Source organism: Primulina huaijiensis, chromosome 11, assembly GCF_012295235.1.
Source record: "Primulina huaijiensis isolate GDHJ02 chromosome 11, ASM1229523v2, whole genome shotgun sequence".
NCBI lineage: Eukaryota > Viridiplantae > Streptophyta > Magnoliopsida > Lamiales > Gesneriaceae > Primulina > Primulina huaijiensis.
Window position 1 is genome coordinate 25,173,569 of NC_133316.1, and position 69,928 is coordinate 25,243,496.

Consider the following 69,928-nt stretch of genomic DNA (forward strand, 5'->3'; position numbering starts at 1 on the left):
GCGCTTATATTTTCGTACTTACGTTTATGATTTATGTTAAAGATTTTTGCGGCTATTTATTTATGTTTTGAGAGGTTGATAGTATTGACTTTATTTTCAAATATTGCTTTTAGGTTTGGTAAAACGTTGGATGATTTTAAGATTCAAACTATGTTTCCTTTGGATTTTTAAATGTTAGTTTGATTGTAAGCATATTTTGACATTTACGAACACTGTTATAATTTAAAGTAGAAATGGTAAAAGAAAATTTTTATGAACATGATAAATTTTTAGTACTAATGTGGTGGGTAATAATAATCAATATATGACATCATTATTTATAATAATTACATACAGATGACAAATTCAGTAACACATTATGATTTATGAGATGAAGTTCAGTCCTATTACTTTGTTATATAAGAATATGTTCAAGTTCGTGTTATGATCAAGTCGCTTGTATATTTTGAAAGTATATACGTATATATTGTTCTGTATTCGATTGGCCCCCATTTACTAGGTATTTCACAAAATATTCACTCTTCACATTTTCGCCTCAGAAGAGAACGAAAAACAAATTAAAGAAGAGGAACAAAAATATTTTTGGAGGTGGCGAAGAAGCCAGTTCAATCAAGACCAGGTTTGTTATTCTTTTTCCTTTTTTTGTTTTCATGTTTTACGCTTCCGTATTTTGTTTAAGTTTTAATCGCATTGTAAATACATTTATATGATTTATGATACAGATTAGTTTTGACAAGATTTGTACTACGAAGTTTGTTGTTTTTGATTGCGTGACTGTTAAACAATACCAAGATCAATATACTTTGGTCTCGGACTTGCGTTTGTGAAATGGGTTAAAAGATATTACTAGTAGTGTTTTAAATTATATTATAGTACTAAAGAACAAAATTGATCTAGTGAAAAACACAAGAATTGAAAAAATTATAGTCTAGCTAGCTTGTTCGATTATTGAGAAAGAAAAGCAACACTGTTTTTTTTCCCTATGTGGAATCCAATGAGTTTAGCAAGTAGGGAATATAGCCCCATAAAACTCACATAATAGAACCTTACAGGTTCCAATTACCTTTTTGTTTTTAGTTAGTTCTGTTGGCTTAATTGTACGAATAATTGTTGCTAAGTTAGATGCTAAACATAGTACTTTAACTATAATGATTTTCCTTGCATAAGTGTTCATTGATTGAGGAGTGAAGAATGCAAAAGGATTCATAAAAAAAATTTTATACCACTTTAAAGAAGATTTAAGTCATTTTATGAATTTAAAACTGAAAATTTAAAATTTCCAACCTTAACTTTATATATTGTTGAGAATTCAAGCAAAGTCTTACATTGGAAATGTATAGAGAAGATCACGAACTTATTAGTTGGAAGGTATCTTCATCGGTATGAGGTATCTTGGGTAAATTCCAAAAACAAATTCATGAGGGTTTAGATCCAAACCAGACAATATCATATCATTTTGAAAATGTGTGACTTTTATTTTTCAATAAATGGTATTAGAGTCACGATCGAGATCGAGTCATGTGGGTGAATCCTAAGATACTTAAACGAAGGATATGAGGACTCCCAGTAAATCCGTGATGAGATAGAGACATGTGGTACTCCAAGTATTTCACATAAGGCATGTGCTCCCAATGCAGTGAAGAAGAGTAACCTCAATTTATGATCCTCCAAGTGGAGAGGATAGACGGGTTGACTTGAGGAGAAGCCTGAACCATGAGAACAATGGTGGTCTTTCGTTTGAGGGGAGAATTATTAAGAATTCAACCAAAGTCACACATTGAAAATACACGAGGAAAATGATATTTTAATAAGATAAAATGATATATTCATCAGTATGAGGCCTTTTAGATAAAGTCCAAAAACAAATCCATGAGAATTTATTTTCAAAGTGTACAATATCATATCATATTCATAATATATGTATGATATATTCTACAACATATATGTATATGAAACGGGAATGATAATGCGAACTTACAATGGATTCATTTAACTAATGAGACTGACGTGAATTATAGAAAATTATTCTGACTTTAAATTAACTCATATAGATATGAGAACTGCAACTTGAGACACAAAATTATTTTAGACTAATAGTAATATAATTTTAAATTACATATTTATACGAATTAGATCGACTTGGTTGTATGGATGACATTCTTTTGCTATAATTGGATTTCGTTGAAGCGGTCGAAGATATCAACTTTGGACGGTAAAAAATAAATTATGTCGTGATCGAGTTATATATAAATATATATATATATATATGACAAATATAAGTGCCATTTGATATAGTATTGATTAATTTGAGTGAAAACATATGTCTACGTGCCTTACTTGAGTTGACGTGACACACAAGACATTTATAATTTGTATATCGATATATAAAATAAATATTTTGTAACACATAATTTATACATGCATTGATGTATGATATACACTTTGAGTTATAATCCTTAGATACCTTGATGTGATTGGATTTTTATTGATTCTAGGGTTAGAACACGATAATGTCTGGTATTATGTGACCCATAAAGATATTATCATTTGCGGCCCTTATGATTGATGGGTTGATATTTGGGATTTAATGGCATTTTTCTAACACTATCATGCAATCTATGGTTTTATTCAAATCATGTGTTTATTTATTTTTATGCATTTAATGCATAATTATTGCTTGATTAGGATTTATTTCACGATATTTTTAAAAAGTTCACGCATTAGGGTTTCTAGATGCATTTCGCGCTCAAACGAGGAACGAAGATCAGGAAATTATCAGGAAAATTATTTTATGAAGTGATTAATTTTAATTAATTAATATGGAGTGCTTTTAATTGTATTTTTCGAAATTGGGCCTTAGTGGGTATTTTTACTCGCTTGGTCATATTTTTAATATGTGCGCAAATTTCAACGATTCAAAGGACCTTTTTTGGGCTCGGGCAATATTTTCAAAAATATGCCAAAACGAGTTATTTTTCAGGAGTGTTTTTGAGCGTGACGGGTTTGTTTTAATTGCATAATGGGCCTAAAACCCTTTTAAAATTTATTATTTTATTAGGGGCCTATTATACACATTTTTTATTTAAACCTACAACTAAAAACCCTAACCCTAAACCTACACATCTCGGCCGCCCCTCCCCTCAACAGCAGCAGCAGCACTCCTTCGAAAGTTTCAGCAGCCACCAACGGTTTTCCTCCCCTTTTCCTTCAAGAAAACTTCCTCCCCGCTTCTCCGGTGCTTCCCCAACGCGCATTCTTTCAAGTTTATGATCATATAATCACCAAGGCACACCATGTATCTTCTTTTGTTTTTTTGCATCATTCACGCCATTATATGCTGTTACGTGTGTGTTTGCATAAGAAATTCGTTTAAACCCATTGTTGCTTCGGTTATGCTTCGTTCATCATGAAATGAACTTGTTCTTGCTTGCAACTCACGAATTTTTCATGGCTTTTATGTAAGGGGCTGCCACGGCTGAATGTTTGAGGGCCGTATACCTTGGGATCCATGGTGTCAACGAGTAGGAGACGCTAAGTAGTCGAGTGTGAGTGAAGGCCGATCGCTAGTTCTCTTGTTGGCCCGTTTTGTTTTGGAATCAGGTAAGGGGTGGAGTCGACGGTGCAAGGGCTGAACCGAGCCATGGACCATACCCTGGTGGGTCTAATCCATAGCCCAGGGAGGCTCAACCACCACTGGAACCATATGTGGAGTCCGTCGATCGCTTGTAAGGAGAGGAGGTTCGGGTGTTGCAGTTTAGGGAAATAATGATCGTTCGCGTTGTGGGGCTAGCATGGGGCTGTCGCCGTGAGTGAGTAGATCCAGTAGGGTCCTATGGGCGGTTAAGAAGGCGGGTCCAAGGCTGGTCCTCGAGGGTTAGGTCTAGGATGGATAAAACTTGAGGTTGTGCGGCTAGGGTTTGAAGAAGGGATATGGCTGAAACATTCTAGCAGCAACTCAGGGGCTGTTCGAAGGTTTAGGGGGCTGGTCTTGAGGGTTTAAGGGCTGTTAAGGTGTGTATAAAGTGTGGTAAAAAGTTGGGATAAATTTGATTAAGTTTCGAGTCGATTCGAGTTAAAACCGATACCCCGATCCAAGTTTTAAAACAAATCGATTAAGTTTTGAAACGGGCTCGAGTTTACGTATAAGAAATGCTTATTATTATGTTTTGGGATGTTTTAAGGAGTTCGGTAAGCTTCGGGTCGAAATTTAGAGGTCCATGGGTAAAATAGTCATTTTGGGTTTCTAGAGGCAAAATGGTCATTTTGCACTCGGGGTGAGTTTTTAGTCCTGGCAACGTCCTGAGCACAAATTTATCATGCTTTTAAATGTTTATGCATCATGTATATGATTTTTACATAATTATGAAAAATACGGTGTATGCTTGGTTTTAAGGGAAATTTACGTATATGTATGTTTTTATTAAATGATTAATATGATGACACATTTTGAAGGATGAGAGTTGGTTGTGACTAACACGATTATATGAGATATTATGAGCTGGGGCCAAGGCTCAAAGGACGGGTAATGTTGTCGCTGATGTCCCCGCCGTCAGGTACTGTGGTTATATTATATGGATCCATCGAATAGAGCTGATACGAAAGTCATAACTAATGAACTGAATTAAATAAAAAAAATGTATATGTATATGATGATATGTTGAGACATGCATGTTTTGACATGTTATGATTTTATACGACACGTTTACGTTTATGCTTTTATGTTCGTGAAATGTATGTTGATTACAGTATTTTTCACTGTTGTATGCTATGTATATGTATTTGCTATTAACGATGTAGGTGTGTTGAGTCTTTAGACTCACTATGCGTGTTTGTTGTAGGTGAGCATTTAGATGAGGAGACTGGAGGTGCCGAACTCTGAGTAGACATGGCTGGATGTGCGCGTACGACCCGAAGACCACACTTTTCCGCGCACATCACGATCTTATGAGTTTCGAGTAGACACAATCAGTTTTATACGTTTTTATGATATGCTGTTGATTTTCAGGATTTTACTTGTTTTATTTTATTTATGCGTGATTGTGGGCCGAGTTGGCAATATTTTCAAACTGCAACATTTTACCCGTCGATTGTCTACAATTATTTTTAAATGACATATTTTTTAGTAGGGTTGCATGCATGCAAAATATTTAATTGTTTATTCTCGAAAAATGAGCTTGTCAAAAAAAAAATTAGCAGCATTTTAAATTAGTAGACATTACATGTTCGGTGAATGAGCAACTGGCCTGATACCTTCACGACATGAATGCATTGTATATTATATATCATATTACAAAAACATTTTGTATTTATTATGATTGTTTCATACGGGGAGTTTGCTCACTCCTAAGAGGGGCTACTATTCTCTTCGTGTGTGGACAATGACAAGTACCACAGATCATTAGCAGACTATAGATAATATTTATGGAATGAACCACACTTGAGATTATGTGATAGTGCCTATCCCAGTATATATTTATAAACATACATGGACATGTCCTTGAAATTATAAAATATTTGCATATATTTATTTTTCTTTAATTAATTTTGTGGACGTTTTTATTATTTGATGATTGTAAACAAGATATTTAATCAAACTATTTTAAGTATTGAAATTACAATCAATTAATGATTTTGGGGTCATGTGATGCGATTCTTCGACCACGAAAAGCAAACGCGCTCAAAAACGGAGTCATTCCCTCGATTCAATGAAACAAGAAACTGTTGTGTTGTCCCTATCTTTTTGAACAAGTAAGGTTTTAATATTCACCTCTAAATTAAGAAGAATTTAGCAACAAATATTAACGAATTTAACAATCGAACTTCAAGCGAACCTTCAAAGAACTAGTCTTTGACAATCCGAGTGAAGAACAATCGACAAACACTACAAAGTGTTAAACTTTGATAATTTTGATTTGAGAAACACACAAAGGTGTATACAAAGCCAAGCTTTGAATTTGAGAGAAAATCTCAAAAAAATGTATTAAAACTCAATAATTTTCTTCAAAAGTTCGTGTTTACAAAAGATTATATAATAAAATACAAAAAAATCGCAATCTAGGGTTTCCATATCTAAAATCTGCAAGGCGGCGCGATGGGCGCGAGATTCTACCGCTCGAGCGCCAGGTCTTCTGGACGGGGCGCGCTCGAGCGGTAAAATTTTACCGCTCGGGCGCGGAGTGCTCTAGAATTCTCGTCTTGGGCAGTAAATGTGAGCGTTTTGCCTTCCTCTTCATTTCACACTCGCACAATGATCCTATAGCCTCCAAGCTTATTTCCGTGCATCACAAACTCTTCGAGGCTTAAAATCTTGCTTGCAAGCTCTTCTCGATTGCTCATGAGTTGATGCGATGCTTTCTTGAATCTCCTTCCAAACATTTGCACGCTATGCCCAGTCCGATTCATATCATTATGTTAAATGAATATTTTAAAATGGTTTCCGTTCTAATTAACTAATCAAATCAAATTTCGTGGTAATAATTATTAAGAGTTTCCTCACACCCGATACGACGTAGTCTTTCTTTATATATATATATATATATATATATATATTCCGCCATAATCATGACTACAAACAATACTCAATCCCCAATTACCCTGCCATCACTTATATTTCACATTGCAAAGTTAATTTTTCTAAAAAATTAAATATAACACTTAGTTTTAATTATAAATTAAAAATAATATATAACTAAGTGTTCAAGATTAACAAAGTACATATATAATACATCCATCTGTTCATCTCTCTCGCCCCTGTAGGGTTCTTGTTAGATAAGTTTTCCCATCTTAATCTAGGGTCTTTCTCCCTGGCTCTCAACAATGGAATAGTTCTTAATTATGGACAAGGAGGAAACTCCAAGGCGAGTAAGTTCTCTGAAGATATCTTCTAGCAACACCGATGAACCACTCATTACTCCAGCAGATATGGCTTTTTTTGGGCAACAGAGGCTGGAATATTGCCTAATGGTGCCTTGATCCTGGGTACAAGAAGTGCTTGATCAGCAAAGATGTGGTGTTCAAAAAATATGAAATGGAGATGAGGAAGCAGGAGTGAAGGACCTGAAAGAAACTCCATCTAATTCAAAAAAAGAGGAGACTACTCAGTGGGAAATACCACAAGCCACTGAGAGGACTGAACAAAACTTGTCTCAAAGGACTGAGGAGCAAAGGGGATCCCCTTACCCTACTGAAAACTTGGAGGAGCCAAAACAATATAATCTGGCCCGAGATAAGACCATGAGACATTTTCTAACCCTTGAGAGGTATGGTTATGCTGACATAATTTCTTATGCTTTGGCTGTAGCGGATAACATAGAGGAACAAGGGGAACCAACAAATTATGTGTAGGTTGTACAAGGAAAGGATAACTTGAGATGGATACAAGAATTGGAGGAGGAGATGATGTCTTTAAAGGTCAATAAAACGTGGGAGTTGGTGGACTCAAGGGCAGAAACTGATATCTTGGAGATGGATTTATAGAAAGAAGTATAAATCCAGGTAACCTTCTCAGGTATAAAGCGAGGTTGGTCGCAAGAGGATACCTTCAACAAGAATGAGTGGTTTTCGATGAAGTTTCCTCACCAGTTGTAAAGAACGGATCAATTAGAATCCTCCTGGCATTTGTGGCATAACAAAACTTGGAATTGCATCAACTTCACTTTAAAACTGCATTCCTCTATGGAGATTTGGATAAAAAATCTTCATGGAGCAGCCTGAATGATTTGTCAGTAATGATCAGGAGAAAAATTATGTTTGCTGAATAAATTAGTGTACGGTTTAGGCAATCTCTCTTGCATTTGAAGGAATAAAACTTGTTTTGGAAATCTTCTTTGTTTCTGTTTTATAACATTTCACATATTCACAAATCACACACATATTTCTCCAACTTTATATAGCATTCTATTAACTGTTTCTGTTTTCAAAACTCAACATTTAGAGCTATGAGAATTTTATATCTTAATCATGAGAACGGCTAATGAAGCTGTACACCAATTGGCTCAAAAAGTTTTTTCGACATTGATTTTCTTCTTTGGTTTTCTGAAATTGTAACCGATGAGTTATTATCTTTGTTTTAATGCATTGATTTATCTTTTTAAAAAAGATTATTAAAGTATATACATAATCAATTAATGCATGCATGAATATTATACGCTTTTATAAGATTCGATCGATGGATCAATAGAGCTAGCTAGTGCAGTACCGTTTACCACAACATGAAATGAGGGCTGCATGCCTAGCTATCTACAAGCGCGATTCAACCAAAAGATATATTATATATGTAAAACACAACAACGAAGAGCTGATCGATCTGATGATGTATGTGTACAAATAAAATTAAATAAAAACAGAAAGCGGAGGAACCAAAGAGACATACATATGTATCTATATACACGCACTTGATCATGTCAATACTATATAGTTTTTTCGAATTAATGACAGCCACAAGCCCACAGAGGGGGACGTGTGCGTACGTGGGTGAATAATTGATCCCCACTTAATTCAAAAACTTGATCGATCGATCGATCTATCCTTCTGTCATGTCAGGTGTATGTACTTTATTCAACTGTTCTAACCTCTGTTCCTCAGCTTTCTGTCCCGTCCTCCATAACTTCATTCATGTTCCCAGTTTACCACCACCACCACCACCACCACCACTTTTCTTCTTTTTTTAAAAAAGGTTGATACATTTTTTTTTTATTTCTTAAAAAATTAAAAAAAGGATAGCAAACAATTATCAACGAAAAAAGGCTCTCCAAATAAAAATTCGCACTCACATTGAACGGTGGCATGTGGCTAAGCTTGAATATCAGTGAACTGTATACCACTTCAAGAATCCCTTTTGGTTTCTGCATAAGATGTGGTGCAGGTGGAAGTGGTAGTGGCGGCGGTGTTAATACTGCTATTTCCAGCCCAATCATAGAAGGCGAATGGATCCAACGATTTGTTTTCACGTCCCATGTATCCGGAAAATCCAGCTTGTGTGAACAAGAGATTCAAAGAGTCTGCCTCAATTTCTCCTACATCCACAAAGAAACTATCTTCGGATTTACTGGAGTCCGGCATGGTAGGCTTGTAGCTCTGTGGAAATCCTTCATCGAAATCTTCATGATCTTGTTTTTCTAAATTATTATCAAATTCTTCATCCATCGACTCCTCTTTTACCGATACAGGATTCTCTTCTACTGTGGACGAGCGCAGTTGCTTATTCTCTGTAGTTAATTTTTTCTTCTCTTCTTTAGGGTTTGCAGATTTTTGAGCTTGACAATTTGATGAATTCTTTGAAGTACAACTGGTCTTGGATGTCTGAGATCTTGTAGAGCCTGCAAGGGCATTTCTTTGGGTGGGCCATGGATGATTGTGCTCCGAAGTGTAGGTGATCAAAAGCATATTCGGGTCTGTTCGGCTCCGCTCCACTTGTTTCCTGGCCGAACAACCCTTTGAACTGCTGCATCTATAGTAACCCCTGGATTTATACATAACATCAATTAATAAATGATGAAACTTTGGGTCTATTTTGTTTTATATATTCCTAACACATTCTGAAGAGGTCTGCAGAAGAGTTGCGTTAGTCCGAGGACAAGAAAATGAATCCTTTTTAAGCTAATCCAATTCAAGAAGAGAGTTTACCTTGGATAAGGGGATCCTTTAATAGGCTTCTGACCGTACTTTCTCCATGCCCAAAGATCAGATGGAACAATTTCTCCAGTGGGTCTGCTGTTTGCAGGTGCTGGAGCCGGTATACAAACTACCTTCTTTGCCTGGCTTTTCCTGATAATTATTGACATTAATTATTTTCTTTTTTTTTTTTGGGGGGTCTGATCATAAAATAAAGCAAAGTACGAAAAGCGGAGATTGCCTAATTCTCTGGAAACACACAATCTGGGTTCGTTCGTACGTATATTTTATATGTGGAGGCTATGATTTCAAATAATTATCATTTTGTATTTTTTTCGGTGTTCAGAACTGCTTGGTTAGTTCTTCTGCACGCTAGCTACCTTTCTTCTTTTTCTATGAGAAACCGAAAGTGATGGAGGATGCCAAAGACAAAACAGACGAAAATAAACTATGTTGGTGGGTTTTAAAGGACAGTCGTTGACACAGATAAAATAGTAAACCTGAAAGCCAAGCCTGATCGATTATCATTGGTCACTTTGACCGAAATTTCATGGAGGTTTCGCAGGTTTTAAGAAGGCCATAAAATCAGAATTTTTTACCGACATTAATTTTTGCGCTGACATAAAATAGAAAGAATCTGATTAACCGGCAATTCACTCATTAATTACGGTTACATTTAATGAAAGATATGATTTTTTTTCACGCGGTACATAAAATGCAAGAATTATCATCGTCACGAGACTCAAAACTGTATAGAATGTTTAGATATGAGTCCAGAGAAAGAACCCACCTTCTCTTAATGCCCGTATTTCGCGGAGACGAGATCTGCAGAGCTGCAGGGCTCTCCAGCAAGCAACCTTTGGAGTTATTTGGAGAAACCAAACTTTGATCATTGGGAGCTTTCAAGATCCTGGGAGAAGAAGCAGCCGCCGGCAAAGAACCACATGGTAATACTGGCAACTTTGCATCAGGACAGATCTGCAGCATCCTTGAAAACATATTCGAAGGTCTTTTCATCTCATCGCCAAGAATCTTGTCACTTTCACCTCCGTTCATAGCGAACCCTTCATCATTACCAGTGTCCTGAATTTTCGAGTCATGAAAAAATCCCGACACTGGAGTATCCATAACCTGGAGGAATGGATCTCTTATGTCAGCAAACGGATCCCCAAAATCCTCAGACGGGTCGGAAGAGTAGTTCATCGGGTTGTTTGGAAACTGCCAATATTCTTGCAGGGCCGCCACTTCAGCTGATGCCGTGTTGCCACCGGCGATACCGCAGCCGTTTGTTCGGATTATATCAGTTAAGTCTCCTTGATAATTCTCCATTCTCTTCAAGAAGTAACTGCACATATTTTTTTTTTAAAAAAAAGCATGCAAGTGGTGTTGATTACGAAGAAGGATGAGTTTGGGTTATTTTGCTTTACTTGAAGAGAAGAAAATGAAACGGGCTTTTTCGGGCGGAGGGATGCGCTGACTTTTGGTAACAGCTCCTCCCTCCCTATACGCAACAAAGAAGAGAAGATAGGCAAGGAACTCAAGTTTTTTTAATAATGAGTCATTGTTGTGAATTATTAATATATCAGGAAGTGTCAAATCTGTGCAACAGTTTATGATAATTTATTCTTCCTTAGCTCGCAAACATAAATAAATAAATTTTATTTGGCTACTGATCTTTTTAGTATTCTTCTTTTAATTGCATATATAAAAATGATTAATTAGTTAATCATACGTACTTTTGAATCGATTACATTAATATTTAGAGTGGAAAGATTATATATAATGATGTTTAATTAGTTAATCGTATATACTTTTGAATCGATTACATTACTAATTAGAGTGGAAAGAATAATTTAGATGATTTTATTATATTTTATTTTTAAATAAGTGAATATATATGATTTTGATATATTGTACATATGTTATTAGCTATCTACTGCTGGGAGTGCAAGATGTTTACGAGAACGTCTGGTTGAATATTACATACATACTATTGCATTAATTTCTTCAATGATGTAGACATATTTTAGAATATAAATTAAAAAAGCGAGTGTTACAATATGTTCGCGAGAATATAGTCTAAGTATTTAATGCAACATGGTGTGAAATAATATCTTGTGGTGTTTGTGGAGTGCCGACGAACAAATGGGCAGTTTTATATAACTTTTGTTTCTTCAAAAAATATAACATTTTTTTAATTAGCATATGAAAATTTAGAAACAGGTAGCTACAATTTTGAATTAAAATTATGACTCATGAATATGAGAGTGTCTTTTGGCTCTCCGTATTCTTGAGTTAGTTGTGCCTCATGATTGTGGAAGTATTTTTTATTTTACACGTTCTTGAGTTAATTGGAGAATTTTGTTTATTCGTATTCTTGAGTTAATTGCAAGATTTTTTGAGTAAAGTAATCTTGCATGACTTTTGGAGCTTATAAATAATGTGTACATTTCCTCAATCCATATATAAAATATATTTTTTACAAGCACACTCAAGATCTCACTCAAGTATTCTTTTGCATTTCATATTGTTAGTTTTTTATTTGCCCTCCGTTAAGTTTTGGTGATAAAGTGAATGTACGTTTTCAGTTCGCCAATGTAATTACTACGTGATAAATTACTGCATGATTTTTTCGTTGTATCCTAGGAAAAAGTTATTCGTCCCGATTCTTGAAGCACCTTCGGAGGGGATTTACTTGTTTGGTGAAAATCTTCGGAGGGGAAAAAGTTTTGGAGAAAACGTTTCTACATGCTTTTTTCGTTTCCACGTACGCCTCAGTTCGATTTATTGGTTATCTATTATTTTACATACTCGATATTTATACTTTCAGTTGCACACTTTTTTTGTTTAGTGCTCTGTTTGTATCTATATGATATTACGTTCGTTTACTGCTTTATAGTTGTTTTTTACATACTTCCTATTTTAGCATTTTGGCTAATAATCTTAAAACAGACTTTGTTATACTTATTACGTGATTTGTTGAAGACATGGCTTCTGAAAAGAATGTGCAAAGGAAAACTGGTCATGTTGTCCTTCATGTCACTATTCTTTTATCCCATAAGTCATTCCACATGTTGTCACTCGTGCAACTGCAATTGCTGTGTCAGCAAGTCACGGAGAAAAACCAGAAGTTCAATGGTGTGGACTTCAAAAGATGGCAGCATAGAATGTTATTTTACTTGACGACACTGAACCTCGCCAGTTTCCCATATGAGGATTCTCCTAAAATCAAAGAGGGTGAGGGAGATGTTGAATCTATTAGTGCTCTTGAGGCATGAAATCATTCTGATTTTCTATGCCGAAATTATGTACTGAATGGATTGGCCGATTCGCTCTAAAATGTGTTTTGTGGAAAAAAAAACTGCCAAAGAGCTATGAGAATCTCTTGACAGAAAGTACAAAACCGTGGATAGTGGGACCAATAAATTTCTTGTAGGCCGCTTTCTAGATTTTAAAATGGTGCATTCTAAGACAATTATCAGCCAACTTCAAGAAAACCAAGTGGAATGTTTGTTGGCAAAGATTATGTAAGTAATGGTCTGTTCAAACTCAATGTAATGACTATTAAGTATGTGATTAATAAAGTTAATATTTTTGTTAATGGCTTAATTCTTCTTGTTTGTAGCATGGTAGACTTGGACACGTTAGTTATGATACAATTCGTCTAAAAGTGGAATATTTGTTGGAAAATGCTATTTAAGTAATGATATGTTCAAACTCAATGTAATGGTTATTAAGCTTGTGATTAATTAAGTTAATATTTTTACTTATTTGTTTGAGTTTTCTTGTTTGTAGTATGATAACCTTGGACACGTTAGTTATGATACAATTTGTAGACAAATTAACATGAAAAATATTCATGCATTCCAAATTGATAAACAACACAAATGTGAAACTTGTGTTGAGGCAAAACAAACAAGATCATGTTTTCGAACAATTGAGAGAAATAGTGAGCATCTTGATCAAATTCATAGTGATATATGTACTTTAAAAAGATTGCAAACACGTGATGGTAATAAATACTTCATTATTTTTGTTGACGATAGCCCAATTTTTTTTATGTGTGTCTTCTTAAAAGTAAAGTTGAAGCAATCAGAAAAATTTTTCATTACAAAAGTGAAGTTAAAAACCAACCTAGTAAAAAAATTAAAGTATTGAGAAGTGGTCGTGGAGGTGAATATGAATCACTATTTGCAAAGTTTTATGCTCAACATGGTATCAAACATGCAAGTATTGCACTCTATTCTCCTCAGCAAAATGGCATTGTAGAGATAAAGAATTGCACCTTGAAAGAAATGATGAATACATTGTTATTAAGTTTTGGTTTACCACAGAACATGTTTGGGGAAGCTGTTCTAATAGAAAATTACCTTTTAAATAAGGTACCCTGAAAGAAGCAAATTACTTGTGATTGTGGGGGTGTCTTGCCAATGTAACAATACTCATTCCGAAGAAAGTAAAGATAGGGCCAAAAATTGTAGATTTCATGTTCATTGGATATGCTCAAAACAGTAGCACTTATCGTTTTCTTGTATATGAATCTCAAATACTTTATATACAAGAATACGATAATGGAATCAAGAAATGCTTTGTTATTTGAACATGTGTTTCCATGCAAATCGAAGAACCAAATTCATCCAAAATATCATATGAGGCAATTGAAAAAAAAAAGCGGTTAATCATGAGTTGAAGCTAGACGGAGTAAAAGAGCTAGGACAAAGAAATCATTTGGTCTGAATTTTATCACCTTCATGATGGAGAGTGAATCTCAAAGCTTCAAAGAAGCAGTGAATTCATTTGAGAATACTCAATGGAAGATGCTATCAATTCCAAAATGGAATCTATTTTACAAAATCATGCATGAGCATTAATGGATCTTCTTTTGAGAAACAAACCACTATGTTGTAAATGGATTTTCAAATGAAAAATGAAATCAGATGAAACCATAGATAAGTATAAAATCAAATTTTTAATCAAAGGTTACCATCAACGTGAATGCTTTCTTACTTTGACACTTATTTTCCTATAATAAGAATAACCTTTACTCGTGTGATACTTGCAATTGTCGTCTTGCGGAATCTTGAAGTACACCAAATTGATGTAAAAATTTACATGGAACAACTTGAGGATTTTCTGTGACTGGGCAATAAAATAAGGTTTGTAAACGAGTGAAGTTTCTATTGGCTTAAAACAAGCACCAAAGCAATTACACAGAAAATTTGATAAAATCATGATAGAAAGTAGATTTAAATTAAGTGAATGAGACAAATGTGTATACATAAATAAAACTTAAAATATTTGTCATTTTATGTTTTTACATAGATGACATACTTATCATTGACAGCAATGATAAGATGATTAAATCTACCAAGAAGTTTTTAAACTCAAGATTCGACATGAAAATTTGGGCTTAGAGATGTAACTCTTGAAATTAAAATTCATATAATATCAGAAGGGTTATTTCTAATTCAGCCACATTATGTGGACATAATCCTTGAAAAATTCAATAAGGACCACTCTACATTGGCTAGAACCCCGATAGATACAAGTTAAAATCTATATAAAAAAAAATCAAAGTGAGACTGTCTCTCAATTAGAATACTCTTGAGTCATTGGAAGTCTGATGTACTTAATGAGTTGTACAATATTAGTTATAGATCATGCAGTAAGCAAATTGAGTAGATTCACGAGTAATCCAGGAGTTGAATACTAGAAAGCAATTATCAGATTGCTAAGGTACTTAAAGTACACTCGTGACCATGGAATGTACTACACAAGATATCCCGCTGTTATCAAAGGATACATTGATGCAAACTTGACATCTGATATGAAAGACTCAAAATCTACTAGTGCATTTGTATTCACTTTAGGCAGTGCAACAATTGCATTGAAATATTCTAAACAAACTGTAATAGTTAGATTCACAATGGAATATGAGTTTATAGCTCTTGATAAATGTGCTGAAGAGGTTGAATGACTGTGTCAATTCTTAGAAGATGTTCCAAGATGGGACAAACACGTGCTGACTATAAGTATACATTGTGATAGGCAATATGCAATTGGAAGGGCACAAAACAATATGTATAATGGAAAGTCATGGCATGTACGACGTAGACACAATACCATTAGACAACTACTCTCAACTGTAGTTATCTTCATTTACTATGTAAAGTCAAAAGATAATATTGTGGATCCACTAACCAAATGATTAAACATAGAGTTAGTTGTGAAATCGTCAAGGAGAATGAGGCTTAAACCTATAGAATAAGTTGATATGAAGAAAAACTCAACATATACTTATAGGAGATACCAAGAACTAGATTCAATGGGACAACCTAATCGCACTGATTTGGTGGATCACTATGGGAGTTGTCTCTAGTCTATTCCTATTATGAAACAGTGAATGTTGATGATAATCTTCTGACTTATAATGATTCTGATGAGAATTAATAAAGAATCATTTATGCAAGAGAGGATTGGAGCCGCTTTGGAAAAATTGTTAGGCTCAATTTTAGACCATCTCAAAGAACCAGACATGTGTTCATGCCAAAAAAACGAACATAATCTTGAGAACAAAATTGTATCAAGGAGATTTCTGTGTGAAATATATCTTAATTTACATAAACGACATAACAGTTCAAGGACATCATGTCTACTTGTCAGCTTCTAAAGTAAATATATTTCATAAAGAAGGTTCAAAAGGTAAGACTTATTTATTCTATGCAAGATTCAACTGTAGAATTTTATCGCACAATGATTTGGTGGATCACTGTAGAAGTTATCCTTGGCTTATTCCTATTATAAAACAATGAAAATCGAGGATAAGCATACGACTTTTAATGATTACGATGATAAGAAATAAATAATCACCTATGTGAGAGAGAAGTGAGGCAGCTTTGAATGATTTGTTAAGCTAAATTCTACACCCTAACGCAGAAACAGACGTGTATCAGGGAGATTTCTTTGTTAAGTATATCTTAATTTACATAAACGACATAACAGTTGAAGGACATTATGTCTACTAATCAGCTAGTAATATAAATATATTTCATAAGAGAAAGTTCAAAGGGTGACATCTACCTATTTTATGCAGGATTCAACCACTACAAAAAAAAAAGCCTACGACAACGATTTTTCCCCGTTGTTGTAGGCCTTTTAAAACTGTTGTTAAAGCCCCTGTGGTTAAAGAGTGCGCTCAAAGACAACGATTTTTATCTGTTGTTGAAGCTACAATTTGCGATGGTTTTTGACAAATCGTCGCAAAAAATTTCGCGACGGATATTTGTAAAACCGTCGCTAATTAGCGACGGTTTTTAATACCGTCGCTAATATTAGCAACAGTTAGTTAATGCATTTCGTCGCTAATTTTAGCGACGGTTAGTTCATGATTTCCATCGCTAATAGTTTCAGTAAAATAAAAAAAAATTACTTTTAACAATTTAATAATTCTAAAAAATTTTTTAATTTGAATAGACTAACAATATATGAGATCTTAACTAAAACTTAAAAATTTAACAAAAAATAAAACGAAAAAATTTACCGAATGAGCGGGGGTTTGAAAAACTTTGAACAATTTTTTAAAATTTACCGAAACTAAAATTATGTAAGAAAAATTTTAAGTGTTATGAAGTTGTGTGTTTTAAAATGGACCAAATGAGCTGGTGTTTATAGAAGATTTGCGACGGGTTTTGGTTAAACCGTCGCTAATAGCGACGGTTTAACGATGAACCGTCGGACATTTATAATTTGCGACAGTGTTTTCTAAACCGTCACTAATATTTTGCTAAAACTGTTGCTAAAATTAGTGACGGTTTAATAACAACCGTCGCTAATTAAAAACATGCTACGGATTTATTTAAAACTATCGCTAAATATAGCGACAGATATGATACCGTCACTATATATAGCGACGGGTTTAGGACAAACCGTCGCTATTTTAAAATTAGCGACGGTTTACATAAAACCGTCGCTAATTGTAGCAACAGTTTCAGCAAAATCGTCGTTAAATACGTTTTACATCACCCTTGTCAACAACAGTTTAAGAAAACCGTTGTCGATTGTCCAAAAAAACACGCTAATAGACAACGTTTCTATAAACCGTTGTCTTTGACCCTAAAAAACGCTCAAAGACAACGGTTTTATAGAACCGTTGTCATTGACCCTAAAAATCGTTGTCTTTGACACCCAAAAGACAACGATTTTTATAAAACCGTTGTCTTTTGGTTTAAAAAACACACCTACGACAACAGTTTTCATTAAAACCGTTGTCAAAAAGCATACGACAAACGGTTTTTACTAAAACCGTTGTCGTAGGTGTGTTGTTGATCTTGATTTTTCTTGTAGTGAACTGTAGAACTTTATCATAAAGATTTGAATCAATTTTCATTTACGTTGGGGATTGTTGGAAATTTAAATGAAAATTATAGCTCATGAATGTGGGAGTGTTTTTTGACTCTCCGTATTCTTGAGTTAGTTGTGGTTCATGGTTTTAGAAGTGTCTTTTGGTTTTCCACATTCTTGAGTTAATTGGAGACTCTTGACTAGTTATATTCTTGAGTTAATTACAGTTAATTAATCTTGTATGACTTTTGATTTGCATTTTGAAGCTTATAAATAGTGTGTCAATCTCCTCAATCCATATGTAAAAATTTTTTTTTACTAACATACTCAAGATCTCAGTCAAGTATTTTTTTGCATTTCATATTGTTAACTTTTCATCTGACATCCATTAAGTTTTAGTGATAAAGTGAATGTATGTTTTCAGTTTGTCGGTGTAGTTATTTCGTGTTAAGTTACTGTATGGTTTTGTCATTGTAACCCAGGAAAAACTTGTTTGTTGTTATATAACTAATTTTGTAGTCTGTCAACAGAAATTATCGATGTAATTAGTTACTTGTTTCTAAATTTTCATCCGCTAGGTAAAAAAAAATGCAAGTTTTTTTTTTTTTTTTTTTTTTAAGAAACAAAAGTTAGATATCGATTGATTTCCGTTCATTCAATTTCATTATTATTATTTTTGAAAAAACAAGTGATGGAAAAGGAAAGAGGTGGCAAGTAGCCGCAATTCTCGGACAAAGCTAGCTTCAGTCTTCAGACCTTTTCGCCCTGGGACAGGTGACACCACTCTCCATCTCTTTTACAATATTTATTTATGTTTTTTACTACATCATAATANTGTCTTATTTATGTTGCTATGATTGATTTTTCTAAGTTGTTTCGATAATTTATTTTATTGTGTTTTATTCATTTAGCTCATAATGAATACTATTTTTATTAATTGATTATTATCCCTGGTTTATAATTTTGCGCGACCAATTGTTATTTCGAAGGTAACGTTGCTTTTAATTTGCCAGGCAGCGTATATAGTCTACAACTAAAATATTGATTTAAGATATTCAGCAGACAAATATAGTTTTTTAAGACAATGGACATTTTCCGTATTATTTTTTTTATATATATTGATATTAATTTTTATTTTTTTTTGAATTGAGGGAGAGTTTTATTGCAAATCGTATAAAGAATTTTTATTAAAAAATAAACAAAGGAATAAATTTATAATCTAAACACTATATTTATGGATTATAATCTTTATTTTAATCAAATATTTTAAATTCGTTTATATATCAAATTATTGTATCCATTTCAAGAAAAATGCAGATGTGATGCACAGTACTGAGTAATATATAGATCATTCTCAACGTAATTCACCAAATAAAAAAATGTTAAGACGATAATCTCATTAGATATTAATTAAGCACAAAAATAGATACAAAACATATATATGTCTATTCAGATTATCTGTTATATATCAATATCATGAGATATTATCATAAATTGATTTCACTTTATCATTTTTTAAACTGACCATTTTTTCTAACAAATATTCTGTTTTTAAAACATCAATTTTTATGCACATACAAATTTTATTTAAAAATAAATAATAAAATATTTTTAAGTTGAAAAGTATAAAAGTATGTTTTGTTTAAAAAATCAATCTTCGTATTTAATATGTATGCTTTCTTAATTACTCGTATAAACTCTTCAAGTTGCGCTTCTGAGTATTTCTTGACTAGATATCATTCAATATTCCAAAGTTTTACCGCATGCATATTTTTCTTTGGCTTTTTTAAATATATAAAACAGTTTAATTACATTGGGTACCACTGGAATATATTTCGTGAAAACCGATGTTTTCAGCCCAAAATAAAGAAGGCGAAAACTTTGCCAATAAAACAGAGATAAAAACAACCTATATTTAATTATAATTTGAATTTCAAGCTTTACCAGAAGTGCGCGCTGTGTCCTTGACCCCAAGATTTGGGCGGACGCGAGACTCTCCCTAGCTAGAATTGATCAACACAATTTAGAATTCAAAGAATCTCAAGGAATATATATACATACTTGTATTAAGATCGAGTGTTTAGAGGGGTTGAATAAACATTTATACTAAAAATATATTGTTTTTATGAGCTCAAGCTGTGTAAGCAGCTAAAGTGAATTTTTCAACCAGACTGACTACTTCGAGCTACTTAAACAAATAATTGTGGAATCAGCACGATGTACTTGGTGAATATTATAAACTCAATATCAGCTTAGATCAGTTCAAATAAAAAGATATACAATAACAAATATTTGTTTATGGAAGTTCGGAAATTAAACTTTTATGTCTCTACTTTTCCTGTTTCCAGAAAGATTTTACTAGAAGATTTGATCGATAAAATTCTTTGTACAAACTCACTTCAGCTCGTTTCAACAACTCTATCGAGCTGAAACTCTTAACAGCTAACTTCTTGACTCAATCTCTTCAGAAACAACTTTATGACATTTAGAATGATTTCTCACAACACAAATCAACACGAAATAAACAAAAGATGTGTGAGAACACAAGTGCACATAATGATCCTTAAGAAATCGGATGAAACTTTCTGCATGTGCAAGTTAGCTTGAATAGATCTTGATAAGATGCTTGATAAATCTGAGAACGTATGAAGAAAGATTAAGAGTAGCAGCTTTTAAATGGATCAGATGCATTCCTCTTTTATATGTGTCGATCAAACGTTATTAAATATGGTTGGTACTAATATTCTATGTTCGACAATTCTACAGATATCGTCACCTGTTTCTGTCATTTTTCCCAATATGAAACTGAGCAATTTAAATTCATTGGACACTAGTTGAAATAGACAACTGCGGAAATCTTTAAACAATGATTGTCCTTTCTAAATAAGATCAGCAGTGAACTGACTGTTGCACCTAGAGAATGTCATCAGATGTGGGACCCTTAACTCCAAATCGTTATTACAATGCAATTTGATTAGAGTTAATTACTTTCAGCGGAAAACGGGTTTAAAGTTTCTTTACAATGAGCCCAAAATATATTATTTGAATACTAAAAATAGTGTTTCATCTAACATCATAACATATGCCCACACATAATCAAAACAAACTATATACAACCAACTCATATCATCGAGACATGCCCACGGTATATAGATACATAAATATACTGGGAAACAAAACATAAAACATCAGCTCAAATATGTGACTCCCTCTAGAAGCACCATCTCCGGTCTCCTGATATCCTAGAGTACATGTCATTGTCCATAAACAAAGACAACAACAGCCCCTTTTGGGGTGAGCAAAGCTCCGTATGAAACAACCACAATATATACCACAAGCATCTAAACAATGATATATGATATGCAATGCATGTATGTCGTGGAGGTATCAGATCAAATGCCCATTCACTGAGCATATATCAGAATCAATCGAATCGCTATCAAATCAATGCTCGAGCTGGCACACCGACCTCCATCAGGGATACTCATATGATAGCGTCGGCAAAGCGCCTTCAAATCCCAAATCTCAATCAATCATCGGGGCCACTAATGACTATGCCTTTAAAGACCACACAATGCCAAACATAGCATCGTGTTCACAAACCCCATAATCAAATCCAATCATAATAGGTATCCAAGGATCATAACTCAACGTGTGTGTCATGTATGCCACATCAACTCAAAAAATAAGGCATATACACATGTATTCTCAATCAAATCAATCAAGCATATATCATATGATACAGATACATGTCGTATGTTACTCGATTGCAACATACCTCAATTCTTCGTTTTCAGTCGATGTAGCTTGAAGATTTCAGTATAAAAATCTATCTACATCAATAACACATTCATTTCAATCAATAATTTCATTCAAAATTAGCAATATAAGTTTCAAATATCTTTTGAAACTTTGAAAATTCATATCAAATCAAAATCATGACATAATTCAATGCCAACTTCAAAATTTAGTTTCTTGTCGGTTATTCTATCATATATATGAATCTCGACTTCAAATACATGCTATTCCAGCATTTCACTAATTAGAGCTGCTGAAACTAGAAGAAACTTACCTCAAAAGAAAGTTCTCTACGCGAGGATTTCAAACATATAATTTTTTTCGAGTTTGGATAACGTTTCAAGGTAGATTCGGATGATAGAAATCAAATTTCTTATTTTCTTTTCGAAGCTGTGGCAAAGGAAATGAAAGAAATGAGAAAAAAACTCATTCTTATCTCCCCACCGCTCTCGCGCTCGGGTGGTAACATCTCGAGCTCGGCGCGAGACGTTCTGTCCCCGAATACAAATTTATGCCGCGCTAGAGTACGGAGTGTTCTGTCCAACATCCTCGGTTCCAAATTAGCAAAAGTTGTCAACATGAAATTTGTTTATGTCTTAGCTTTCATTTGCCACAAACCTCACTCAATTCGGATATCGGACGCAAGAGTTATGCTCATACTCCCAAAATGTGTCAGTACAAAAACTGCAATACACACGATACACTTCAAAATGATTTTGCCCTTATTTTCAAATATATTCGGACAAAACTCAAAATATGAAAGTTTTAGTACTATGTATTAGCTTTCTAATGAAATTAATTTCATTTAATTTGGACTAATACTCAGATAATTATGCTAAAAACCGTAACATATATCTCTTTTTTACTGCGGTCCAGCACATCATTCAACCACAAATCAATTACTATTCAAATATTTCATCACAAACACATTTCTTACTTTCAGTATCAATTATATAAGTCATTTACGTAATGACGTGATAATTTCATGAATTATCGATAATCACAATATGATTTACGATAATACAATACCAGGCCTTTACATCAGATCAACAGCTTTCCGTTGTAAGCAGATAAGATCAGTTGATCTCCGTTGTAGGCTTATTGAGTAGAATTATCATATCAGTTCTTCAAACGAATCAGTTAAGTTCAGTTTGTAGACAATTTCTCAAATGATCTGCATTTAAAATTTAAAAGAGTCGGATCAGTTCAATTACAAAACTTAGTTCAAATTATATTTTAACAATTTCTCCCTTTTGGTAATGTCAAAACTGAGCAAAAATGCAGAGCTTAAGAAAAACTGAACTTTTATAACTATATTCGAATAAATTGAACACAAATAAAAATATTCAAATTTAAAAAGAAAATCTATTGCTTAAATTATTGATGAGAAGAGTGTCTGGGTCTGTAGCTGCTGCTTGAGCTGATGTGATCTTGACCACAAATTCCAGGTAGTTTTCTGTGCTGAGAAGAGGACTCTAGGGATCAGGTGGTCTTGATTTTTCTTTGGACTTTTATTGTTCCTTCGTTTCCTCTTTTTCGGCATCGGTAGACTTTGGCTGTGGAAAACTAACAACTTCAAACAATTGTGAGCCAATAGTTTTAATTTGATTTGATAGAGTAATATGAGCTTGATCAATTTTTTTAGTTAGGTCCTCAGTTGAGCGAAATTGAGTGACCTTGAGCTTTTGTATTTTTCCAATGTGAATATGGAAAACTTTGAGCAAGTCATCGAGCTTAGTATTAATTTTTGGAATAGCACAAGATCTAGATTGGATGCCATCTGGTTTGTCCTAGATCAGTGATCTCATTATGTAGATTTTTTAGACTATGAAGTACAAGATTCTGGTTGGGAAAATGAATGTGTGCTTGTTCTTCTGTCTGAATCTTTGGCAGTGAAAGGACAGAAGAATTCGGTGGCAATTTGATTTCCATTTCACTATGTTGTATACTAAATTTCTAATCGATATGCAATTCAAGGAAAGGATCTGCTGTTGTTTTAGCTTTAATTTCTACTGTAGACAATGGTGGTGGATCTTGAAAGAGATCGTATATCATATCCTTAATTGATGGCATCGGTGTAGGAGATGTGATCTGCTCTTCTCTTACTTGGTGCAATGGTGAGGATTGATCAACTAAAACTTCTTCTATTTCCATTTCCTAAACTGTGTTTATTGAGTACGTGGTTTTAGAAACAACTGCCTTCCCGACCATAACACTAGTTACCGATTCCGATGTTTGCAGGATATCTACGGTGGAAGTTAGTTGAATCTATGGAAGACTTGTTGATAAGTGCAGAAGAACTTGAACTTGTGGTTCTGTTTGTCGCTCTATTTTTTTATCTGCTCCGACATGAGATTTAGATGCCCCTATAGCTGGATCTTTCGAAATAGTCTGTGCTGGAAAATTCAAATGAACTGATTTGGGTGGCTCTTCTGGTCCTTGTAGTGTAATAGATAGATTCAGATCTTCCCTCATCGCTTTGACATTCATGGACAGACCTAGAGCGTCCATTTCCGATTGACTTATCACATCCGCAAAATCTCTAGCGGTTGGGCTATGAAGATCAATAATTTTACTCTTTCTTGTTAAACAACACTCTCAGCATGCTTTCCTTCATTATCGTTGCATTGAAGTACTTTCGCTCTATGGCTTCAAAATTTGATAAGTTTGGCTCCACTCCAGAATCTGATCTTCAAGATCGATTAGATTTTGTAGTTTCTTTACAATATTGATAAGTGAGAAGTGAATGGTTGTCAGATGATCATACCATATGTCACACTTCTTCGGCTTGACTTGACCTCGCATTTCCACTTCCTTCATGGTCGGGTTGATATTTGCCTGCATTGATGAGATCAGATTGGTTGGTTCTAACAAAATGCCTTTGCCTTTGGTAGTATTATCAATACGAGGTAGACCAGAGTGTGTGTAAATATCTTATGTTTCAAAGATTTTGAAGGCCCACAATATTTATTTACTGGGATGACCGGGATTGATGTTGGCTCGATAGGCTCATTATAATTCTTTACCAATCTGATTTTCTTAGATTTTTTCTTCTTTGGATATTTGGAGAGAAAACTTGAGTCATCGGAAGCTTCTCTGCATCAGTATCAGTGCTACCTGACTCAGATAAGTCAACAACAAAATTTCTCTTCACTGGTTTCTTGACACAAGTCTTCTTCTGTTTTGTTGTTGCTCCTTTATTTTCTTTCAGCGAATCATCCTTAATGATGACATTCTTGGCTCTGTAAGAAGCAATAAATTTCTTATCCTGCATTTTTTAAATGTGCAGAGCAAATGACTATCCTATCTAAACTTTGTTGAGCTCCAGAATACGATTGATAGGACAATGAACCCTTAATGTTGCTTGTCTAATGTTGATATCATGGCAACCAGAATCTTGTACATAATCGTAGACTAGTTGTCTTGATTCCGGATGAGATGGCCACCATCAGCTCAAAGAGTTCTACATTGTAAGCGTCAAATAATACGAATTTGGCTTCCATAGACTTGGCAACATTACCATTCAGCAGTTTGGACTCTATCTTCATATTCTTCTTCTTTCCAGAAGACTTGATAGGAACTCCAGTCATAGAGAATCTGAACTTTGTCTCTTCAAGATTAATTGAGGGTAGTTTTTTGAACTTAGTAGTGCCTTCACAGGGTAGCCCAAAGATTTCAGATAAGAACTTTTGGCCGAAGGTTATATTTAGTTCTCCGATTGTGAACATCACATATTGATGTTTGATAGATGCAGTGGTAAAGAATTGAGTGAGTCATTCTTCCAAAGTGCGAAACACGACAATCATGGATTCATCTACCATCAGATAGATATCTTCAAAATCGACTTGAAAAGTATTGCTATTGAATGAAGACATTTTTGTGAATTTTTTAGATATAAAATTTGAAATTTTCAGAGAGATTACAAAAAATAGAGAAGATTGAAATTAAGAAGAATCTGAAGACGGTAAGTCGAATCGGTGAAAAACATTGGATATATATAGAGTCATATTAAGGACAAGCATGCCAGTCCACGTGTCTGCATGTTTGTGGAGAATTTTGAAAATTTTAAAAGTCACACATTACAATAAAATCAATAATTCAAGATATGCCATGTGTCATCAGTTAAGGACTACATGATAAAATTAGATTGATATTAAACTCGAGTTATCTGTCAGCTTGAATTTTAGAAATATGACTATTGTCTTATCAGCTCGATCTGAATTCCCACTAAGAGTTTGCAATAAGTTAATTTAAATTAAGATTTTTGATGAAATAATGTCTGATGTTGATTTTCTTAGTTCTTGAGTGCAATAATAATTGTATGTGATTGATATTGCACCGGTATTGTAACAAAATATTGGAGATTCATTAGCTTTAGTATATGAGTTGTTGTTGAATCCAGCTCAGTTGAACACAAAAGCTTTCAGCTGCTCCATTCAAGAATTCAATTTCAATATCCATCTGATAAACTTTAAAATATTTTAAAGCAAAAAAATCAATAAATATTCTAATAGTTTTAAAGCTGGCTACATGTGCAAAGGTTTCATCAAAATCAATTCCTTCTTCATGTCTTTAACCTTGTGCAACTAATCTTGTCTCATTTTTAATGACAGTACCATTATCATCAAGTTTAATTTTCTAAACCCATTTAGTACCTATAACAGATTGATATGGTTGTCTAGGATCTAAATATCAAACTTTGTTTCTATCAAACTGATTTAGTTCTTCTTACATAACATCTATCCAATTTAGATTAACAAGAGTTTTATCAATTTTTTTGGGTCCTAGTTGAGATATAAAAGTTGTATGAAAAAATTGATCAATCAGTGGCACGAGATCGTTGGTACGTTGTTTAGCAGACTTCGGTGGAGATTCTTCTGCTACCACAAAAGCTTTTGTTGGATGAGAGGTTGATGGTTCTTCTTCATTTCTGATTCTTAGCTCAAACTCATAAGCCTTCAGATCAATGAACAAATCGTGCATCTCGAGCTTGTTCAAGTCTTTAATTCTTGCATGTCAATGGTCTTCATGTCCCCTTCTCTTAGTAAGGCTCTCAACACTTTCAGTGCAACCTCTCTGTTGCTGTAGTCCTTCCCAAGAGCAGCCGGCTCGATCACAATGCTACTTAATATTCCATCAAACTCATTCATCGTCTCTCTAGCTTTCTTCTTGATGTTATCAAGCTTTGGAATAGCTACCATCATCTTGTTCTCATTGGTCTGGTCGTCTCTTCCACACAATTTTGTTAGCTTTTCCCAAATCTATTTTCCCGTGAAAAAATTTTAATTTTACCGAACACATTTTTATCTAAAGTTTTATTAAATATATCATTGGTCACGTTGTCCAGATTAGCCTTCTTCTTATCATCGACCGTCCACTCTATCATGGGCTTCTCAACCATTTGTGGACCCTTATCTGAAATGGCTATAAAAACGTTCGCTTTTAAGTTTTTTATTGGTCCGTCTTGGTCCATCTGTAATGATGTACCACATATTATTGTCCTTAGCTGACAAATGTACATACATTCGAATTTTCTGTAATCATATTCTTCATTAGAAAACATAGGGATCTTGTTGAAAAAGGCAATAAGTGTATAGACATTCAGAGATCGGAAGGAAAACCTCTCTGATACCACTTGTTAAGATCAAATTTATGTTTAGAAGAGAGAATAAATAAACACTTATACTAAAAATGGACTGCTTTTATGAACTAGGATGTGTGAGCAACTAAAGTGAATTTTCCAATCAGACTGAGCATTTCGAGCTACTTAAACAAATAAGTGCGGAATCAAATCGATATACTTAGTGAATATTATAAATTTAGTATCAGCTCAGATCAGTTCAAATAATAAAATAGACAGTAAATAAAGAGGACAAATAATTTTTTATTGAAGTTCGAAGACTAAGCTTCCGCGTCTCTCTTTTTTTATGTTTCCAGAAGGATTTTACTAAAAGATTGATCGGTCCAACTTTTTGTACAAACTCATTTCAGCTCGGTTCGACAAACCTATTGAGCTGAAAATCATAGAAGCTAATTTCTTAACTCAATATGTTCAGAAAAAACTTTTTGACAATTTCAATGATTTATCACCACATAAATCAGCACAAAGTAAACAGAAGATGTGTGAGAACACAAGTGCATAGAACGATCTTTACGTAATCTGATGAAACTTTCTGCATGTGCAAATCAGCTTGAAAATAGATCTTGATAAGAAGCTTAATTTAATCGGAGAATGCATGAAGAAAGATTTAGAGTAGCATATTTTAGATGGCTTTAATGCATTCTCCATTTATAGGTGTCAATCCAACATGAATAAAAATGGGTGGTACTCACAGTCGTAATATATGCCCGGCAATTCTTCAGAGATTCACATGTCTTTGTCATCATCCCAAATATAGTACTAGCAAATTCAAATTCCTTGGACACTAGAAAAAATAGGTAACTATCAAAATCTTTAAACGATGTCAGTGCTTTCTGAATAAGCTCAGCAGTGAACTGATTGTCGCACCTAGAAAATGTCTTCAGATCAGTAGATTTTCGTTGTAAGAAGATCAGATCAGTTGCTCTCTGTTGTAATCTTATTAGTTCAGATGATTTTCGGAGTAGGCTTATCAAATCAGTTCTTCATACGAATCAGTTAAGTTCAGTTTGTAAACAAATTCTCGAGTGATCTGCATTTAACAATTTATAGGGTCGGATCAGTTTACTTAACAAAACTTAGCTAAAATTATATCTTAACAACTTGTGAAAGTGTTGGTATATTATTGTATGATGCGATTATGAAATTAATAAATTAAAATGGATCTGATCCCTTCATGAACATCTATCCATTCGATCCGATCTATTCAATCATATGATCTAATGACAATAGATGGACTCGCATGACTATAACCCAATAGATATTGATGACTCCTATTCACACCATAACATTTGTCATATAATCAAGTTATTTCAAATCTTATTGTCACACCTCAAGCCTAGACTCGCGCCTGTACGACTGCACAACAGATTCCTATAGAAACTACTTTGTATTCATTATCGCTTTTACGAAAATGATTAGGTTGCTATATAAGTCTATTATAAGCTTTTATAAAACATTTTAAACTTTTTTTCTACCAACATAGGACGAGGATATCACACATATCTTGTTGTCGATTCCATATAAAGAAAAAGTTAACTGATTATCTATTCGCAGAAAGATCGATATATGTGTATGCATGTACCAAGTGCAACACANTATATATATGACAATTTATCTTTAAAAGTGCTATATATGGTGTGAACTCGGGTGTTGAATTTAATAGTTAGTCTTAACTAGTTTGTATTTGAAATTAAAGGTTGGTCCATGCCCAAATCCATAAACTTTAGTTTGGCATTATTTGTAGGATAATTGAATGGAGACAACACATACCCCACGTTCATGCATGAAACCAAAAACCAATCAACACTGGGATTTTTCTCCTGACACATAATTTGTCCTATCAATGGAATCAGAAGCATCCTAGCTCCCATGTGAAACACTCTCGTATTTTAATTAGAAAATAATGACTCGTTGATTACGAGAGCTAGGGGTTATTAGTTTCATTGTTTTCTTTATATACAAGTTAGATCTTAATGGCCGTCGTTTCTGCCTGCTTAAATAAGACAAATGGATGTTTATTACATTTTATGTTTTTTCGGGAAAAAGTCAAACGGTCTTTTGCCAAATTCTATTTAAAAATATATAAATAATTAAGATATTTTATAAGACAATTCACTTGTCACCATTATCCAACTAATCCCCAATTTTAAATTTCATGAAACTCTGATCTGATCAATCGGGATTCAAATTACTTTTCCAATATATGTATAATTGTGTTGATTAATATTGTTAGTGATCCATAAAATAATCACGAATATAATGTCCCGAATTTATTTATTTTCCTAATTTTAAAGTAATAGTGTCATCGCATGTGATGAAGAAGTTAATATATTCCATAATGATCATGTTCTCGAGAAGATAAGAGGGGGCATTTAATTTTTAAGATAAAGAAAAGAAAAGAAAAGAAAAGAAAATAAATATTCCCGATATAAGCATGCATGTGGAGCGATTTTTGCCATTAATTTGGGGATTCATCTTATAAGGTTCGTACGTACTCTTCATTAAATTTTAAATTTTAAGTCTCAAAAAACCATAACACGCACACACAATAAACCAATTACGAATATGTTTATGTAAATATATTTTCTTTTTAAATTTTTTGAGTTTGGAAGATATATAATATATTGTTTCATCAATTAGGTTTCGAAAACTTGAGGATTTTGGTGAGTTAAAATTTAATGGCCTGCATGCATTTTTAATTTGTATGTATATATATGATTCACAGTAACAACTGTTATTATATTATTATTATACACTGCCAACATTATATTGATGGAGTCTTGTCTGCCAACTTGCGAGTATTTTTTTTAATTTTTGGTAACAAGAACATGACAGCATGTCTTAACCAAAAACATATTCAACAATTATCGTTAATTAATTAATGAAATAAAATATTTTATTTCAAATTTAAGTTTGTTTTGTATTTTATTATCATACATAACTAGTAATGAAATATAATCCTCCAAGTTGAATTGGGCCTCACGCAATTTAAGTTTTGGGCTTCCCAAAAAAAGATCCAAACAAAAAATTTATTGATATGAGAGGGACATGCTTCACCTATTTAGCGTCATTTTTAATTAAAATAAATATATTAACGAGTGCATAAACACGTGACGCGAGCATGACGAGTTTTCAGAAGCGACTCGGCCAATCCATATGCTCACATGCATTAGGTACTTCACTTAGTATTAACATGGTGGACTGCCTAATTTAATTTCTTTTTTATAAATTACTATCACAACACTTTTTGAGTAAAAATCTTCCTAATGCTGCCCCATTCAACACATCCTTATTTTTGCTAATACCAAAAAATATTTTTTCTGTAATGGACCTATCGGCCGGCTCTTTATGACGAAGTGCTGATGTTTATGGATAAAATGTGATTCTGTACATCATGAGCATGCTTTCTAGATGGTGGTTCGACAATTACACCGCGTAACCTGAGTTTGCATCATTTTAAGGTAGAGATAATGATGAAATTAGTTGTGATTTTGAACTCCCAAATTCATTCGTCCCTAATTTATTTATTTCACTTTGTTGTTACCACAAGTGTGCTTTGTTATTATATGCACTATTGTTCGGTCCATAGTATTGCGGAGAATACATCAGTAGGAGCCTGTGAAGTTTATATTATAGGATGAATATTGAATATTATGAAGTTTCTTGAAAGAAGCGATTTTGTCCTTGTATAATTTCAGCTGTTTGGTTGGTCTTGTGTTTGATGAAACAGGCAAACCAGATTCTAGCAGTTCAAGATTGCTGGCACTAAATATCGGCATCAGTTCAATCGGGATGTCAATTTTCCCAGTTGTCCCATGATTCCACTTCAACCCAAGAAATTATACATTTCAAAATTAAATTCTTATGATGATATAATATTCCTTAAATTTTACAGTATGATATTTCATTTCACGAGATCGACAGCTCACTATATCCAAAATGATTACATGCGAATGCAGTTTGGAAAAATTTGGCCTGGCCTATTACTGGTTATTTCTGGTTATTATAATTCTCAGAAGAAATTCAAAGTTGGGTTCAGCCTTTGTTCGATGATCTATTGATCATTTTGACCACCCCCTGGTATCATAAACGTATTGAATGTATCTGTATGTACGATATTTGATTAGCGGGCGTGTCAGATGCAAAGATGTACTAATTTGTGTAAAAATGATAAAAATCTAACTTCTAAAAATCAATCTAAAGCGAATCCTAAATTCGACCTTCGGTCCTAATCTCCTAAAACAAATATAACACCAAAACGAAGAAAACTATTGGAATTTGAATAATAAACCCTTGACATTGTTTATATTTTCAATAAACAAGTAGGAAGTTACAAGACATAAAAATATAACATACAAAGTTACTGAAATTTAAAACGATAATACCTAGAATGCTAGAAAATATACAGGAATGCTTGAAAACTAGTTTTAAAGATTGAAACTTAGTAGAGAGTATTTGCAGATTTTTGTGCAGAGTTGTGTGTGTTGTGTATTGGCCGATTCCCTCTTTTTTTCCACTGTGAAGTAAGGTTTTTTCCACTCCTCCCATTACTTACTATTTGCACATCTCCTCTCATTATGCACGTTGTTTGACCTACTCAAACAAATTTTGAATTAATGGGTCTCTTATATGATCTGCTTCTTCCATTTATTTTTTTGGTCTTAATTAAATTTTGAGCCTAATTAAAATATAACCTCAACTTTATCATTGGGCAAATCTTCTATTGATGGTATCATTCTCCCATTCGGGCGTTTTAGGAATATAGATCATTGGTGTACGTATGTTGTCACTTCCCTTTAATGCTTTTTAATACTAATAATGTATTTGGGCAATCTTTAACGAACAAAAAGGGGGAAAAAAAAAACCATTAGGCTTCCTCCTAAGGGTACAACCAGGCCATTAAAAAAAAATAGAATAAAATGTCAAGGGTCTCGATTAAAATACCTTGATACAACACACAATAATATCTGGGCTGGAAATTAGGTTTGATCCCATCAACCATTCTACAATGCTTTGGTGCGTGACAAATTTATGCTATTGCTCTAACACTAAGGACCGTTTAATAAATCTTATAACTAGTCTATGTTTAACATAAAACACAATCGTATGCAACTGCAAATTCGAATTTTCCACGCTTGTTCAGATATATAATATTATTATGCATAAAATTAAATTTAGGTAATAACCACATCTAAAATATACGTACTCAAGACTGCGTGAGAATAATTCTGTCAGGACAAGCACAAAGACATACCAATAACTAGCTTTTTTATATCATGTTGCATCACTTTTCGAAACAAATGGTAATACCCTGTTCTTGATTAGTGCAAACAAATGAGGCCACTTTTGTCAGCTACTGTCTGCCGAAATCATAGGCACAAACACAGAGTGGAACAAGGTGATTCTCGTGAACCCAGAATAGTTTTCAATTCTCGGCATTTAGTTTTCATTTCCCTTTTCATTGATTTCTCTACATAAAATTGACACAAATTTAAGCACATAGCATTCTAGCATCGTGATGGAAATGTATTTGATGAGCCCAGAGCAAACGTGCCATTTCAAACATTAACAAAAATTGGGGACACGTAGTGTTCGTTGCATTTCACATTAAATCATGACCAATGTGAAGTAGAGAAAACAAACGTCCAGAGAATGTTGAATAATCTTGTATTATTTCCTTTCTAAATCTCGTTCATCTAGAATGATACCACTTATGAAGTAAAGGTTAAGACTTCAAAGAAGAAAATGTAAGGAAACTTGTTGCAGAAGTGGCATTTCTTCGCCCTCTCCAGGAAGATGCATGGGATGGAGAGACTAGACTATACTGCCATGTAGGATTATGCTAAAGTGATACTAACATTTACGTTCGTAATGTATTGGCAAATTGCACATTTAACAGATGGAGCTCCAGCTGGATACATCAGAACTGTACGACAGTTTCAGCAGTTGACATGAGCAACATTACTAGGTGCCCGTGCTGGTGCTGCTGCATCTGAACATCCATCATTCAGTGAGCATCAACTACAAAGTGCAAGATAAATGAAAACTAGCACCACAAAGCAAAAGTTTAATATGCATCACCAAGGAGTCAAGCAGCTAGGCTACTTTTTAGCAAGCACGGCGGTATTATTTTGCAAGGATATGAGAGGATAAAATCATAATAGGATCAGGTATCAGATGCAAAATTCATTCAATGTCTTTATATCAGGCACTGGGTTTACAGTGCGATAGCAAGAGCATCTTGTTGGAAATTTAAAGTAAATTTAAAGATTGAATAAAAATTATGTCTCATGAATGTGGGAGTGTCTTTTGGCTCAAACACATGAAAATCTTTTCTCCTTCAAGCATTCTCTTGCATTTCATATTGTTAGCTTTCCATTTGGCCTCCGTTAAATCTCGGTGATAAAGTAAAGGTACGTTTTCAGTTCGCCGTAGTAGTGTCTCGTGTTAAGTCACTGCTGGTTGTTCCGTTGTATCATGGGAAACAAACGTCCAAGACGATCCTCGAAGCACATACAGGAGGGGACGAATCTGTTTTAAGGAAACTGTACATGCTACAGGCCTCGGTTTGGTTTTGCTTTCTTTTATACGATAGTCATACTGTAAACATCACACTTGTTTCGGTTATTGCTTTTTCTCTACAAGTTCGTTTCTAAGCTCTTGTTGTTAGCAATTTTTCTAACAAACTTAAAATAGATTACTCATTACGTGGTTTGTTTCAGATATGGCTACTGAAACCAGCGTGCAAAGGGAAACTGGTTATGTGGTCCCTATTGTGGCTCAAGTTGTCCCTAATGTTACCCCACGTGCTGCTGCGGTTGCTGTCCCAGCCAGTCACGGTGAAAAGCCTGAAAAGTTCTCTGGTGTGGACTTCAAAAGGTGGCAGCAGAAGATGCTGTTTTACTTGACGATGCTGAACCTGGCTAGATTCCTCTCTGAGGATGCTCCTAAACTCCAAGAGGGTGAGGGAGATGTTGAATCTGTTAGTGTGGTGGAGGCATGAAATCATTCTGATTTCTTATGCCGAAACTATGTACTAAACGGATTGGCCGATTCGCTCTACAACGTGTTTTGCGAAAAGAAAACGGCTGAAGAGCTGTGGGAATCCCTTGACAGAAAGTACAAAACCGAAGATGCCGGGGCCAAGAAGTTTCTTGTTGGTCGCTTTCTGAACTTTAAAATGGTGGATTCAAAGCCGGTTATCAGCCAAGTTCAAGAACTCCAAGTGAATCTTCACGAGATTCACGGTGAGGGGATGACTTTGAGCGAATCATTCCAAGTGGCTGCTATTGTTGAGAAGCTACCACCAGCTTGGAAGGATTTCAAAAATTACTTGAAGCACAAGCGAAAGAAGATGAATGTTGAAGAGCTCATTGTTCGACTTCGCATCGAGGAAGACAACAAGAGTTCAGAAAGACGATTGTTTTCTCCTATTGCCGCTAAGGCAAATGTTGTCGAGCATGGTCAGAGCTCGAAAAAGAGAAAATTTTCCTCCTCCAACAGAAGGTTGAACATGGGTCCTAAAGGAGGCATTTCGAAGAAAAATTTTTCTGGAAAATGCTACAATTGTGATGGTATGGGTCACAAGGCCTCTGAGTGTAAGAAGCCGAAAAGAAACCGAGAGGCGAATGTGGTAGAGAACATTGCTCAGGAGGTTTCGAACACGAATCTCTGTGCTGTAATATCAGAGGTTAACTTGGTGGGTGCTAACTCAGGGGAGTGGTGGATCGACACTGGTGTCACTCGCCATGTTTGCTCCGACAATGAGATGTTTGCTACTCTTGAGGAATCTATGAATGGGGAAAAACTATTGATGGGGAATTCCGCCAGTTCTGAAATCAAGGGTCAAGGAAAAGTTGTTCTGAAGATGACATCTGGAAAAGAACCGACTCTGAACAATGTGCTGTATGTACTGGATATTCGCAATAACTTGGTGTCCGGGTCGCTTCTTAACAAGCATGGTTTCCGCATTGTCTTCGAGTCAGATGAGGTGGTTTTGTCAAAGAGTGGAATGTTTGTTGGCAAAGGTTATGTTTGTAATGGTTTGTTCAAACTAAATGTAATGGCTATTAAGCCCGTGATGAATAAAGTTAATAATTTTGCTTACTTGCTTGAGTCTTCTTGTTTATGGAATGGTAGACTTGGACACGTTAATTATGATACAATTCGTAGATTAATTAACATGAAAAGCATTCCTACATTCCAAATTGATAAACAACACAAATGTGAAACTTGTGTTGATGCAAAACTAACGAGATCATCTTTTCGAACTATTGAAAGAAATAGTGAATCACTTGATCTAATTCACAGTGATATATGTGATTTAAAAGGTGTACAAACTCGTGGTGGAAATAAATACTTCATTACTTTTGTTGACGATAGCACAAAATTTTGTTATGTGTATCTCCTCAAAAATAAGGATGAAGCTATTGACAAATTTGTCCAATATAAGAGTGAAGTTGAAAACCAACTTAGAAAGAAAATTAAGGTGCTAAGAAGTGATCGTGGAGGTGAATATGAATCACCATTTGCTGAGTTTTGTGCTCAACACGGTATCAAACACGAAAAAACTGCACCTTATTCTCCTCAGCAAAATGGTATTGCAGAGAGAAAGAATCGTACCTTAAAAGAAATGATGAACGCGTTGTTATTAAGTTCTAGTTTACCACAGAACATGTGGGGGGAAGCTGTTCTAACAGCAAATTACCTTTTAAATAAGGTGTCCCGAAAGAAGCAAGATAAAAGTCCATATGAGTTATGGAAAGGTAGAAGTCCTTCCTACCAATACTTGCGAGTGTGGGGGTGTCTTGCCAAGGTAGCAGTACCCACTCCAAAGAAAGTAAAGATAGGACCAAAAACTGTTGATTGCATTTTCATTGGATATGCTCAAAACAGTAGCGCATATCGTTTTCTTGTACATGAATCTCAAATGCCTGATATACACAAGAATACGATAATGGAATCAAGTAATGCTTCGTTCTTTGAACACATGTTTCCATATAAATCTAAGGAAGAGCCTGGTTTATCCAAAAGATTATATGAGACAATTGATGAAGAACAAGAGCTTGATCAAGACATTGAACCAGACGTAGCAAGAGAGCTAGGACTGAGAAATCTTTTGGTCCGGATTTCATCACTTTCATGATGGAAAGTGAACCTCAAAGCTTCAAGGAAGCAATGAGTTCATCTGAGGGACCTCTATGGAAAGAGGCTATCAATTCTGAAATGGCATCCATTTTACAAAACCATACGTGGGAGTTAGTAAATCTTCCTCCGGGAAGCAAACCACTAGGCTGTAAATGGGTTTTCAAAAGGAAAATGAAATCAGATGAAACCATAGATAAGTATAAAGCCAGATTGGTAATTAAAGGTTACCATCAACGTGAAGGGCTTGATTACTTTGACACATATTCTCATGTATCGAGAATAACCTCTGTTCGTGTGATACTTGCGATTGCCGCCTTGCGGAATCTTGAAGTACACCAAATGGACGTAAAGACAGCTTTTCTAAACGGAGATTTAGAAGAGGAAATTTATATGGAACAACCTGAAGGATTTTCTGCGACTGGGCAAGAAAATAAGATTTGTAAACTGGTGAAGTCTCTGTATGGCTTAAAACAAGCACCAAAACAATGGCACGAAAATTTTGATAAAGCCATGATAGAAAGTGGATTTAAATTCAGTGAATGTGACAAATGTGTACACATAAAGAGCACTGAAATTGGATATGTCATTTTATGTCTTTACGTAGATGACATACTTATCATTGGTAATAATGATAAGATGATCAAATCCACCAAGAAGTTATTGAACTCAAGATTTGACATGAAAGATTTGGGTTTAGCCGATGTAATCCTTGGAATTAAAATCCATAGAACATCAGAAGGGCTAGTCCTAAGTCAGTCACATTATGTTGACAAAATACTTGAGAAATTCAATAATGATGACTCTGCATTGGCTAGAACCCCGAGAGATACCAGTCAACATCTATCAAAGAATCGAGGTGAGAGTATGTCTCAATTAGAATACTCTCGAGTCATTGGAAGTCTATGTACTTAATGAGTTGTACAAGACCAGACATAGCCTATGCAGTAGGCAAATTAAGTAGATTCACGAGTAATCCAGGTGTTGAACACTGGAAAGCAATTATCAGATTGCTAAGATACTTAAGGTACACGCGTGATCATGGGCTGCACTATACCAGATATCCAGCTGTTATTGAAGGATACATCGATGCAAATTGGATATCTGATATGAAAGACTCAAAATCTACAAGTGGATTTGTATTCACTTTAGGAGGTGCAGCAATTACGTAGAAATATTCTAAACAAACTGTAATAGCCAGATCCACGATGGAATCTGAGTTTATAGCTCTTGACAAGTGTACTGAAGAGGCTGAATGGCTGCGTCACTTTTTAGAAGATGTTCCAAGATGAGAAAAACTGGTGCCGGCTATATGCATACATTGTGATAGCCAATCTGCGATTGGAAGGGCACAAAATAATATGTATAATGGTAAGTCTAGGCATATACGTCGTAGACATAATACCGTTAGACAACTACTCTCAACTGGAGTTATCTCTGTTGACTATGTAAAATCAAAAGATGATATAGCGGATCCGCTGACCAAAGGGTTAAACAGAGAGTTAGTTGCGAAATCGTCAAAGGGAATGAGGCTCAAGCCTATAGAATAAATTGGTTTGAATGAAAACCCAACCTACGCTGACTGGAGATCCCAAGAACTAGGTTCAATGGGACAACCTAATTGCACTAATTTGGAGAATCACTGTGGGGGTTATCCCTAGTCCATTCCTATTATAAAACAGTGAATGTTGAGGATAAGCTTACGGTTTTTAATGATTCTGATGAGAAGCAATATAGAATCACCTATGTGAGAGAGAAGTGAGGCCGCTTCGAAGGAATTGCAGGGCTCAATTCTAAACCCTCTCGCAGAACCAGGCGTGTGTTCATGGCCAAAACGAACACGATCATGAGAACTGAATAGTATCAGGGAGAGTCTTGTGTGAAGTATATCTTAATTTACATAAACGACAGAACAGTTCAAGGACAACATGTCTACTGGTCAGCTAGTAAAGCAAATATATTTCATAAGGGAAGGTTCAAAGGGTAACACCTACCTATCCTATGCAGAATTCAACTGTAGAACTTTGTCACCAAGATTTGTATCAATTTTCATTCATGTGGGGGATTGTTGGAAATTTAAAGTAAATTTAAAGATTGAATAAAAATTATGTCTCATGAATGTGAGAGTGTCTTTTGGCTCTCCACATTCTTGAGTTAATTGAAGAGTTTTGACTCTTCATATTCTTGAGTTAATGGGAAGTTTAATTGAGTTAATTAATCTTGCATGACTCTTGGTGTGCATTTTGGGACTTATAAATAGTGGGGTTCATTTCCTCATTTCAAACACATGAAAATCTTTTCTCCTTCAAACATTTTCTTGCATTTCATATTGTTAGCTTTCCATTTGGCCTCCGTTAAATCTCGGTGATAAAGTAAAGGTACGTTTTCAGTTCGCCGTAGTAGTGTCTCGTGTTAAGTCACTGCTGGTTGTTCCGTTGTATCCTGGGAAACTGTACATGCTACAAGCATCGGTTTGGTTTTGCTTTCTTTTATACGATAGTCATACTGTAAACATCATACTTGTTTCGGTTATTGCTTTATCTCTACAAGTTCGTTTCTAACTATTGTTGTTAGCAATTTTTCTGACACATCTGACACTGATAGCCCCTCGGGCATGCATAAGTAAGGTACGGCAACATCCACAGATCAATTGAGCCATTTCCATCCCTTCATGGTCATAAAACTTTAGGAGTTATTGCCGACAATTTTAAATATATGGGCCAGATATTCAAGAAAAGCGTTTAGCTACAAGCTTGTTTAAAGTTGCGATGTACTACTAAGAGAACCCTCGTTGCAATACGATATCGATAAATCTCCCAGAATTCGTTCGATGTCAGATTATGTCAATAGCATAGCTGTAAAACCCGGGATTTTGTAATATCGTGATCATATCAGTTTAATATCAGGTTAATAATTTGATGGTGTAATCTTGGATATTAATATTTAAATCATTCAGAATATAGAATTTGTTTTAAGGTTATCTAAGTTGTGTAGATAATTTTATCGTGTGCAGAATTATGAAGCTCGAAAATTAGATAGCATTATTTATTAAACTTGAAATTTTGATAGGAATAAATTTATCTCAATCTAAGGAATTAAAGAAAGAATTTTGAAAATAAGCAGATAATGTCTAAGATTTAAGTTGATATTGAGATACCGGGATAAAAGATCAAATAAGAGATAATAAAATCCCTAGAATTCGAAATCTAACAATAAACACCATGAAATTTTCGAAAATTAGGTTGGGAAGGAAGAAGAAGATTTCGAATATCTACCTAGATCACGGATATATCATGATTTTAGAGTTGATTCACAGTTCAAACGCACTATAACTCTCGATCACGATAACAGCCAACCCCTATAAATAGGAGGGCCCTGTATTCGAAAATCACACCTCATAACACACACCAAATTTTCGAAAATCTCCCCTAGTCTCCTTAGGATTTTCAAGCACAGCGAAGCGCTGCTGCCGTCTAGCCGCCGAAGAGGAATTTTCGAAAATTTCTGTACAAGCAAGCCTAGCTATTCACGTTTTTTTCTTTCAAGAATTCAAGGTAAGTGGGCAAATTTTAAATTTTTAGGTTATGTGTTTTTCTTTTTAAAGAAAAAAAATGCTGTCGAACACCGTCTACGATTTTTTAAATCTTGTTACGTTTTTGTGAGGACACTGTGAGGATTCCCTGAAAATGGGTGGAATTCCAACATATGGCCCTTAACAGTGGGATATAACTGTTTTACTTCCTCGCCCCCTTAGAGGATTAAAACTTAGGGACTGACGTCAGTAAACCATGAAAGGTGAAAAATTGCAGTGTTAAAAATTATGAAAAGCATGCTGTAAATATATGTTATTTTCGAAAATATGAAAAATTTTATATGATGTTCGATAATTCCCTCATTTACTGAGTATTCCCAAAATACTCACCCCTTACAACCTTTCCCAGATAAGTCCGAAGAACAGGTAGAAGAAGAAGAATCAGAGCAGTTTTGGGGATGGTGATTAGTAGACATGATTATTTTTGAATTTTAGCAATTTAAATTTAATGTTAGACTTTTCCGCAAATTTATTTTATTTCAGTTGTAAAGACAGTTGTTTTTTTGAGAAATTATGAATAATAAACTGGTTTTCGGTTTATACTATGCTACGAGGCTTGTTGTTTCAATTGTGTAATTGTTAAACAACGCCGGTGTCAAATCCCGAGTTTCGGGGCGTGACATTTTAGTGGTATCAGAGCCGCCAGGTTCATAATCCGAGTGGAAAAAATCGAATTTTCAAAAAAAAAAATTCGGAAATTTTCGGCCAAACAGCGCCGCCGCGTTCTTCGCCGATTTCGGCCTTTTACGGCATTGTTTCTCCGATCGGCGACCACTCCCAGAACCGTCTCAACGAGACAAACAAAATCCCTCAAACAATTTTAGATTTCGTGTTCGTGTGAAACCGGAATTTCAGATCTACGAAATTGTCATATGAACCCTAACCCGAAAAGTATTTCGTCCAATTACCCTGCCAATCCTACTCCGATTTTCAATTAATTTTACCCAAACAATATACGATCCATGGGTAACATTTCCCAACCATCAATTTTGAGTTCGGATGAGCCAATCGGAAACGCCCAATTTCAAGTGAGTTAACCGAGTTGAGCGAGTTTCCGGTCAAATTGGGTAGTTTCCCGACCGATTTTCGCCGTGCCACCACCGGTTTCGTGACCCTCACCCCTTCGCCGTCATACGCCTCTACTCCGACCATACTCAGGCGAGTCAACCCGGCGAGTCAACTCGGCCGAGTCAGCGAGTCAACCCGCCAGCAGACGTCCTTCGATTTTTTCGTAGGAAACTCCGAATTTGGTTCCGTCAACTGATCTGAAATCCTCTCGATATACTCTTCGAATCCATATGTCTATCTTAAAACTTTCCATTTTGGGAATTTCGAAAAACTTTTAATTTTCAGTACTTTACTCTATCATGATATTTTATCATATTTGTGATATTTTTAGCATTTTCTTTTCTTTTTTCAGGAAATGTCTCCCCACTTCCGCACTCGTGCCCAAGCTGCAATCCACATGAAGCAGCTTGCCATTGATAATCAGTCGCGCTTAATAAAGCGCCTTAGAGCCAGACTACGTGAGAAAAGACGGGAGAATGCGATCTTAGCCACAGAAAAAGAGGTAATACGAACCCAACTTAACAACGCTATCTATCAGGGAGAGTTGGTAAGAGGAGATAACATGGATTTGAGAGATGGCATAGAGCACGGCTTGTATCGAGAGAAAAAGCTGCATGAAGACATCGACCGATACCGAAAGGAATTAGAAGAAGAAAAACAGCAAAATGCCAGGAGCAAGAAGAGACTGGAGAATTTAAGTGAGGCTATAAACAACATTTCAAAGGTGAACCATCATCTGGCTCAACAAGGTGAGGTACTGAAGAAAAAAATCATGCAGAATAAGAGGGATTACGAACTGCGCCACCAGCTTACCATTGATATTTTGGACGAGGCAGAGGCAGACGTTCAGGGATGGAAGACACAAGTGGCCCAACTTAATGCAGAGAATGCCCAGCTCACTCATATGGTAGAGCTACTTCAGGAAAGAGAGTCGGAGGAAGAGCCGGAAGAGGAAGAGCCGATAGAGATTGAGGAGCCTATAGCAACCATTGGGGATGGAGAGATAGAGGATTAGACTAGGATGTCTTAGTGATTTTGTTCTAGGAGTTTATTATTTTTCCATTGTTGCTATTCATGCAGTATGACTTTTATTTCTTTTAGATTGGTCATGTTCATTTTAGTTCTTTTGAGAAATCAATAAAAATTTGTTTTATTTGATTCATTGATTTCAATTTATTTCAGCACAATCTATTGTATGAACTTTGCTCGTACAAACTCTTAGAACTTGCGATGCGATTGTAGGAAATGGCCGGCAGACTCTCGAGACAGAATCGCAACCCGCGTTATGCTAACACGGACCGTGAGGTCAGACAAGAGAACGAGCAAGGGAATGGACCCCCACCTGCAGTCAACTTAAGCCAAGCTGATCTTATGGTCATAGCCACCATTGTAGCGACAACACTGCAAGGGTTGGGAAATCAGAACGTCAATCAGCCGCCGCCACCTCCACCACCAAATGGAATCAAGTTCCACTATGAATCGCTTCGCAAGAACAGGTGTCCAACCTTCAGTGGAGCTGCAGACCCTGAGGTCAGCCAGAGCTGGCTGAAAAGTGTAGAGACTCAACACCGCCTATTGGAAGTTCCCGAGGCACTGAAAGTGGACGTGACTGTGCCGTTCCTAGAAGATAAAGCAGGAAAATGGTGGGAAGCAATTTCGCCAGCCATGACAGCTGCAGGACCAATCACTTGGCAGCGATTTCGAGAAGCCTTTCTGAAACAGTATTATCCGGCTGAGGTCAGACTACAGAAACTGAGTGAGTTTGAAAATTTCACTCAAACTCCGGACATGTCGTTTGTGGAATACACCTCCCAGTTTAATGCCCTTGGATCTTATGCTCTGGCAATCATGGCGGACGAAGTTTTGAAGTTGCACCGCTTTAAAAAGGGATTGAACAGCAGGATCCAATCAGCCCTAGCAGTCTACCAACCCGCTATTTTTTCAGATCTAATGGGTGCAGCTAATCGAGCTGAAACTGACATCCAGCGCAGGGAGAAGGAAAATAAGAACAAAAGGCCTATGAATAATCAGCCCTCACGTAGCAAACAGACTTTCAAGAAGCCTAACCAGACCGGTGGACCATCAAAAGGACCTTCGCCTACCTCAAGCTACCAGGATATTAAGCCTTGCCCAATTTGTCACTTACGACACCTGGGAGAGTGCCGAAGAAACAGTGGAGTATGCTTCGGATGTGGGAAAGCGGGACACCGAATTGCCGAATGTCCTACTGCCGCCAACCAAGCAGCCGGGCCCAACAAGGGAGGAGGGCCAAATACAGGAGCTAACCCCAACAAGCCAAAAGAAGGCAAGCCTAATGCCAAGGTCTTTGCTATGACTCAAGAAGAGGCCGACGACGCCAATGAAGTCGTTTCAGGTACCATACTAATTCAAAAATTGCCTGCTTATGCGTTATTTGATTGTGGTGCTACGCACTCCTTTATGTCTAAGAGGTTGGCTAAGAAATTAGGACTTAAGCCCGAATCACTAGCCGAACCTTTCCGAATAGCCACACCTACAAGTAAGACCATTGAAACTCATGAGATTCACAGGGACTGTATAATCAGTATCGGTAATCAGACTTTCAGCGCAGACTTAATACAATTGGTTATGGCCGACTTCGACATCATCCTAGGGATGGATTGGTTAGCCAGAAACAATGCAATAGTGGACTGTAAGGGAAAATAGTTAAACTCCGAACCCCGAATCAGAAAGAGATTGTGTATCATGGTAAATCCAAGGAACGGAAATCACTCCTTTCCGCTTCCCAAACATGGAAAGCCATTAAATCCGGAGAAGATATCTACCTAGCAATGGTTAGCGAAGTGCAAGGAGAAGTCGAATTGAAGATAGAAGACATCCCAATAGTATGTGAGTTCCCGGATGGTTTTCCAGAAGAACTCCCAGGGGCAGTCCCGGACCGCGAAGTTGAGTTCGAAATCAATCTAGTTCCTGGTGCAGCACCAATATCTAATGCACCTTACAGGATGGCGCCAACTGAACTCAAGGAGCTAAAAGAGCAACTCCAAGAATTGCTGGACAAAAAGCAAATTCGACCTAGTGTTTCCCCATGTGGAGCACCAGTACTCTTTGTAAAGAAGAAAGATGGGAGTATGAGATTGTGCATCGACTACAGAGAACTGAACAAGATCACTATCAAGAACAAGTACCCCCTCCCAAGGATTGACGACCTATTTGATCAACTTAAGGGAGCCGCAGTATTTTCTAAACTGGATCTGAGGACGGGATACCACCAACAGAAGGTCAGGGCGGAAGATATCTCCAAAACAGCTTTTCGGACAAGATATGGACATTATGAGTTCACAATGATGCCTTTCGGGCTGACTAACGCGCCTGCAGCCTTCATGGACCTAATGAACAGAGTTTTCAAGCCATTCCTGGATCAGTTCATAGTAGTATTTATTGACTACATCCTCGTCTATTCTTCCAACGAAAGAGATCACGAAGAGCATCTGCGCATTGCACTTCAGACTTTGAGAGAAAAGGAGCTCTATGCTAAGTTTAAGAAATGTGAGTTCTGGCTACAGAGTGTATCCTTCTTAGGACACGTAATCTCTGAAGCAGGAGTATCAGTGGATCCCAGGAAAGTCGAGGCAATTATAGAGTGGCCAAAACCTAAGAACGCCATAGACATCAGGAGCTTTCTTGGACTTGCAGGTTATTACAGGAAGTTCGTCGAAGGTCTTTCTTCGATCGCCATACCACTGACGAAACTCACTCAGAAGAATTCCAAGTTCGTCTGGGACGAAGGTTGCGAGAAAAGTTTTCAGACATTAAAAGAAAAGCTTGCATCTACGCCAGTACTAATCTTACCCACGGAATATAAGGAATTCACCATCTACAGTGACGCATCTAAGGAAGGTTTGGGATGCGTGCTCATGCAAGAAGGAAGAGTGATCGCCTACGCATCAAGGCAGTTGAAACAGCACGAGCAAAACTACCCTACACATGATCTGGAGCTAGCAGCAGTTGTTTTTGCCTTAAAAATCTGGAGACACTATCTCTATGGCGCCAAGTGTGAAATTTTCACAGATCACCAAAGCCTCAAATACATGTTCACCCAAAAGGAACTTACCATGAGGCAAAGACGGTGGATCGAACTTCTGAAGGATTACGATCTAACTATCAGTTACCACCCAGGTAAAGCAAACAAGGTGGCCGATGCTCTGAGTCGGAAAAATGAGAGCAAGATCACCCTGGCCTCACTCTCCGCGAGGCCATGTCTGCAAGAGACTGTAAAGTTAAACCAGGACCGAGACCCTGAGCTAACGAAACTTAAGGGACAAGTTGAAAGTGGGAAGCCTCAAGATCTACAAATCGATGACAAAGGAGTCTTATGGATGAAAGGACGACTGTGTGTACCCGACAGCGGTAACCTTCGCCAAGAAATACTGTCATAAGCACACAAATCCAAATTTTCAGTCCATCCAGGGAGTACAAAAATGTACAGAGATCTTAAAAGCAATTTTTGGTGGAATGGAATGAAAAGAGACGTGGCAGAATTTGTCGCTAAATGCCAAGTGTGTCAACAGGTCAAAGCAGAGCACCAGCGACCTGGAGGATTATTGCAACCTTTGGAGATACCAGAGTGGAAATGGGAGCATATCTCTATGGACTTTGTGGTAGGGTTACCAAAGTCAAGGCAAGGTCAGGACGGAATATGGGTAATTGTGGATAGGCTTACAAAATCCGCACACTTCCTACCCGTCCATATGAACTACAATCTCGATAAATTGGCTTCGCTGTACATGGACAACATTGTGAGACTGCATGGAGTGCCAGTGAGCATCCTATCTGATAGAGACCCGAGGTTCGTCTCGCGCTTTTAGAAGAGCTTTCAGGGGGCCATGGGAACTAAAGTGACTCTTAGTATGGCCTATCACCCACAAACTGATGGTCAAACCGAGAGAACAATTCAAACCCTGGAAGACATGCTGCGAGCCTGCGCCCTAGAATTCAGTAGCAATTGGAGCAATCACTTACCATTGATTGAGTTTGCTTATAATAACAGCTATCACAGCAGTATTGGGATGGCTCCATACGAAGCCCTATATGGGAGGAAATGCCGATCACCTTTTTATTGGGATGAAGTGGGAGAAAAGCAATAGTAGGACCCGAACTTTTACAAACAACGATAGACAAGGTTACAGTAGTCCGAGAGAAACTCAAGGCATCTCAAGATCGACAAAAGAGTTGGGCAGACCTGAAAAGAAGGCCAGTAGAATTCAATATTGGCGAAAAGGCCTACGTAAAAGTCTCGCCTATGAAAGGAGTGGTCTGATTCAGTAAAGCTGGGAAGCTGAACCCTCGTTATGTAGGACCCTTTGAAATTTTGGAAAAAGTGGGCACGCTAGCATACAGATTGGCACTGCCACCAAACATGTCTAGAATTCACAACGTTTTTCACGTGCCCCAACTACGGAAATACATCTCGGACCCAAGTCACGGGTTGGAAGCAGAACCGCTCATGATCGAAAGTAACTTGGGAGAAGGGCTTAAGTACGAAGAAGTTCCCATTAGAATCGTGGACACCAAGGACCAAGTACTAAGACGACGAATCATTCCATACGTCAAGGTGCAATGGTCTAACCACACAGAAAGAGAAGCCACGTCGGAGCTAAAACAATGGATGAGGGACCAATACCCGTACCTCTTCATAGACCAAGCCAACCCAAGTTTTGAGGACGAAACTTCTCATAAGGAGGGAGGGATGTAAAACCCAGGATTTTGTAATATCGTGATCATATCAGTTTAATATCAGGTTAATAATTTGATTGTAATCTTGGATATTAATATTTAAATCATTCAGAATATAAGATTTGTTTTAAGGTTATCTAAGTTGTGTAGATAATTTTATCGTGTGCAGAATTATGAAGCTCGAAAATTAGATAGTATTATTTATTAAACTTGAAAGTTTGGTAGGAATAAATTTATCTCAATCTAAGGAATTAAAGAAAGAATTTTGAAAATAAGCAGATAATGTCTAAGATTTAAGTTGATATTGAGATACCGGGATAAAAGATCAAATAAGAGATAATAAAATCCCTAGAATTCGAAATCTAACAATAAACACCATGAAATTTTTGAAAATTAGGTGGGGAAGGAAGAAGAAGATTTCGAATATCTACCTAGATCACAGATATATCATGATTTTAGATTTGATTCACAGTTCAAACGCACTATAACTCTCGATCACGATAGCAGGCAACCCCTATAAATAGGAGGGCCCTGTATTCGAAAATCACACCTCATAACACACACCAAATTTTCGAAAATCTCCCCTAGTCTCCTTAGGATTTTCAAGCACAACGAAGCGCTGCCGCCGTCTAGTCGCCGAAGAGGAATTTTCGAAAATTCTTGTACAAGCAAGCCTAGCTATTCACATTTTTTTCTTTCAAGAATTCAAGGTAAGTGGACAAATTTTAAATTTTAAATTTTTGGGTTATGTGTTTTTCTTTTTAAAGAAAAAAATGCTGTCGAACACCGTCTACGTTTTTTTAAATCTTGTTACGTTTTTGTGAGGACACTGTGAGGATTCCCTGAAAATGGGTGGAATTCCAACATATGGCCCTTAACAGTGGGATAGAACTGTTTTACGGCCTTGCCTCCTTAGAGGATTAAAACTTAGGGACTGACGTCAGTAAACCATGAAAGGTGAAAAATTACAGTGTTAAAAATTATGAAAAACATGCTGTAAATATATGTTATTTTCTAAAATATGAAAAATTTTATGTGGTGTTCGATAATTCTCCCATTTACTGAGTATTCCCAAAATACTCACCTCTTACAACCTTTCCCAGATAAGTCTGAAGAACAGGTAGAAGAAGAATCAGAACAGTTTTGGGGATGGTGATTAGTAGACATGATTATTTTTGAATTTTAGCAATTTAAATTTGATGTTAGACTTTTCCGCAAATTTATTTTATTTCAGTTGTAAAGACAGTTGTTTTTTTGAGAAATTATGAATAATAAACTGGTTTTCGGTTTATACTATACTACGAGGCTGATTGTTTCAATTGTGTGATTGTTAAACAACGCCGGTGTCAAATCCCGAGTTTCGGGGCGTGACAATAGCCAGTTCCTACTGGACTCTAGGCAAAGTATATTCTCCCAAAGAGAATTTAAAGGATACATACAGCAACAACAAAAAAAGGATGATTGAGTAGCAATGAGATGTTGAGTAGCACCTGCAGGTAGCACAGCTGTAACCATGTTACTCATTGCGCAGCAAACATTTGTTGCTCCTCTAGGATAAAGGAGGACAGTCCTCCGCTGCAGACCAATTGGTTACTCATATCCGCAGAGCTCGATTCTTTTCCAGAAAAAAGAGCTTCTGAGAGTTTGGTATCTATCTATCTATCTATCTATCATTTCATTTCCATCAAAACTAAGTGCATAATCAATCAATCTTCCATAACCTCGATCTAGCAGCTCAACGGTAAAACAAACTAAATTTGAAAGCTTTTCATAAATAATACTCACCCAAGAAAAGAAAACGAATCAAACTTGAGTAATCTGGAAATTGCTCGACAATCTTGTACCCAAAGCAGGAAATAAATGTTTAAGAAATATTTCCGACAATGTCTAAACGATACGAAAGAGGACATTTTCTTACCACCAAAATAGGCGTCGAATTCCCTTAAACCAAAGGAGTTGGATGGGCAAAGAAATTATCGAGACGACGACGACGATGATGATATTGAAGCTCGATTCTTCTCCGTTGAAATGCCATTCTTTTCTCAAGTTTTAGCACAGAAAAGAATTATATAAATAGAAGCACGATGATGGCTTCGATCTATAAAGCTAATATATGGAATACCAAAACAATAAGACTCACGTGGAAAAAGAACCAAAAAGAGAACATACCTGGGAACATTTTCAAGTTTCTTTGGAGCCGAAGATGGGAGAAGAGATGTTCAAGAAGAGGATAGGTTGGAAACCAACTGTGATGCAAAGTCGACACCACTTAAATTCAAATCAGACTCATGCAAAATGTTGGTTGTTCGCATGAGTCTGTCATGGCTTTGATCGCACCCTTCATTCCATATTACAAAGTTTGTTTTGTTTTGTTTTGTTTTGAATTCTTTCTTCCTTTTGATCTAAATACAACCTCAAGAAATTTCACAAGTTCTTGGACAAATACCAAATTTTAGGCATTGATATGACACAAACTTTGAAATAGGAGCTCATTACTTGATCCGACAAATCTTTGCTATATACTAATTTAAAAAAAAAAAATTAACTAGAAATGAAAGCTAAAAAATTTATAATCCATCAAGCTGAATGTCTCTTAATTAATTAAGGAATCACGTACATTAGAGTTAACATATTATTTATAATTAATGTATTACCGTAAAGTGTTTTGCTATTTCAAAAGATCAAAGATTAATAAGTATTTTTATAATTGTATTTTATTTAATTCAATCATATAACCACCTTAGTTTATGAAATAATATATTTCAATTTGTATTAATCCACTGGTTGTGCGGCGGATGAGTAAAATTGGAGATGACGGGACAGTAGAAAGAACCCGGATCCGAAAAGGGGAAGAAGGAGTGACCCATATTGGATCGGCCATGGCTACTTCCGACCCGGATAAATTGATCTCCAAAGCCGATAAGCTGTCAGATTGCTCTTCCTCTCTCTGTTTGATTCTCGAATTATGGCTTACAAATTTTAATCTGTGATTCAGGACGAAACTCAGTTTAACCAGGTGGAGTGCTGATTGGAAGACTGCCACCGGTTTGTATGAACAGGCAGGCAAGATTTTCGAGATCATTTTTATATTTAGCCTATCTCTAGCCTTTTTTTTTGGGGTTAAATTGAATGTTTTTTTTTTCAAAAAAAAAAAAATTAAACTTGATTGTTACATGGCAGCAAACGCATACAGGCTAAAGAAAAAATACGAGGAAGCCAAAGATGCATTTGAGAAGGCTTCCAAAGGGCAAGAGATGCTCAGTTCGTATCCATTTTGGTTTACCTTTTGTTAGTAACATAATCTAATTTAATAATTGGATGTTGTTAATGTGCTTACATTTGACAATCACGTATTTAGGAAATATATATATGTCAATATTCCTTTAGAAATACAACCAACACCTTGACGAGTTTAGGCCTTGGGATGCTGCAAAACACATGGAATCTGCGGCAGCTCTTGCAAAGCAAGTAGGCAAATGGAATGAAGTGGCTGACTTTTATAGACATGCATCCGAGTTATTCATTGAATGTGGAAGGTCACAGCCTGCATCAGATGCTCTTGCAAAGGGTGCTCGGTATATCCTGATTCTCCATCTTTGTTTTATGTTAAATGTATTTCAGCCATCTTATTATGCAATATATCCTTGTTGGTTAGTTAACGGTGATGAGTTGTGATTTATTAAATCCTTTGTGATTTTCTATGAAGTTGTGGTGCTATTACTTTACGGTTGTTGAAGGTTGTAGATTAATGGATCCAAGGCTTGATGTTTTGATCTACGTTTTCTTTTGAACTATCCATCATTGCGTCTTTGATCTTTTGTGAAAAACTTGAAGTTGGCACTTTATATAAACTTTTTCCCTATTCCCTATCCATTTTTCATATGACATGCATAAAATGAGCTTAGTGTCTTATGACGGTTGCTTTAAATGTCGTGTTTGGTTAAAGTGCCTTAGAAGATCCGTCACCCAATGTAGCTGTTCAGCTGTACATTGATTCTAGTGCTATTCTTGAAGAGGATGGGAAGGAACAAATGGCGTTTGATTTGTACCGTGCTGCTACAAGTGTTTATATAAGGCTTGAGAAGTAAGCCCACTCCCCCTTGTATGTATTGATTAAGTGAACAATCGAACAAATCACTTGGAGTTTCTAATTCATTTGCTCCATATAGAATGAATTGGTGATACTTTTGATGTTATTTATCATGCTGTCTCACTTCTTTAATATTGACCCACATGTACTGGACTAGAGAGAATTTGGCCGGTTATCTGTCTAAAACTGCTGTAGTTATTGAACATCTAGTGGTAAAAAAAATGAACTTTTGACTTTTCCGGATGCTATTGTGAGGCACTGGTTCTTGCCAAACTAAATTCATCTCGATCGATTACTACATCATTGTCCCTACTTTGCTTCGCAGCTCTTTGTATCCGGGTTTGTTTTCTTGGTATTGGCTGAATTGCATTTAATTAAAATGGTTTTCGAATTACAAGTTCACCTATCTTCAGTAGTATAGTAAAAAAATCTCAGAGTTCGCAAATTGGGTTTGATGGGAGGAAGCTGCCTAAAAGAAGATTCATCTTGCTAACTAACTTGTAATTTTGAGTTGATAATATCAAGTCAATCCTCTAGAGTCCTAGTTATGCTGGCCCTCTTTGAACTATATTCTGATTTATGTATGGATCCACAAGTTATGTATTTCTTTCTCTTTTCAGCTACTGTAAGTTCCTATGTTTGATTTTATATTGTTCTGGTATCACTGCCTATAGGTATACAGATGCTGCAACAATTCTTTTGAAATGGGCCTTAGCAGCTGACAAGAGCAATGCTACACATAGCCAATGCAAGGTAAGAATATTAAAAATTCTATTGAATCCACTCTATTTTTAAGAAAACCAGAAAAAACATCGGTGATATACTTAGCAGAAGAAATCATTTTTTTCACGGCCATGGGGGAAAATGCATTAGTTCATGGCATGAAACCAAATTATATCAGTTAATATCAATCTCCGTCTCCCAACTTTGATTCGTATTTTGTGCTTTGACAGTTTGACTTTTGATCCTTGTTAAACATGGTCTCTTTTACAAAGCAATCTTTAAGATTTGGCCGCCTCTGTTGCTATTTGGCAGAAGCAACAAAAAAACTATTTGGACCGAAGTTCAATTTGACGTGAAGTTCAAATTTGGTCTCAATTTGTTTAGTTCGAATATAATTATTGAACTCTATTGAGCATATGCTTGACTCCAAGATTGAGCTAGTGAGTTATGCTAATTTAATTGATTTATAAAGTACTAAAGCTTGCGAGCTATCGAATAAAAAATAATTTGGACTCAACTTTGCCTTGGAAAGCATTTGAACAATTGTTGAAGTTTGGCTCAAAATCAATAATTTCTAATAAGAACTGAATAATATTTTAGTCGATTCGAAAAGGTTGCCAGACAGCTCAATTTATGTGTACCCCTAAACCGAATTCATGATGGTCTAATCAAATTTAAACACAAATAGGTATTTATAATTGCAGCTTAAATGTTAAATACAATTATATAACAAAATATTTACGTAACTGTTCTGATGTAGGCTTATCTTAGTGCTATCATCGTATACCTGTATGCTCATGACTTCAGGCAGGCAGAGAAATGTCATAACGATTGTTGCCAGTAAGTTGAGATTATTTTCATCCAACATTTTTATCTTCCTTCTGATTGATTTTCAACTCGTGTGCCTAAAGATCATGCCACCTACTGGTGGCTGCTCGTGTATAAGTAGGCATCATATGTTATGAACGCTTTTGGTTGCATCCAAGGGTGATTTTGAAACTCATATGCCAACTAAGCATTTTTTTTAAAAAAAATAACTCCACTCACTCTTGGGTAAGAATGGTTAAAACAAGAATTGTTGGACAATCAAAGTGAAGTTTTAGGGCTACACCTTGTGAAGTGTAAACAGTTTTTATTCTTATTCTTGTGTTCAAATGCTAATATAATTTACTTGCTTCTTTGGTAGAGTTGAAGCCTTCTTGTACAGCGATCAAAACCGTGCTGCTACTAAGCTTCTGTCTGCTTATACTGATGGCGATGTGGAGGAGATCAAGCTTGCTGCTCAGTCCAGCATTATTTCTAACCTAGACCACGTGGTAATGGTTTGATCAAGTCCAACATATCTATTAAGAAAACCGTTTGATTTGCAAGGATATATACTTTCATGTTCCCTCCCCCACCTCATTTTTTGTGCTTGGGGTTATAAAACATTATTCATTTAAATAAAATGTTAAAATTAATGATTAAAAATAAAATGATAAATGATAAAACACGATACAAAGTCTAAGCTAATGTACTCCAATTTTCTCAAATTTTTTTCTCTTTGCCATCATTCGCTCAGGTGCTTATATTTTAATTTCTTCGAATATGGCATTGTGCAATCTTATAATAAGTATTTATATTTTTTACTCAATCTGCAACTCTAGTTTTTTTAACTATTTTTTTGGAACTCTAATATATTAATTGAATTAAAATAATTAAAGTATTAAATCATTTTATGTAGGCTTGATTGCTATGAAACATGTTATGGATGCAGTATTGAGAACTTGAGCATTATATATTGTTGCTCTAGTTTTTAGGATTGTTTATTTTCCGCAGATTGTTAGGATTGCAAGGAAACTGCCTACAGGTGATGTTAGTGGATTGAAGAGGACTACGACAGAGGAGCAAGATGAGCTACTGGATGAAGACGATCTTACTTAGCCCTCCCATCGATTCCACAAATCAGAAAGCGTGAACTTTTAAACTAAATTTGCTCGATTTTCTGTAATGAAGTTGTCTAAAGTTCGTATTCAAATTTGTATAAATTTTACCAGAGAGGGTGATGTTTAGACTTAATCCATCTGTCTTGTATGTGATTGCTTAGATTTACCTGCCTAAAGAGCATCAATTATTAATCTTGATTGCATATTTTTCTAGGAAAAAGAATGAGAAGTGAACCTGGTGTTTTGTTTTGCTGCATACAACTAATCGGAATCTCCTGTACTATATCAATCATCATCATTTTTTTTGGAAGGATATCCTTAAATATTTGTTATACCTGTATTAATGGTTATTTGATAAAGCCGGAAACCATGAACTGAAATCAGCTTCATATTCATTTTAGATATTCTAAACAGTGCATTTTCCCAAACTCGTGTTAATTGTCAGTACAACACTAGTGAAAAGCAATTAGATAGAGCCATGATCACTTGTTTCCTCGAATAGAGGACAAATCCAAAACCCAAAACGGATTAGAAAAAACTGAAAGTAAGCTCGTGGCTGCCATCAATCAATTGCTCATCTACATGTCAAGAAGGTATACAAAGCAACCATTCAAAACACTAGACATGTTAGGGAAGATCACAAAGCAATCAACCACCATTTTATCAGCCACCAGTAATATTGTATGAAATCTTCATAATAACTGACAAAGGAATGTTTACCACACGACCCTGAGTAGTACCAAATAGTCCAATTCTTCCATAGCTCGCAAATGAGCTATTCATAGTCGCACTAAATGCTACAATCAAGATCTGTTTCTCTCGGCTTGAAATAAAGAACTGTGTTGGTGTCACCTGAACGGAAACTCCATAAGGTGCACTCCAACCAACTCTGTAAGTTTCATTTCTATCAACATTAGTTATGGTTCGTTGAACAACAGCAGATCTGTTCAGCTTTGATATGGTGATGGAGGGCAAGTTTATGTTTACGGCAGTAATTGTAGAAACCCCACAGCTTTCACCTGTGTAGTTCAGGACTACTGGAGATGAACCGTTTATGCCACAGAGGAAAGACATGTAATCTTCATAACCTAAGAGAATCAGCTAGTAAGATTCCAAATTCACTGTACAGTAATAGGACGTAAAATAAAGATTAAGCAAGCTCTCAGGTAGTCTCATCATAGCAAACGATGATAACATATGGACACACACTGCATGACCCTATGTCGCAATTGTACCAACAGTTCCAGCAAAATTGTACATTGTACAAATTCCAAATGCCATGTGTTGATCTGATCGTCTGCTACATTGGAAACCACACAGGACAAAGGAGACAATTGTTATTACCAACACACATGCACGCTGGTAACAAATGCATTTTTTGGTAGTGTTCACATGTCCATTATAGTAACAGCTAAACTTCCAGACGTGGTGGGATTTAGGAATAAATCAGAACACTTACTTGAATAAAAAACAAGACCAGGATCCAATGCAGCAGTAGCATTAACAAAACCACTCCCCATATCGAAGGGAGTTGCAGGAAATTTGTTCAAATCTGGGTTAGCATAAGCATGCTGAGCCATTATAGGCCTGCCATTTCTATCCAAAAGAGAAGCTGTGGTTGAAAGTGCAGATCCAATGGCTGAAGGTGTGAAAAAGGGAAATCGCTGCTTGATCAGGGCTGCAAGTCCGGCGACATGAGGAGCTGCCATGCTTGTCCCAGACATCATAGCAAAGCTCTCACCTAGAAATTTTCATCGTCAATTCCTATGAACTATTGTTTGAAGGAAGTTAATATTTAAACAAGTACCTATAAATTCAATGGAATCAGTCCCACGGAAACTCCAAGCAGCCCATATGGAATTTCCAGGTGCAACAATGTTTGGCTTTAGTATGTCAACATTATCAAGGAGACTGTCTTCTGGGTCCGGTCCTCTAGCAGAGTAATACATAATTTTTGGAGCAGAAAGTATAAAGTTAGCTTCTATTCCACCTATACTAGCAACTCCCCCAAATTTAATAATTTTTTTTGTAGCTTCATCCTTCACCAAAGAAGAATTATAGTACCGTAGAAAGACCTGCCAAATTGTAATCAGCTTCAGTCACCATTTTATGAAACCTCATTCATAAAGCGAGAGCTCCAACGTTAGTACAAAAAAAATGCTTAAAAAAAAGATGCATACTCACTTTGGAATCATCTAGAGATGGAATCACAACACCGGGAATGCTCATTGGAATTGGATTGAGCTGAAATCCGATCACATAAGGATCCATGTAGAACACAACACCAGCTGCACTCAAGGTTTTGGCAGTTTCTAATGCCTGTTTGATAGTGGATAGCCCAAGTACGAAACGGATAGAGTAGCTACATATCAAGATGTTCCCTTGGACAACACCTCGATTAAAATTTCTGGAATCTTGGCATTCACTTACATAGATATCATTCACAGCTGCTGTGTTGTTCAAAGCATGAATAGCAGAAACCAGCGTATACATAGAACCATTAACGGTTCCAGCTGGGAAAAACAATTCAAACTGTAAATATATTGGATGTTCTTGTTAATAATAGGTTTAAAATCTGTAAGATGATAAAATGAGAAAGATAAGGTCTAAATTAGTTACATGATATGAGCCAGATAAGTAAAAGATGAATCAAATACTTTTTCATAAGAAAAGTTGAATCCACATATAAGAGCGAACATAATTTCAGGGTTAGAAAAACTTTTCAAAACAATTACAACTAATCCAGCATTATTTTGGTGTAGACAAATGAAGTAAGTATCACCCCAACACAAGTTGGCTCCGTTACGAAAATCCAATATCAGCTGAATAAACATAATTTATATTCGACTTACGAGCAAGTCCAACTCCAGGGATTGTGATGTTGTTGCCCAAAACCACGGAGTTGCTGTATACCCTATCATGGGCTGCAGCGCCTACAGTGAAGATCCATGGGCTAAAAGAAGCTATGCTCTTCGGTGATGGTCCAGTATTTCCTGCTGCCTGTACCACAAAGATACCAGCCTTGACAGCTGACAACAAAGCCATATCTATAGGATTAAAGAATGTGGCAATGCCAGGAGGACGCCGGTTTGGGGTTATAGACAAGCTTATTATATCCACTCCATCCACTGCAGCCTAAACACAAGAACATAGCAATGACAATGATTCACAACACAGGATGAACATTTAATACAATGCAAGTAGTTAAACACCTATCGTTTCATGGAGGTGAATAGATTTTACCGATAAAGATGAAGAGAACAAAAACCAAAGAAAACAGAGAACTTCGCACTTTATCCCGACATGGAATCGTAGAGGCCAGAGGTACTGGAAGCGTAAAGAAGCTGAAACAATTGGGACTGAGTGAAAACTTAATCAAGATTATTCAAACTTGTCAGGGGTACCTGATCTATGGCAGCAACCACATCTGCTGCAAAGCCTCCAAAGCTCTTGTATAGTGCCTTGTAAACAGCAATGCTAAAAATACTGTCAATAGTTAATAGCATAACAAATATATAGAAAGAGAATTTGGAATTAAGAATCAGCTGATTAGCTCAAAAGTGACGTCAATAGTAGGTTTTAGGTGTCAATGCTCTAGAAATGGTAAGTTCAGGCGTGTAACGTGATGGCAGAAACAATTTGATCTACATGGGAAAAGAGAAAATGAAATGGTTCTCAAGAAAGAAAACATAAAGAAAAAAAATTAAAAGAAAGATTATTCCTTACTGTGAACGAGGAGCCATGCCACTAGCATTTCCAAAGTGATGCCCAGACACGACAACTTCAATTCCATAGTTTCCTGCTGCGATAGAAGCTGTGTGCCTATAAGAAACAACATTGTGAAAATGCTAATGAAAAGAGATTAAAAGTCAACAACTTTCAACGGACATCTTCTCAGGAAGAGCCACGTCAATTCTATGATTTTAAATTATATTTTGAAGTCTATTTCCTGTCAAGAGGGTAACACTTACGTCCCATGGCCGTCACTATCAGATGGGGATGCATAATCCTGCGTGGCATTAAATATCCCCCTGGTAATGGCAGAGGCCGCAAAATGACGAGCACCAATGAGCTTTCTGTTGCAGGATCCAGATGGGAAATCTCGTGTGACTTCACAAATTCCAGAAAATGTTTAGGAAGTGGATATGGCTTCATAGGCGTATTATCAGAGAAGCTGGGGTGTGTGGGATCAATTCCAGTATCGATAAATCCAATCACAATTCCTTCCCCTGCCATTTCAAAACCACCTTCTTGAGCCCATGCTCCTTGAGGTAGACCAAGAAATTGAGGTGTATGAGTGGTGGCAGTTCTGACTGAGAAATCCAAAACCACATTTGATACCTCTTTACATCTCGAAAGCTTGTCAGCCTTGAATATCAGCATTTAAATGCACATGAAAATTGAAAATTACAAGAAAAGAGAAAAAATGATTTTTAAAGAATCAATCATGCTTCTTACATGCAAAACTACTTAGTTGCAGTTATTTTCGGAGTCATTTGACCATAGAAACGATATTAATTTGATGTCAATGATGACTGACCTGCTGTGGCGTGACAAGAACAGAAAATCCATTGATTACATAGTGATAGCTGTACACTTTAAGATACTTTTCACCCTTTAATATCCTTCTCAGCAGAGAATCGTGTGCACTGGATATGTATGACCCATTGTTCCAATCCTTTCTTGGTTTATTGCTGATTTCGGTGAAAAGCAAATATTTTACCAACACTGTCTCATATCAATTAACAACACTAGCACTAGCACTAGCACGCCAGAGAAACGACAACCATATGATTCCTACCTGCCTAACTTTAGCGGGCTGAGGTAACATGTGCAGATATTATTTGACATAACAAACCAGCGAATATTTGTAATTCACCACCCAATTGTGCGTCTCTATTTTTTCCTTCAATTATATATTACTATTATTCATTCCTCAACAATTTCCAAGTTGTCATACAATCAATTGACTCAATATTCCTTAAAAACTGCTAACTAATTGTGGCTCACAGTCAAAGACAACCATCACACGTAAATGAACAAAAAGTACATTTTCTACACTAAGTAAAAGAAAAGCAAAAAGCCCTCCATCTGTTTCATGTATAAAAAACACCGGGAAAAAGAAATTCATTAAGAACAAGAAATGGGAACAAATAAGGAAAAACACAGGCCGAGACAAAAGTAAAAAGGTTCCAAAACAAGAAATTAACTGCTGATTAATATTGTGAGGTGGTTATAAAGAATTAAGAAAAACTGTACCTTGGATGATCAAATCTACTCATTCCATCAGAACCATTGTGTTTACTACGATGACGCTGCTTGACTCGAATCTCGCCGTAGTAATGAGAGGTGGGCACGTGTTTCAGAGTTACAATATACACAGCAGTAGTTGCACCTCCGTTATCCTGAGCACAATTGCAGCTTGCAAACATTCCTAAACAGAGCATCACTAGTGATAACCCACCCCCATCCATTTTGTATGAAACAACAAATTCCTAAAATAAAAGGTAGTACTTCTTGAAGGAGAAAGGACGAGACTTTCTTTGAGAAGTTCAACCAACCATATTCAGCATTCACCCCTCCCCTGCTGCGGAGTCCTCAGGTTCCCAGAAACCCAAGCACTTCTTCTTAGACAGAAGCAGAACCACTAGCCCCTGCTACTTCAGTAGAAGAGAAAGAGAAAGCCGGAAGCAAGAAAGCCTTCGCACTAACCACACTTAGCTGTAAAGAGAAACTGCAAAACCCCCCATTAACTTTCACCTCGGCATAAAGAAAGTTTCTTCCTTTACAATAATTTGTTAATGTGAGGGAATCATACACAACTTTTTTGGGGCGGTGTACGTCACACGGAACTAAATATTTAAAGTTTGGTTGTATTTTATTCGTTCATCTGAGTATGTACCGATTGAACTCCCGAGAGATGTAATAAATACAAGACCACGATGGATGGATGAGTGTGGTAGGGCAGGTCATGGGCATCTCCCCCGACGTTCCAATTCTTTTTTGTTGCTTGACNTTATAACAGCATTAGTTTGAGAGTTCAAACGTACAAATTGCATGTTCTAATTCTGCAACTTTCTGTACTAATTAGCTCTTCCAGCGACAAGAGATTCTGTTCTTGAATTCATCTTTTAGTTGAATTGTTCTATGCTACATAAATAAATATTTAGCAAATCCAATTATTAGCCACATTCACATTCCATTTCAACTTCATTACTGACAAAATATTTCCCGAAAAAGGTACATTGGAAATGTGTCATGATTTCTTCCAATAAATTTCTTTATCAGTCGTTGTTCGCAAATCAAAAATGGAAAAAGAGAATATTTAATGGATTAGATACATGGATAGTTAGTAAAATAATTTGGTTTAAACGTTTATGAAAACCAAATTATTTTTCAAAATTTTCCCAGTAATATTTATCTATTATATATATATTTATAAATATGTCACTTCAATTGTGAGTTTACTTTGACGCCCTTATTAATTGTAACTTCAAAACTATATATATTTTGCTTCAATGAGAATATGAATAGTCGGCTGATGTTGATGTCCTCTATATAAGTTACTTCATATGCTTTTGCATCATGGCTTGTATTTTTTTTCTTTGTCTAGAGACGCCTATCGTTTTTTATATTTACTTCAGCAATTTCCCTTTAATGGGAAGATTCAAACTTATGTCCATACAAGAAATAGCAGGCTTGGGAATAGTTACTTTGTTGTTACGCTTATTATTAAGTACTCTTAACATATCTGTGCATGAATGTAAGCAGCTTTTTGTGCGTTAATTTAAGGTTTTGTCATGTCATTCTGCTATATTAAAAGTTATGAAGGTTATGAAGTAATGTTGTGCGGTTAGATTCGTTCTCAGTCTTCAAACTCTTTCTCCCGCTGATATGTTGTTGCTAGACTACCACGGATAAAATTACATTGCTAAAGTCGAAACTTGTTTACGGGTTAGATACGGACTCAGTCATCAAACTCTTTCTCCCGCTGATCTGTTGTTGCTAGACTACCGCGAGATATTAAAATTACATTGTTAAAATCGAAACTTGTTTACGTGTTAGATTCAAAAAATTGAAACTTGTTTACGGGTTAGATTCGGACTCAGTCATCAAACTTCCGTACCTCTAATTCTAAATCTACTAGAAATAAAAGATATATAAATTAATGTAAAAAAAAAAAAAACATCTGGCCTCCCATGAAAATCAATTCAATGTGTAGTACATACATTTAAGAAACGAACACGACTATCTGATGTTCTTTATTTTGACTTGTACAAACTTATATGAGTTGGTCTCATGTGAGACCGTCTCACGGATCTTAATCTGTGAGACGGGTCAACCCTACCCATATTCACAATAAAAGGTAATAATCTTAACATAAAAAGTAATACTTTTTCATGGATGACCCAAATAAGAGATCCGTCTCACAAATACGACCCGTGAGACCGTCTCACACAAGTTTTTGCCAACTTATATTAGGATACGTTTGACGCAGCTATACTAACGGCAACATGACGGCTTGAAAATGTGTAAAGTAGCAAAAGATTTCCTTCTCCGATTCTCGCTACCAAACCTCGAAACAAAATAAAAAATAGAAACCGAAGGAAGGAGCAAGTGGTGCTACAAATATCTTGTTTTAAAATGAGAAACATGCAGCGTGGGATCTGTTTGCACCATTTGAGTGAGAGCCAACAATTCGATTACCTTAGTTAAACCATACGATTTTTTCACTTTAAAAGCTATTATATTTACTTATTTGCATGTGATTAACAAACAATGGAAAACTAATAAATAAACAACGCTCGTGTAAAGAGGATGCTCTTGTGTGTGTGTTTTTTTTACGTTATTGTCTTTAGCTACATGTGCTCCTTCAATATGACTACATTTATTGTCATGATTGATATCATCACGTTTTGGTCCGTTAAACTTCTTTGTATATATCTCTCTTTTATTTGTTTGTGTGCGTTTTTTTTACGTTACTAAGGCTACATTTATTGTTCTCATCATTACATTTAATTGTAAGCAATTACATCGGTATATTGAATATTTTAAAATTTTTATTGGTGGCTGATCATTTGAACTTCCTTCCATTTATCTCTCTTTTTGTTCCATTCTCTTCTTGGTATAGGATATTCTATATTTTTTAAGTTAATATTTCTTTTTTTCCCAACTAATTTAGGTATACGTTAATTTATTTGAACCGTTATATTTGCAACTGATGTTTCATATGTTTTCTCTATTCCTTTGTTGTGAAATAATACACTAGTTGGGAGATACAATCCACGCCTTAGTTGTTACCTTGGAATAAGGAGAGAGGCAACCTGAAACATCGAAGAGAGTCTCCACCTACATTGTCTTCATCTTCGAGGCGCTTAGCTCCGTTACAGAAAAAAATTGCATGTATTCGATGCGAATTCACAACGACGTGATGATTCCCATTATTCTAATGACGGGACCCAAACCCCTTAGCTCCTCGACGATCTTTTTTATTTGTGTTATCTTGAAATTTTTTATACACTACTACTTGATCGAACATATGCTATTTGTTTATCTTGCATATTTGCTTGTGCAACGAGACATAAACTCCGAAGCTCACCAAATATGTGTTATGTCGATGCATGTGTTTATTTATGAATTTGTTAGTTCGCTGTCATTTTGTTTGTTTCCCAATTCCACATTATAATATAGTGTTCAATTTTAAACTTTATGTATAATATTAAAATTTTATTTTAAAAAATTTAGTGACGGTTTAAGAAAATGTCATTAAATTTATAGCAACCATTTTTAAAAAATTTGTTGCCGCTAGAATTAGAAATTGTTATGTAGAAAACACTGTTGATAACTTTAATGGCAGTTTAATGAGAAATCGTCGCAAAAATTAATGATAGTTGTGGGGACCCGGACGCTAATCATCTTCTTAATCGTCATTGGGATAAATGGATCAATTAATTAAACTGGGTCTAAATTTTTTTTTTAAAATTGCGGAACGTAATGTAATTGAATCTAATATACATATCAGTATAAAAGTACAAGTCTCGTACAACAAACATCAAACTCAAACTAAGGTTCAACAACTAAATTTCAACTGCTGAATCCTATCTACAACAACGTCAAAGTCCGTAGTCTCCACTCTAATCACAATCTCTCATCATCTCCTCGACCCTGATCCTGTCCCACCTGTTGTCATGTACACATACAAACAAGACAACAGCCGGATAACTCCGGTGAGAATAAAATCCGAGTATAAGCAATGTATACATGCGATGCATAAAATCATATACAAAAGCATAAACCATGTATTCAGAACATGAATCATAATTTATGATACATTAGTGAATACAGATAAAACTCTCTAACTCGTCATCTCCGACTCGACTCATCTCTAATCTCGGGATCCCGGTTCCTGGACATTAATACATATATTGAATCTCAGCGATAGGAGTCGATCCGCCCCTAAGCAATATCGATATAAGTCAATAATCCAGTGTCTTGGCATATACGTCACAGACTTGGCATATCCGCCAAAGCTATCCTATGACAATGTGCAATGGGCCAATGACCACTCTATCACTGTCTGGCCCTTCTGTCAATGACTCTCGCTCCATAGCTATCGGTTATTCCCTACTTTCTATAAATCAATAGATTAATCATATCAATATCAAACAATTGCAATAAAATAAAGTATGTGGTTTTAGGGAAACTAGAGTCCAATCTGACTCAAGTTAATCTCCCGGTTAACATCGACTTATACCTTTCGTTCGTAGTCTCGGTCTGAATAATTGGAAATTCTGAATTCAAGATGTCTCTGTCAATCTGAAATGACATATCGAGAATAGTAATATCAACATTCCATTCCCAATTCAATACTACATCCGATTAATCTGAATCTAATTCAAAATTAACAGCATAACGGCACAATCTCGATATCCCCGTCAATACAATATCAACATATATCAATTACAAATCATAACCCATATCCGCTACAATCTGTAATCAATCAAGAATCCAAATCTGTTCAATTTCAATCGATGAAATCAGAAAAACATAACAATTCCAAAATCAACTTGTTCTTCGATCTGACTTCGATTCTACGATGTCTAGTATTCCCAGAACACATAATAATTCCTCCAATATCATAATTTCAAATGATAATGGAACTCAATAAAACTTACGTCCTGTAGTAGCTATCGACGAGAGGATCACAAAACTGTGCTCGGATCGAAAGTCTGATACCCGGATTTGGCACAATCAAATTTCTAAGTTAAAATGAAGTTGGAGAATTTCACGAAGCTCTTCCCTCGATTCTTTCTCTGGAAGTTAAGAAGGATGAAGATTGTTTACATATCACGTACATGGTGGTGACAAGTGTCCCACTCAAACCATTAATTGCACTTTAGTCCCTGAAACCTTCACTATTTGCGATTTGGTCCTCACAACTCTTTTTAATTCCATTTCAATCCTAATTAATTACAAAAACTGTGGAATCTAATTCATCATTCCAAAATTCATAAATTAAATAATCTCGGATTAAAATGAGAAAATCTCGGGCCTTACAATTATCCCCCTCTGAGACATGATTTCGTCCTCGAACTCGTAGGCAGTCAAATCATATCAGATAAGAAGATATACTAGAAGCTAAAATAAAAGACTCACATCAGTGAAATAACTCTGGGAATTCATGTCTCATATTTGATTCAGTCTCCCAAGTAGCTTCTTCAATGCCGTGACGAGTCCATTGCACTTTCACCAGTGGGATAGTCTTTGTTCTGAGTTTCTTTTCTTTACAATCAATAATCTGTATCGGCTTTTCAACGTAACTCATAGTTTCATCAAGCTCGGCCTCGTCTGGCTGAATAATATGAGAATCATCGGGGAGATACTTCCGCAGCATAGATACATGAAAGACATCATGTATTCCACATAGAGAAGGCGGTAATGCGAGTCGATAGGCACGATCTCCTATCTTCTCGAGAATCTCGTACGGACCAATATATCGTGGAGATAGCTTCCCTTTCTTGCCAAATCTGAAAACTCCTCTGAAAGGTGAAATTTTTAAAAATACTCGGTCTCCTGCCTCAAATACCAACGGTCTACGTCGAACATTGGCATATTTGGCTTGTCTGTCTTGAGTTGTCTTCATTCTCTTCTGAATCAGCTTCACTTTTCTGTCATATCTCTAATCATATCAGGTCCAAACTCAGGTACCTCAGAGATATCATCCCAATACAGAGGGGATCTGCACTTCTTACCGTATAATGCTTCAAATGGAGCCATCTCAATACTCGTCTGATAGCTGTTGTTGTACGAGAATTCACAAAGTGATAATGAATCCTGCCAACTAGTGCTAAAATCAAGCACTACAGCTCTCAGCATATCTTCCAATGTCTGGATAGTCCGCTCTGACTGTCCATCGGTCTGTGGATGATATGCGGTACTCAGATGTAACTTTGTACCTAGAGCTTGCTGTAAACTCTGCCAAAAGTGCGAAGTAAACTGAGGATCACGGTCTGATACAATCGACTTCGGCACTCCGTGCAGTCTGACCACTTCTCTGATATAAATTTCAGCCATCTGGTCATATCTGTATGTCATCTGATACGGAATAAAGCATGCTGATTCGGTCAATCTGTCAATCACGACCCAAATCACATCACAACCTCTGGAAGATCTTCGTAACTGTGTCACAAAATCCATGGAAATGTGATCCCATTTCCATTCAGGAATCGACAAACTGTACAGTAGACCTCCTGGTTTCTTTCTTTCAGCTTTCACCTGTTGGCAATTCAGACACTTTGACACAAACTTTGTATCGTCAGATTTCATCTGTTTCCTACAAAACTGTGTCTTCAATTCATTATAGATTATTCTGCCACCCGGATGAATACTGAATCGACTATCGTGCGCATCTGACAATATCCGATGTCTCAAATCTGAAACATCTGGCACAACAATCCAATTATGCACATACAGTACATCATCACATACCTGATACTCTGACCGATGACCTGATCTGACCATCTCAATTGATTTCTGTACTTTATGATCAACTTTTTGAGCCGCTTTAATTCTCAAAATCAGCTCTGGTTCAGCTTGAATGGCATATAATCTCAGTGGTTTACTATCTGTCTCAGATATCAATCCAGACAAACAGCAATCTTCTATTAAATCTGAAACACCTATCGTCGATAAGGACAAAGAACATACCTTGCGACTCAGTGCATCAGCTGCTGCATTGGACTTTCCTGGATAATACTTGATTTCACAATCAAAATCTTTCAATAAATCAAGCCATCTTCGCTGCCTCATATTCAGCTCTGACTGTGAAAATAGATATTTCAAGCTTTTGTGATCAGAATATATCTAAAATTTCTCACCGTAGAGGTAATGTCGCCACATCTTCAGAGCAAATACAATGGCTGCCAATTCAAGATCATGAATTGGATAGCGAGATTCATGCGGCTTCAACTGTCTCGAAACATAAGCAATAACATGCCCTCGCTGCATCAAAACACATCCTAAACCTCTGTGAGAAGCATCACAATATACAACAAATCCACCAGTACCTGACGGGATAGTCAATATCGGTGCACTGTTCAATCTCTTCTTCAACTCAACAAAACTGGACTCACACTCCTCAGACCAGACAAATGGAGGATTCTTCTGAGTCAGCTGCGTAATTGGTTTAGCAATACTGGAAAAATCTTTAATGAATCGTCGATAATATCCTGCCAAACCCATAAAACTGCGTATTTCCCGCACTGATGTCGGTCTCGGCCAAGAAATCACGGCCTCAACCTTGCTAGGATCAATAGAAATGCCATCTCCGGATATGATGTGACCCAGAAATACAACCTGTCTCAACCAGAATTCACATTTCGACAGTTTTGCATACAATTTCTTAGTTCTCAATGTTCACAACACAATTCTCAGATGCTCAGCATGATCAATCAGATTCTTCGAATAAATCAAAATATCATCGATGAATATAATCACAAAATCATCGAGATACTTCTGAAACACACGGTTCATTAATCCCATAAATACAGCTGGAGCATTTGTTAAACCAAATGGCATGACAATAAACTCATAATGATGATATCCAGATCTCAGATCGATCTTGGAATAAACTGAAGAACCCTGCAACTGATCAAACAAATCATCTATTCGAGGTAAGGGATATTTGTTCTTGACCGTCGCCTTGTTCAGTTGCCGGTAATCGATGCAGGGTCTCATTGAATCGTCTTTCTTCCTCACAAACAATACTGGAGCACCCCAAGGAGAAACACTCGGTCTGATGTACCCCTTGGCCAGTAAATCTTCCAATTGCTCTTTCAACTCTTTCAATTCAATTGGTGTCATTCTGTACGGAGCTCTAGAGATCGGAACTGTACCTGGCATCAATTCAATGCTGAAATCTATCTCTCGCATAGGAGGTAAACCCGGAATCTTATCTGGGAAGACATCAGCAAACTCACACACCACTGGCAAATCCGCCAATGATGGGCTCGATTTCAGTAAATCAACTGAATAGACAAGGAACCCCTCTGCTCCTTTAAGAAATAATCGAGTCATAGACACGACAGATATCAAAAGAATTCTAGATCTAGAACCCTTACCGTAAAATTTCCATTCGTCAGCCATGTCAGGTCTGAATCGTACAATCTTATGGAAACAATCAACGGTAGCTCTGTACTTGGTCAACATATCAATACCGATAATACAGTCAAAATCAGATAACCCAAGTACAATACAGTCTAACTCAATCTCATGACCATCATAATGTAGCATACAAGATCTAACAGAAGTCACTGATACAAGACCTCTCCCCCAAGGTGAAGAGACAGATACTAAAGTAGATAATGACTCAACAGGCAAAGAATGCATAAATGCAAATCTCTCAGATATGAATGTATGTGATGCACCAGTATCAATCAATACATAAGCAGGATAACCAGAAATAGAACAGTTACCTGCAACGACATCATCATGTGCATCATGTGCCCGCTCCTCAGTCAAAGCAAAAACTCTGGCCTGCTGTCTAGGAGGCTGGCTAACTGTCTGGCTTCCTCCTGGCCTTTGTTGTGACTGGGTAGATGGTGTTGGCTGGAAAGAATGAACAGCTGATGGTCGTCTCCCTGTCTGAGCCACTGATCCAGATGACTCTGCTCCCTAGGATCCCTGAGAACATCTCTAGGGACATACTCTAGCAAAATGTCCCTGCTGTCCGCAAATACGGCAACTGCCAAACATTCCTCGGCACTGCTCTGTGGAATGTCTCCCTCCACACGTGCTGCAATAAGCTCCGGTATAACTCTAGCTCTGGGCAGTCTGTCGTGAGCCACTAGAACTGGATGAACTGCTTCCAGATCTCTTGAACTGTTTCCCTCGAGCTTTCAACTGATCTCTCTTTCCACTGCTGCTACTGCCACTCTCAACTCTGGGAGAAGGTCGTGGAAACTGAGCTGAGGATGGTTGCTGTGGTCTCGGTGCTGGTGCGACATATGAAGCTCTTTTCTGTCTAATCAGACCAGCTTCGGCTCCCTTTGCTCTGTTCAGGGCATCAGCAAAGTTGTTCGGTCGTCCAGTGTTCACCAATGTAAAGATTTCAGGATTCAGGCCATTAATGAACTGATCAGCAACAGATTCGTCGTTCTCGGCCACATGTGGAGCAAATCGTAGTAATGTAGAGAACTTGGCCACATATTCCTCAATGTTCAGTTGACCCTGTATCAGATTTGCAAATTCTGCGCCTTTGTCCTTTCTATATAACATTGGAAAGAATCTCTGATAAAATTCAGTCTTAAATACCTTCAAAGTAACATTCATACCTCAAAATACAGTTTCTATTTTCATACCCCACCCACACACATATTTTATATAAAAAAAATCGGATCATCTAAAATATATGAATGTATTAAATTCATTTATTAGAATAGAATTACAAATTTAAATAAAAATATAATTTTTTTCCTAAAATTATAATACATTTTTAATGAGACATGAATATATTCTTTAAATAAAGTTTGAGCTTGACTCGATTATAAACATGTTAAATTCAAATATTCAAGAGTTCGGCTCGGCTAAACTTGATTGTTTGCCTACTTGTATGCGGCTTTATTTATCTATTTTTAATTTTCTTTTAAAATATATATTTTGTTACTCAAATGTCCGTTGGTAGGCTCATGAGTCAACTATCAGATAAAAATTTATGATAGTTTTGATATTTGATTTATATATTTCACACTTTTATTTATAACAAATATAAAAATATATTAAATTTATTTATTAAAATGAAATATGTGTTTAAACAAGAATATTATATTTTTTCTAAATATTTAATTCAATTTTTTATGAATTAAATGATTATTTAAATTTATGATTTATTTTTCTTAAACGATTATAAACGAGTCAAAATGTAAGATTCAAGAGTTTGACTCGGCTTAGTTCGATTATTGGCTTTATTTTTTATTTCTTACCTCTTATCTTAAAACCTATATTTTATCTTTCACGTGTTCATTGGTTGGCTCATGAATCATTTATTAAATTAAAATAATAATAATTTTGATATTTGATTTATATATTTTAAACTTTTACTTCTAACAAAAATAGAATAATCTATTAAATTTATATATTATAATAAAAATTTGAATTTAAATAGTAAAATAATTTTTTTACTAAATATATAATTCAGTTTAATTAAATAAATAACGATTTAAATTTATGATTTATATTTCTTAAGTTCATTTAGGCTCGATAAAATTTCGAACAAGCTCGTGAGTCATGAATATATTCCTTAAATAAAGTTTGAGCTCGACTTGATTATAAACAAGTCAAATTCAAAGATTCAAGAGTTCGACTCGGCTCAGCTCGATTATTTACCTACTTGTATGTGGCTTTATTTAATTATTTTTTTAGCTTTTCTTTTAAACATATATTTTATCATTCATATGTTCGTTGGTAGACTCATGAATGCTATTAAAAAAAAATTATTTCCAATTTGATTTATGTATTTTACATTTTTTACTTATATCAAATATAGAGTAATCTATTAAATTTATTTATTAGAATAAAATTAGAATTTAATAAGAATATAATATTTGTGTTCTATATATATATTACAATTTTTAATGATTAAATGACTATTTAAATTATGATTTATATTTCTTAATCTTATTTAGGCTCGACAACAACTCAAAGAAGCTTGTGAGTCATGAATATATTTTTAAATAAAGATTGAGCTTGGCTCGATTATAAATGCATCAAACTCAAAGATTCAA

General features: G+C 35.9%; 3 protein-coding genes and 1 pseudogene across 4 annotated transcripts; 1 reads left to right on the forward strand and 3 right to left on the reverse strand.

Moving 5' to 3' along the window:
• Positions 1-8,250: 8,250 nt before the first annotated feature.
• LOC140987384 (probable WRKY transcription factor 14) lies at positions 8,251-11,241 on the reverse strand. The gene is made up of 3 exons (XM_073455861.1): positions 10,403-11,241; positions 9,625-9,765; positions 8,251-9,460 (listed from the first exon to the last, which is right to left on the reverse strand). The coding sequence occupies exons 1-3, from the start codon at positions 10,963-10,965 to the stop codon at positions 8,824-8,826; spliced, it is 1,341 nt and encodes a 446-aa protein (XP_073311962.1). The 5' UTR covers positions 10,966-11,241; the 3' UTR covers positions 8,251-8,823.
• A 21,693-nt stretch (positions 11,242-32,934) lies between these two features.
• On the reverse strand, positions 32,935-49,279 carry LOC140988539 (uncharacterized; annotated as a pseudogene).
• Positions 49,280-49,629: 350 nt separating this feature from the next.
• LOC140987567 (gamma-soluble NSF attachment protein) lies at positions 49,630-53,844 on the forward strand. Of its 2 annotated transcripts, XM_073456127.1 has the most exons (9): positions 49,631-49,836; positions 49,906-49,973; positions 50,091-50,175; positions 50,327-50,485; positions 50,857-50,994; positions 51,675-51,753; positions 52,484-52,563; positions 52,910-53,039; positions 53,542-53,844. In XM_073456127.1, the coding sequence occupies exons 1-9, from the start codon at positions 49,706-49,708 to the stop codon at positions 53,644-53,646; spliced, it is 975 nt and encodes a 324-aa protein (XP_073312228.1). In that variant the 5' UTR covers positions 49,631-49,705; the 3' UTR covers positions 53,647-53,844. The 2 variants fall into 2 exon arrangements, with proteins under 2 accessions (XP_073312229.1, XP_073312228.1); XM_073456128.1 differs by lacking the exon at positions 50,857-50,994 and having other exon boundaries at positions 49,630-49,836.
• Positions 53,845-54,155: 311 nt separating this feature from the next.
• Positions 54,156-59,626, reverse strand: LOC140987566 (subtilisin-like protease SBT2.2). Its single transcript, XM_073456125.1, is given in 11 exon segments — positions 54,156-54,736; positions 55,108-55,389; positions 55,456-55,723; positions 55,833-56,161; positions 56,501-56,783; positions 57,053-57,125; positions 57,375-57,470; positions 57,620-57,773; positions 57,776-58,016; positions 58,189-58,342; positions 58,908-59,626. Coding segments are annotated over 11 exon segments (2,520 nt in total). The 5' UTR covers positions 59,123-59,626; the 3' UTR covers positions 54,156-54,311.
• Positions 59,627-69,928: the final 10,302 nt, after the last annotated feature.

Bases quoted from the DNA above. Each gene is read 5' to 3' on its own strand.
- LOC140987384 (XM_073455861.1), bottom strand. From the start codon at position 10,965: ATGTGCAGTTACTTCTTGAAGAGAATGGAGAATTATCAAGGAGACTTA. The intron at 9,766-10,402 runs GTGGGTTCTTTC...AATAATTATCAG, and splicing joins AATACGGGCATTAAGAGAAG to GAAAAGCCAGGCAAAGAAGG. The intron at 9,461-9,624 runs GTAAACTCTCTT...GTATAAATCCAG, and splicing joins AAAGGATCCCCTTATCCAAG to GGGTTACTATAGATGCAGCA.
- LOC140987567 (XM_073456127.1), top strand. From the start codon at position 49,706: ATGAGTAAAATTGGAGATGACGGGACAGTAGAAAGAACCCGGATCCGA. The intron at 50,995-51,674 runs GTAAGCCCACTC...CACTGCCTATAG, and splicing joins GTTTATATAAGGCTTGAGAA to GTATACAGATGCTGCAACAA. The intron at 52,564-52,909 runs GTAAGTTGAGAT...CTTCTTTGGTAG, and splicing joins TGTCATAACGATTGTTGCCA to AGTTGAAGCCTTCTTGTACA.